At 45.7% G+C, this 72,089-nt stretch overlaps 2 protein-coding genes across 6 annotated transcripts in view; both read right to left on the bottom strand.

Annotated features, from left to right (window-relative positions):
- Positions 1-20,081: 20,081 nt before the first annotated feature.
- On the bottom strand, positions 20,082-45,133 carry LOC137434297 (activin receptor type-1). The gene is made up of 10 exons (XM_068127184.2): positions 44,777-45,133; positions 41,512-41,599; positions 39,442-39,726; positions 32,678-32,889; positions 30,726-30,825; positions 30,356-30,502; positions 27,752-28,027; positions 25,618-25,815; positions 25,019-25,149; positions 20,082-22,497 (listed from the first exon to the last, which is right to left on the bottom strand). Exons 2-10 carry the CDS (start codon positions 41,582-41,584, stop codon positions 22,363-22,365), a joined length of 1,557 nt encoding a protein of 518 aa, XP_067983285.2. The 5' UTR covers positions 41,585-41,599; positions 44,777-45,133; the 3' UTR covers positions 20,082-22,362.
- A 20,822-nt stretch (positions 45,134-65,955) lies between these two features.
- The window catches only part of TMEM208 (transmembrane protein 208), a 12,198-nt gene continuing 6,064 nt past the window's right edge, over positions 65,956-72,089 (bottom strand). For 4 of the 5 annotated variants that reach the window (XM_068127195.2, XM_068127196.2, XM_068127198.2 and 1 more), the window contains 2 exons: positions 68,357-68,441; positions 65,956-66,273 (listed from right to left, as the gene is read on the bottom strand). In XM_068127195.2, the coding sequence (XP_067983296.1) occupies positions 66,139-66,273; positions 68,357-68,441 (220 nt within the window). In that variant the 3' untranslated portion in view covers positions 65,956-66,138. The remainder of the gene's footprint in view (positions 66,274-68,356; positions 68,442-72,089) is intronic. The other variant, XM_068127197.2, reaches the window with a different exon arrangement.

Below are 72,089 nucleotides of genomic sequence, written 5' to 3'. Positions count from 1 at the left end.
CTGGATTACCTGATTACTTTGTGCTTATTTAAGTAATTTTGATGATTTCCTGGGTGCCTTAAACCTAGGTATACACACTGAAAAAATCTCTCTAGGTTGACTACTATTCGACAGAGCCATTTTAGTGGATCAGGATGTCACCTTGGGATGCCATCTTGGACTTGTCAATAAATAATTAACTGATGGTAATTTTATTGATTCAATTGCATTCCTTGGGCCCTAAAACCTAGGGTTAGACACCAAAACCACCTTTCTAGGTTGAATAATAATTGAGATATGGGCATTTTAAGCTCCAGGTGGCCATCTTGGACGCCATCTTGAAAATGACCCCTTTCCGGAAGTCAGATGTTACTAGATTTTTAGTATGTTATTTACCATACCCAACGGTACCAGAATCCATTGAAAAACCTTTTGTATCAATTTTTTGGGGGTTCAACCATATATTGACCCCTCGAAGGGGGGTGGAGGTGGGAGAGGTATAAAACACATGGAAACTGCTAGGGCTTCCAGGAAAAAAGTCGATATTTCAAAAAGTGGATCTGGGGTGAATTAACGGGGGTAGAAAAGATCAAGGTTTTGGATGGGGGAAGATAAGAGATGGTGGTGAACAGCTGTTTTAAAGACCTGGAGGGAGGAGTGGGATTGAATAGAGTGAGGGAGTTTGTTTCAGAGGCGGGAGAAAAGAGGAGTCTTGATTTTCGCAGTTTCACCATAACCGGGTTGCTAGCAGATCTTGCGCGACCAGCAGGAGTATTTGGGGGACAGAGCACAGACAGAGCTGGGGGAGCAAGGGTGGAGAGGAGTCGGTAGAAGACAGAAAGACCACCAACCTGCGTGCGGTGAGCGAGTGAAAGGCACTCACATTCAGCTTCATCGCAGTAGATTCCAAGGATTCTGAAAGCTTTGGTTTCAACAGCGTGAAGACGAGCTGGGTGTGAGGCAGGAGCAGCAGCCAAGAGGGGAGAGCAGTATTCCGTTGAGCTGCAGATGAAAGCCTTGTATGTGGTGAGGAGTTCAGGTGTGCCAAGGAAGGACTTCGCATGACTGAGGATGCCCTGTTAGGGACTGGCTTTGGAGGCCAGCTTGGAAATGTGGTTTTCCCAGGAAAGATAATGGCAGATAGTGAGACCCAAAAGCTTGAGCGACAGAACTTCTTGGAGAGGATTGTTCAGAAAGTAGATGGGAGGGTTTTCCAGACGGACTATTCAGAGAGACATAGTGGGAGTGTGAGATTTGTCAGGATTGAAAAACATGTTCCACTTGTTTGACCAGTCTGTGACTTTGTCCAGGTCTGCAGAGAGTGAGGAGGCTGGAGACTGCCAATCTGAGGGATGAGGAATGGAGCGACAGAGAGTAGAGTCGTCAGCAAAGAGATAGAGAGGATTTTCAAGAGAGTCAGAGAGATCATTGATGAAGACCAGAAAAAGCACAGGGCCCAGAACACTACCTTGGGGAACTCCAGCCTGAACAGGAAGAGGAGATGAGAGAAACCCATTCAGGGCCACACGTTGACTACGACCAGAGAGGAAGTCCGCCAGCCATGCGTGGAGATTTCCATGGATACCAAAGGAGGAGAGTTTGGTGAGCAGAGCAGGGTGCCAGACCGTATCGAAGGCACGTGAAATGTCAAGGGAGACAGCTCTAATTTCCTGTTTGGCGTTGAGGACCTCAATCCATTGTTGAGACAGCAGAAGCAGCATGTCCAGAGTAGAGTGACCTGGTCTGAAACCAAATTGATGATCAGAGATCAAGCCATTGGAGAAGAGGAAAGATTTCATATCCGAAGCAATGATGGATTCCATGACTTTGCTGATAATTGGGAGAAGGCTGATTGGTCTGTAGTTGCTAGGATCTGTTTTTGCACCTTTTTTGTGTAAAGAGGTAATTTTGGCTGATTTCCAAACTGATGGCAGATGACCTTGAGCAAAAGAGAGGGTGAAGAGAACAGAGAGAGGGAGTGAAAGAGTGGCAGAGGAAGATTTTAGGACCCTTGGGCTGATGCCGTCTGATCCAGTTGCAGAATCAGAGTCGAGGGTTGACAGAAACTTCTCCACCTTGTCAGAAGAGGACACAGAGTCCAGGAGCCGCTGGGTACGACTGGGTACGGTGGGTACAGAGAGAGATGGGTTTGGGACACAAGATTTGGAGGCAAACACAGAGTTGAGGCATTCAGCCTTTTCACGTGCGGAGTCAGCTGTGTCGCCGTTTGAGGTTAGGGAGGGGATGGAGGGGGAACAAACACCAGAAACGGATTTGATCAGATGCCACCAGGATTTGGAGGAGGGAGACAAAATGATCACACAGTCCATGCTATTATAAAGGCAACCTATCTATGGATGCCCCTTTCCACATAACAGTATTTTTACATAAATGTACAACTTTGAGATTAACACAAATCAACATATTCAATTTGGGCCTGGGTTCCCAACATCGTGTGGCGTGCTCAGATGGAAACACCAATCAGCCAATCCATGGCTTCATGTATTTTTACTTTGACATACAAAAATTGACACTGATGGGGCAAACAAGGAATTAGAGTGTAAAAAAAAAGGCAACGCAGTGACAGTGGGCAACAGTTGGAGCCAACAAGGAAAGGGAACAGAACTAATAACAAGAGAAAAAGATATGAAAATCAGTAACCTGGAAGTAAGAAGGTTGTTTGGGCAGGGTTTATGGTGGGGTGCAGAGGAGGGGGTAGAAAAAGTTTTCAGGTAGGGATTGGGGATGACGTGAGATGGTGGTGCACCACCAGCTTGAAACCATCTTTGGAAGAGTACAATTGAGGTGCTTCAGGCAATGTTCCGGCAACAATCACACACTCTTTATCAAAGGACACAGTGGGATCTTTATTGTCTACGAGCAAATGCTAGCGAGGTGGGGGGGGGGGGGGGGCATGCTGACTTAACCCCCATCTGCAGACTGCCCTCCTCATTCATGCCATCCATGCTTGGCCTGTGAAGCACCAAGGGGGCAGCTTGTAGTTGGCAAGATGGCAAGTGGGTTATTACCCTGCGCTCGCGATGCGAAAAGCGGGGTTAAGTATTCAGTTGTGTACGTGTGCCGTGTGTCTGCATTTTAAAAATTGATTTTCTCAGCAACTGTTGGTCCGATTGACATGAAATTTTCAGCATAGGAGGGCCTCTTCCTGTAGAATATTTTAATGATTATTATGACGTCATTGGTCACGTGGTACAGTCGCCATCTTGGAAAAACGTTACACATCAATATCTCTGAAACTGCTCAATGGAAAAAATGGAAACATGGCTCATTGACAAGTACTCACCATGGGGAATAAGATATGTTGATGATGATGATGTCATCGGTGCCTTCGTTATGACGTCATATTCGACAAATACAACACTTATCCGATCATTGTTTAAAAATTTTCAGCAACTGTTGGTTTGATCGACACGAAATTTTCACCATAGGAGCGCCTCCTCCTTTAGAATATTTTAATGATAATCATGACGTCAAAGATCATGTGTTACAGACGCCATCTTGGAAAAACCGAAAAACGTTGCACCTCGATATCTCCAAAATCGCTCTCTGGAAAAAATTGAAACGTGGCTTATTGTAAATAACTCCATATGGGGAATAGGTGTTGTTAACGATGACGTCATTGGTGCCATAATGATGATGTCATAATTCGACAGGGACAACGCTTAGTCTGATCAGTTTGAAATGTATTGAGCATGATCTATGCAACAATTATATGAGAGAATATAAATTGATAATGTCATTGCTCACGTGGTCTGGCAGCCATATTGGATCAAAAAAAAAGGAAACGTTCAAAAACAGAAGAGTTGGCTCACACCAAGTTGACCGTGCAGGGTAAGTATTCTATGAATACCATCTCGTTCTTCCAAGCAATCCTGTATAATCTAAAGTGTTAAATTTAAGTCGACCAATTTGAGATATGTCCTTTATAAGGCCAAACTATTCTGCCTATCAAAGTGAATATCTTCGATGCAGTTTTTTAAAGTCAGTATTTTAACTGATGAAGAGAAATTATACTTGTCCTTGATGTCGGCCGTGTCTTTGAACCAGGAAATACAGACGACTGACTGTTTGTTCGGCACCGAAAGGTCGGATTTCCTCTCGGAAATGTTCACCAAAGAGTGTGAACCTTTATTCACGTTTAATAGCCACGGGACAAGCTCACAGCGGTGACATTTGTGTTTTAAAGGTTAAACGTTTCATTCTTCGAGCCGTAAATCCTTAGATATTGTACCCAGGTGAGAGTGTACCTTTTCACGAACTCCATGTTTTTATTATTATGAGATATTTAATCTGCATGCGGAAATACAGACTTGGCATTTATTATGGAATATTTTTTTTTCTTGACTTAGGTTTACTTTCTGAACTCAGTATATCAATTTGGTGAGTTTCTTTTACACTTCGGTGATGTCTTTGTTGAAAGAACCATGTCACTGAATGTCTTTCACAGCAAGAAGTCAATAACAGGCTTATAACACAGGTGGCGTGACAAAATGTAAGGACAGGTACATTTGACGATTGGCTTCACAATCGGGTATATAAGGGTTGTTGCGTTCTGTATTAGTGGAAAACAACTGCTGCACGTCTACAAAAGTTATTGCCGCTTCCTCTGGAGATGGTCCGTCAACTCGACAATGTTGTTTGTCATGGAGTGGTGGCTTTACGAAATTTTGGCATGAAACAGCGTGCTATTCTTCGGCAGTATGGCATCACTCAAGGTCAGGTGTCAAAGATCCTGAAACGAAATGCTCAGAGGGGTGTCCCTACTCCAATACCGAGGCTAGGACGTCCACGCAGACCCACAAGGAGAGATGATCGCCAGCTGCACCGGTTAGTCGGCAATGGCCGTACCAAGTCAGCTAATCGGCTTTGGGCTGAGTGGCAGCAACTGACAAATGTGCCTGTATCCAGAAGGCTAGTCAACCAACGACTGGTTCAAGCAGGCTATCGTGCCAGGCGTCCCCTGAGAAAGCCACGTCTGACCAGACAACACCGCCAGCGCCGATTGCAGTGGGCCAGAGAGCACTGTCAATGGCAGCCAGGACACTGGAATCACGTGACCTTCAGCGACGAGTCTAGATTTCTTGTCTATCGTCAAGATGGCCGTGCATGGCTGGGTAAGTTTAAATATAAACTATTACTTTTAACTTCAGTTAGTATTTTCATTACATCACAGCGATTGAACATATAAGTAAGTAACTGTTGTGTGTATCGCGCATGTATAAACATGTACGCACGCATTGCTACGCGTGTTTGCTTTCATCGGCCGTTCGGTTGTCAGGTGTCAGAGGGTGAAAGTACCCGGATGTACTTTCATACCTGGTGTGCTCGTGAGGTACATGTACACATCCGCGAACTGAACATCCGGCCAGGCCGTCGGGTCGTTGATCCACGCACTTGCCGGTAACCGGTACGGACAAATTGCAAGGCCAATTGCCGATAATTTGCTCTCGTGTCTCTCTTTAGCTTTGCTTGGAAGATTGTCAAAATAGTTGTAAGACATGCTGATATAAGTGGCCAGTAGTATGTGACGAAAGTCGTAAGTTAAACCGTTGCAACAACACAAAATCTAGCACTTTCCTGCGCATGTCTGCAAACACAAAGCACACACACTGCAAGCGCGCGGCGTGATTGTTTTCATCGCTCTAGGGCACGTGACGCCGTTACTAAGCGGAAGTGATCTCACTCCGCCCCCACCTATACAAATAAATCAAACAATTCCGGAAGTGTACGAATTTGGTAGTACGGCTTCTTCTTCCTGATCGGCATCACACTTAATTCAGAAACGTGAGCCACTCAAATACCCTTAAAAATCCCCGAGGACTCCGAAGACCAAAACTAAGAGTAATTATGCCTCTTCTATTGGAATTGTACTTGTAGACGGTGGCTGTAAACCGAACTTCAAACACGGTGTACAGAAGTTTTTTTTTAATAACAATAAATACAAGGTGTCGGGAGGTGAAATTCGCTGCACATTCTGTGCAATGTGCGCAGAATAAACCGAGTGTTCATTTACATCCATAAGATGTCCAATAAATAAAGAAGATATAAGCACACCTGACACTAGGCCGAGGCTTCAGACTTTGACACGCTCACGAGGCTGTTCCGTCGAATAAACTGTTGCAACCGGTCATTTCTGATTTTTAAAATACTAATCACGGTATAATTATAGAATGACATAACAAACAGTATAATTACAGTATGATATAAAAAAGTAAACTGTGGGAAAAGATTGGCATTTGCCTTGGAATGCAGAAGATTATTGAGTGCGATGTGAGAACCCCCAACAATCGAATCACCTTGGCGATCATCGATCGGAAATCCCCAAAATGAACACAGCAAAACAGCACCATCGATATCCCCATCAATATCGATACAATAACACAAGACCGACGTCCGCCATCGATATTAATAAAAGGCAGTGTCCGTTCGTCTGTCTGTCTCCTCCATAACTCCAAAACCATGAAACCTAGCGGCCCTAAACTTTGCATGCACGCACCTGGACCTCCAGCAGATTGCAAGGATGAAAAATGGCCGTTTGGGTGTCATAACACTCTTTTTGAAGATGATTAACGAGGTGCCCAAAATAACCCCCCGCACCCCACTCTCCTGTCCTCCCTCCCGTCAGGAAGCGACTCATCGTTACCCGGCTAAGGTGGGTACTTTTGCTCGTATTCAAATGAACTGACCGTGGATGTATCCCACAATGCCATGCAGTAGACATGTGACGTCATCAGTCTGGGGGCATTTAAATGGCGCAAATTAAAACTTGCTGTCCTTAGCAAAGATCTAATACGTAATAGTAATGTCTTTGGTCCTTAGTACGGTGGCGGCAGTGAAGTTGCCTTTCCGCTATCCAGTCTAGGTTCTATTCCCGACATGACCATAAATTGGTGCTTCGCAGGCTGGGCTTTGCATCAACGAGGAGCCGCCATCCACCATTGGACTTGGCGGCACAGAACAAGGGAGGTCGGAGGTTCGAACACGATGACTTCATAGCAAATACTTTAAAAATGGCACGTGCTGCTTCCTTGCTCACAATTTTAAAAGGATATGGAACAGACAAACAACCATATTTTGAAATATCCAGTATTCCTGATGGACATGAAGCTGAGTGATGTGTCTGCTGGAAGACGTTAAAGGTCCCACGGTATGTTTCGGCAAGAGTCGGTGAGTTATTACCAGCACCGTGAACAAATTACAATTTCCCACCTGACCCACAGGCATGTGACGTCATCAGTCTGCACAGCAATTATGTAAGCGCTGTCCTCGTGCGCTCCATGGGTCCATGGAATAGCAGCACCATCACGTGGTTGGTGTGCAGAATAACAAACATGCTTTAATTTGACCTGCACTTGCGTTTTTTAAAGGTAGAGCAGCATGTACATGCATTCATCATGTGACTATCCTCGTAGTATCGGTAATCAATAATTGTAATTGATAATGAATGAATAATAATTTATATTAATAATTGTGATTGTTGCAATAGTTAATTAACTTGAGCGAAGTCGAAAATTATTTCCCGTTTTCACCCCTGTTCCTGTTGTGGTTGAAAGAGGGCAGAAGATGCAGGAGGTACTGGGGAAACAGGAGGAGGTATTTGAGAAACATGGACTGAAAATGAGCATGGGGAAGATGGAGGTGATGTGGGTTGGGCAGCATAGAAAATAAATATTAGATTAGAGGGGAAGGAGATCAGACAGGAAAATAGGTTTGAGTATCTGGGTGGAACAGTGACCGAGGATGGTAAGTCAGAGGTGCGGAGGAGGATCCAGGTGGGTGTGAATGTGTGGAGGGTGGAGGGAGTAATAGCAGACAGAAAGATTTCAAGGCGATTGAAAGAAAAGGATTTAAAGATGTCTTGTGTAACACTGTCCTACCTTTACGGTCTGGAGATGGTGGTACTGACAGACAATAACAGAGGCCGCAGGATTGAGAGAACACTAGGTGAGGATTGTGGGAGTGAAGAGGGTGGATAGAAGGAGAATGGATGACCTAACAGAGGAGATTGGTGTGCAGATGAGCTTGATTCGGGAGATTGGTGAAATATCGGCTGAGATGGGCTAGACATTTGGTGCGGATGGGGGAAGACAGAGTGGATAGGTTGAGGAAACAAGGGAAGAGGAATAGTGATAGACCGTGGTTGAGATGGGAGGATTGTGTGAAGAGGGATATCAGTAAGGTGGAGGTGGTTGTAGGGTGGAGAGAGTTAGCTGAGAACAGAGGGAAGTGGCCGAGCATCGTGATCAAGGCAGAGTAGGAGCTTGGTGCCATCGGACCTCACCTCTTACAAAGTTGGAAGAGGAGGAGAACAACCCATGTGACCCTAAGTCCCCACCCTGGGGTCATGAACCGGGAGGGAGTCAAATCCAAAAAAATCGTTACATATTCCATGCGTCCCCCAATATTAATTTCATATGTACAAAGTTATCAAAAAATATAATAAAAAAGTTATTAAAATGTTTCTGCAATTGCATTGTTCGGTATATGACCTTTTGACCCCATCCTAGGTGGCAGAGCAAAAACGACACTGCTCTCGAACCTCCTTGTCATGTGGTGATCTACCAAGTTTGGTGAATTTCTGAAAATCTGACCAGAGGTCTAGGAGTGTATATGTAACAGACAGACAGACATTTACAGTTATAGATAACTACATTTAATAACTAGCTCTTAAACAAGCCTCGATCTTGTATACAAAAATATATCTATCATGTCTGTAAATGTATCTATCATGTCGTGAGTAAATGTCTATCCTCTATAGCAACGTTTGTGTTTTGAAAAAATATACAGTATATTAAAAAAATAATTAAAGAATCTATTGTGATGCTGAAACGTCCACTTCATACAGTATCCAATATATCGTCTCGATTTATTCTTTAGATCAATGGAAAGATTTCTCACCATCTACCTGTGGCCACGATGATGCACGAACAAGCTTCTCCATTAGCCTTGGACACCGACGGGAGTAAAATCAATCATTAAATGCAAGATGGCTGCCACTGTCATCAGGGGCCAAATCTGCAAGGCCCCAATACCCAGATCTGATCCATATGCATTAGTTTATCTCTGTGCCAAATTTTGAGCCTTTATCACAAAATGCACAATGGGTTTGCTGTGGCGCCCTACTACAAGGCAGGTAGCATACCTCTCAACATTTGGATATCCTTAAAGTGTCTGAATCATTGTGAAATATGCCTCACACAAGCGAGGTGATTACTTTGATTATACTGAACATGCTTTGGCAGTTTTTTTGTCACTGGGAAGAAGTTAAATTTTCCCCTCTGGGAATTAAAAAAAATATTGGGGCAGAAGTTTGTGGAATGATGTAATTTATGTTAAAAAGTTAAAAACTGGCATTTTAAAGGCAAATTGGAAAGCAAGAAGCGTGCATTGACGACCGATTTTCACCTCCGCCACCAAATTTGTTTTCACCCCTGACTGTTTAGTTAGGACATTTTATAATCTTTTTGAAAAATCTGTGAAAAAATTGCTTACCAATAGCTTTCTTCACCAATGTGTTCATGTAGGTGTCTACAAACACCTCTCAATTTATTCCTTCCCAAATCCTTGGGGAAAAGTCAAAATTCAAAATGGCGTCCAAAATGGAAAAATTGTGGATAAAGTCATAGTTTGGCCAGAAATTTAATACTTAATATGGGGAAGAAACCACAAAAATATTGTTCTAGGACAATTGTGAACTCTTCCTAAGCATATTTGTATTATTATCTTGCTTTATATCCAAGATGGTGGCCAAAATGATGTCCAAAATGGCCGCTAAAATGTGAAAATTGTGGATAAAGTCATAGCTTGGCCAGAAATGTAATAATTATTATCTTGCTTCAATAATAGGTGTCTACTGAGACCTCTCAATTGATTCAGTATGGAAGGGGATGTAATAGCTGCACCTGGCCATGGCTTGAGGTGTTTCATCTGTGATGATCCTGGGACTGAGATGCAGAAGCTGTCAAAAGTCACCCAAAAAGGCCACTCACAGATGTTATCATATTCCGAGTGCGTGGACGATGCGGCGCTGATCAGGAGACTAAATGAGGACTGGAAAAACGGAGATGACCCCAAGTTGAGATATCATTTGGATTGCAGAACCGAGTTATACAATCGTGTGAAAAGTATATCCACTGCAACTGCAACTGCTAATCGTAAGTTTTTAGATTATCATTCAGAAGAAGTAGCCACTTGCAGAGATTTCGATCCCAATCTGTTATAAGTTGTGATGTTGCAAATGAAGAAAAACTAACCAAAACGACCTTTCTACAAAATCCATTCCCTAGGACAAGACGAGGAGGACCGAAGGTCAGGCAGGATGAAAAGACGACGGGTATTTTCTGGGTCAAGTACTTCAAGTGCCGGCAGCTCCAAGTCCAAAACCCCATCAGTACACCTTGTCTACCGTGATGTTTGTATACTCTGTAACGAAGGCATCAACGTACCTGTCCACACAGACATCACAAGAGCCCAGATGAAGAAAGACGATGATGCTGTCAACGCCATTGTTGGATGGTTGGAGGAGGTTAACCCCTTCGATGCAACACGGGACTCGAAGACCCTGGTATCCTTCTCCACGGGGTTCAGTAGCACTCCCGAGGACCCAGTCAATGCTGATCAGGCAGAGGAGGTTGGCAGAGCCATGCAGGCCAAGATGGATGGAAAAACTTTTTTGGATACAATGGAAACTAAGCACAAGGTCAAATCATTAGAGAGCTTCAGAAGTGGACCCAAAGTCAATGGGAAGAAGCTGGTTATTGACTCACTCAAGCTCTTCAACCGCCTCATCATCATCAGTGAGCGTGAAGTCAAGACCAAACAAGCCCTGCGATTTGAGTTGACGCCAACACCGATGTCTCTATTTGATAAAGACCAGAAGTTGCGAAAGCCAGACAAGGCTGCCCTAGCAAGGGTCCTGAAAGCATTTGTGGAACCCGTTGAACAACACCCCTGCACGAGCCTGGTGATTGATGGTGGGTGGCTCCTGCACAACGTCAGATGGGAGGCTAAGCTCACCTGGAAGGACATCGCTGAGAGCTACCTCCAGTTTGTGAAGTCCATGGGGAGCCATTGCCTCAGGATCACTGTGGTCTTTGACGGATACGGCAGCTCCACCAAGGACTATGATCACCTGAGACGAACAAAGAACGCATGCTGCGACATTCTGATTCGCCCAGACGTCAAAAGCCTCGTTCCAAGAGAAAAGTTCCTCGACAACAAGAGCAACAAGACCCAGCTCATTCGGCTACTTGCTGAGACATTCGGTAGAAATGGGATCAGTGTACAGGAATGCCCCGATGATGCAGACACCTCTATCGTCCGGGCAGCTCTAGATGAGGCAAGAGAGTCCCCTGTTGAGGTGAGGGCTGAGGACACCGACATCATGGTTTTGCTGATTCATCATGCTGCAGACCATCCGATCTTCCTCACAACAGCCAAAGACACATCTTACGATGTCGGAAAGATCCGGGAGGCCCTCCCAGAGAGATACCGGAAGTATCTGATCTTCTTGCACAGCTTCTCCGGCTGCGATACAGTGTCCGCGATTTCTGGGTTTAGCAAATCAACTTTGCTAACCAAGCTCTGCAAGACTGACAAAGCAGAGAGGGCCATGGACGTGTTCCTGGACATCCGAGCCAAGAAAGATGACATCATCAAAGCCGGCTGTGAACTATTCAAGCTCAAGTTCCGCGGGAACCCATCCAAAGACTTGGGGGACTTGAGATTTGACATCTTCAGCAAGCGGGCCGCTGCTGGGAGCATCAAACCTGAGAAACTGCCCCCGACAACAGAAGCTGCAGCACAGCACTCTCTCCGGGCTTATCTCCAGACTAGAGATTGGCTGCTGCTGCAAACTCCATCATTGGATGTCCTTGACTACGGATGGAAACTCGGTGACCAAGGTTATGCGCCGGTCCCTACAACAGACCCTATCGCACCGGACTATCTTCTGAAGTTTGTCTGCTGCAACTGTGAGGGGGAATGTAGCACACTCAGGTGCTGCTCTAAAAAGCAAGGAGTCAAGTGTATTTCTGCTTGCGGCAACTGTCATGGTAACTCTTGCCAGAACATCAACCAGCCAGATGACGAGAGGAGTGTGGGATATGCTGGGGATTAGGATGAGTAGGGTGAACTAGAGAACTGACTAACCGAGGTTTCAATTGAGATACATTTCTATTTCTATATAAAGCTATGACTTTATCCACAATTTTCACATTTTAGTGGCCATTTTGGACATCATTTTGGCCACCATCTTGGATATAAAGCAAGATAATAATACAAATATGCTTAGCAAGAGTTCACAATTGTCCTAGAACAATATTTTTGTGGTTTCTTCCCCATATTAAGTATTAAATTTCTGGCCAAACGATGACTTTATCCACAATTTTTCCATTTTGGACGCCATTTTGAATTTTGACTTTTCCCCAAGGATTCGGGAAAGAATAAATTGAGAGGTGTTTGTAGACACCTACATGAACACATTGGTGAAGAAAGCTATTGGTAAGCAATTTTTTCACAGATTTTTCAAAAAAATTATAAAATGCCCTAACTGGTTTGTGAGCAGGATATCTCAAAAGGTTGTGGACGGATTTGGACAAAATTTGGTGGACAGGTTAGGTGAGTACAACAACGGCATTTTAAGGCAATTTTCCCTGCTAGAGCGGGGGTTAGCCTTGCGGGCCCCATGACGATCTTCTCCATTTTGCCCTATTTTCTGCATCTCCCCTTGTTAACCCCCTTGCCCGCATTTCTTCTTCCACCATCTTTAGCCAAGTCTTTCTCGGTCTTCCCCGTCCTCTACTTCCTTCTACATTCATTTCCATCACTCTTCTCAACCAGTCACTTTCATCCTTCCTCAACACATGACCAAACCATCTCAACCTGTTTCTCTTCACAGCATCCATCACAGGCTCTATTCCCATCATCTTTCGCAATTCATCATTTGTCTTCCTCTCTCTCAAAGATACTCCGCACATCCACCGAACCATACGCATTTCCACCCTTTCCAGCCTTCGTTGCTGCTCTACGTTCATTACCCATGTCTCGCTCCCATAAATCATAACACTTCTCACACATGCAGCATACACCTTTCCCTTCAGCTTCAATGACACTCCCCTCCTCGTCAGCACACCACTCAGTTCAGGTTAGGTGAGTGACAAGGACAAAATGAGTACCGGGTAACCGGATCCGAAAACTGGAATTTTAAAGCGATTCTTCGCCATTGAGAAGAACAGATAGGCAGGACCAAAAACGATATGTAGCACGATATTTCAAAAAGTTGTGGACAAATTATGACAAAACTTGGTGGACGAGTTGGTTAGGTGACAAGAACAAGAGGATTCGATTTTAGTTCAGGTCCGAATCCAAATCCGACCTATCTGTGGGATAGAAACCGTAAACTGTACAGCCTGGCGGAGGTTTGCGCTCTACCGAGTGCCCTTCTCGTGCGATATCGAATGCTTAGAGGATGATAAAATGGTTGCTTTAAATAATATAATGATGTGTCAAATGAAAAATAATAGATATGTTGCTAAAGAGCAAAAATTATTTGAACAAGCGTTACGCCTAGGTCCCCCGTCGGGAGCAAAGTGATGCGAGTTGACAAAGTGGAAGACGCAAGGCGGCCATCTTGGATTTTGACGTGGCGACCCAATTTTCAATCGCGTTCTTCCTTATACCTAGATACACCCACACCAGATTAGAAGTTGGTACTTCGTTTATTTTTCAAGATATTTCGCTCACAAGGTTCAGACATATATATTGTGGCGGCCATCTTGGATTTTGATGTAGCGACCCAATTTTCAATAGCGTTCTTCCTTATGCCGAGATACACCAACACACCACATTAGAAGTTGGTACTTCGCTTATTTTTCAAGATATTCAACTCAAGGTTCAGACATACATGGCGGCGGCCATATTGGATTTTGACGTGGGTTGTACCCACACACCAAATTAGAATTCGGTCCTTCACTTACGCACGCACGCCCGCACGCATGGACGGACGGAGGGGAAAACCATAGTCCCCCTTTCGCTCCGCGGTGCGACGATGGACAGAAAAGTAAATACCGAGCTGTCAAAACCAGAAACCCTCATAGAATGGTTCAAGTGAATCTTGGTGGTTGAGAAAATAATTGGAGAGTAGTGTTTGGAGAAACGGAAGTGTTTTCCTGCATTTACCTTATTTATATCTCCATGGGTAGGAACTAACCTTAAAACATCGAACTTTTGACCTCAACACAGATTTTTTTTTTATATACAAGTATGAGGCTCATTGGGGATCAAGGTGGCAGCAGGGTATGAACCGATAGTAATAAGCAAGGGAATGAACGATGAGGAAAAGAAGAATAATCTCTTTTAGGCTAGTGGCCAAATTGAAAAAGGGGCCTAAAATGTGAGAAACCCCTACCCACGGTAGAACAAGTCACAACCTATTTTTTCTTGAAGAGGGATGTTTGGGGAGTTAGAAAATCATGGTTGTGAACCTGAGATCATTGCACAACATTTTGAAAATCACGTTTACATATGTACCACTGCAGACTGCAAAAATGGATTTAATCGCCACAGATTTTGGCTCATATATTTGTTAATACTGGTGCTACAAACACAAATTTGGTACCAAAATGTGCGGAATGATGACATATATATGTGTAAAAACCATTTGTGATGTAACAAAGGCTTTTGTGTGACCTACAGGCAAAAATAGTGGAATTTTGCGCAATAAATCAGCTTCGGGTTTACCAATAAATATCAACTAAACAATTAATTTCTTCATAAGTATTTGAGTTGTATTACTACATATTACATCAAAATAACCCTCTATCATTCTCCTTTTTAGAAATATAACTCATAAAGATAAATCAGTTGAATTAATAGAGTTATTACCGAAACCATATGTCACCCCCCCTAAAAGTAACCGACATTGATTAATTTATAATACATGTATATGCATTAATCAAACAAGAATGATTTTAAATCCAGTTGCAGAAAATCAATTTTGAGCTTGATTGCCTTTTTCTAAAACTACTGATATATACTTATCTTTAATTATTTCATTTCAGATGCTTGTGCTGACAATTGATCTGCAATTATGGATCTGGAACCACCTGTTGTGAAGCGTCGTAAAATTGACACTGACCACTGCATCATATGCTTTAAACCCCTCAACCCTAAAAAGCAAGAAGTTGTAACGAACCCAACATTTAATGGTTTGAGTGCAATCTTCAAAGCAAGTCAAATCAGAAAAGATGACGTTTATGAAAGTATCTGGCCTTTGCAACAAGACATATTGAGTCTTGATTTGAAAGTATCATTCCACAAATTGTGTCGGGCCAAGTATACCAGCAAGTCAAATATCTCCACATCCAACCCCAGTGAGAGTGACCAGCAACCATGCACGTCTGCGGCAACAGAACACACAAGAATCAGCAGAAATGAAACAGCTGGGTTTGACATCAGGACTAACTGCTTCATTTGTGGAAAATCCAACACTTCCAGAAACAAGCTTACACCGGTATCTACAGGAACTGGACAGTCCACCAGAGAAAAAGTTCTGGCAGCAGCTGACAAAAGACAAGACAATAAAATACACATGCGCATGCTTGCCTTTCCAGATTTGTTCACCTATGATGCCAAGTACCACAGGTTATGCTATTCACACTATATTTCAGAACGGAACATCACTGCTGCAATTCGTAAATCAGGAGAGGAAACAATGGGCACATTACATGATGAAGCTTTTGATGAACTGAAATGTTATCTGGAACAAACTGTGTTCTCCAAAACTAGGACAGTGACACCCCTCGTTCATCTGAAAGATGAATACGTTGGATATTTGGTTTCACTGGGTACCACGAATGCAGAACAGTATAAAACTTGGAAGTTGAAGGAGCGATTAACTAAATATTATGGTGACCAAATAGTCTGTGTAACATTTGATGGCCACACTGACATCATATGCTCTTCTTCTGTGACCTTAGGTGATGCCCTGAGAAAAGCCACGATTCTGCAGAGCCTGATGAACCAGAATATGAAGACATCCCGTCTGATGTACCATCAGCCATAGATAGTGAAATGCATACTTTGCATGCTGCAGCTGGTATCCTGAGGAAGCACATGGCTGATATCGAGCATGTTGGAAATATGTATGCACCTGTCAAGGAAACAGATATTCAGCACTGTGCAGAATTCGTTCCTAATACACTCTACGACTTTATTCAGTGGTGCACCAGTGACAAATCACACACGAATGTAACCAGCTGTAGTGATGAAAGTGTTATGAAGAACAACCTGAGGACGATCGCCATTTGTCACAATATAATATCACAGAGCCGTCGAGTGTACTCCACAATAACGCTTGGTTTAGCCTTGCAGGTGCATCATGAATTGGGAAGCAAGCATCTCATTGACATGCTTCATGAATTAGGACACTGTGTGTCCTATGATGAGGTGAGACGTTTCCTCACATCTGTGGCTGTTGATCAAACTGCCTCGGAGGATATTTACATCCCCAAAGTTCTTCAAAACCTACGCTACGATATTTACAATATACAGAGGCTTTTAAAGAACTCTGTGATGGGGACACTGAAGTAGCTTCCACAAACCACGCTGAGCATGGAAAGACAAGGATGGTAAGGGATGAACAAGATGTTACCAAGATCACGGAATTTGTATCAAACGTACAAAATCCGTTTGACCTACGTACTGTACCTGACGAATTGGTCAACATCGCCACAGGCCAGGTTGCTTCACAAGAAGTATCAAACGGACTTGGACATTTCTTAACAGACGCCCAGAAATGCAACAAAAGTTTTATCGAAAAGCGACTTCTTGCTGACCAAACCAAGAGTTTCTGGGAAACAGACTCACGAACAAAGACACCAACGTTTGCGGACATGTCAAAACCCATGAAAACCAACAAATGAGATAAATTGATGGTGGATTCAGAAGTACTTTTCCGGCGGCTGCTTGCTGTCTCAAAGAAACGCGATGTCAGTCTGGAACAAGTCCTGACACATGAACTGGCTCCTGTCCTGTGCCACCGTCCCTCTTCAACAATGATGGGACAATGCGAAAAACCAACAAGGCGGATCTGGCAAAGAAGTTAGAAGCTAATTGTGAGGAAGTCCAGGTGCTCGAACCCTCTGACCAACATGATACTGCTTATGTCATTGATGGGATGGCACTACTTCAGGCACTTGATGAAGCCCAGTTTGACACATTTGACGATCTCGGACGTACCATAATGCAGAAGATTCAGTCACTGCTTGCTAGTAACCAAGGTGTGACATCAGTTACATTGGTTTTTGACAGGTATGATGTACCACTCTCTATCAAGCAGCTGGAAAGAGAACGTCGCACTGGTGGAGAGTCAACACCCAGCTATGTCATCGATGGACAACGCACAGTTCCAAACTACAGGAAGTTCCTGAAGAACACCACAAACAAATCAGCGCTTGCCGATTTCCTCTGCAGTTACTTGACAGTAGCCGCCCAATTGCAGCTTGAGGAAAACCAATCTGTCACACTGGCAGGAGGCTTTAACGATGGCCTGCTAGTTAAAGTTGTGGATCATAGAGGCATCCGGGAACTACCTGAATTGTTCAGCACACATGAGGAGGCTGACACACGGCTCCTGCTACATGCTATCCATCTCGCCAGAGCACACTCAAGGGTCATTGTACGATGTGATGACACTGACGTGTTGGTCCTACTCATCTATTACTGTGGGAAAGGCATGTTTGGGGACACCAAAGTGTACATGAATGCAGGTCACTGTACAAAAACAACGAATCGTCAGAGATTCATTCCTGTCAACAGAATAACGGACGACATCGGTCAGGATACGTCAAGTTGCTTGCCAGCATCACATGCTATAAGTGGCTGTGACACAACCTCCGCGCTGTTCAAAGTCGGGAAACGCACTGCATATTCGAAACTCAAGCAAAACATTGCACACTTGGCACCACTGTCATGGTTAGGCCAAACCAGAGATACAACCAATGTCGTCAGCACTGCCACAAAATATGCTCTGTCGTTGTATGGTTCAAAGTCAAGTCACACACTCGACCAACTTCGTTATGTTTATGCCTGCACAAGTGACAAACCAGCATCTCTCTTCCCACCAACAGACGATGCTTTCGAACAACATCTGAAGCGAGCAAATTACCAGGTGGCGATATGGACCCACAGCCATGTAGCGAAGCCTGTACTTTGGAACCCCGATGGTAATGGATGGCAGGTCAGAGACAACAAACTTGAGCCTGTCATGTTCCAAAAGGATGCAGCCCCAAGGTTCGAGCCCCAATGCAGCCCCAAGGGAGGTTCGAGATCTCACGCATCTCTACTGCACCGACGATGACTGTAGGCAGAGCAGAACATGTCATTGTATCTCTGCAGGACTGACCTGCACTGAATTCTGCTCGTGTAGTGCAGACGATTGTCCAACTGTTGATGATTCTGTTGTCTTTGACGACAGCACTGATGAAGAGCATGACTGAACTTTAAAATGTATTGCATGTATTACTTCATGTAATAGATGTACATAGGTTACAGTGCATGTTATGAATTCATTATCGTCATATGTGAAATAGCTTATATCAACATGATGTCTATAAAAGTCACTTTCACAATTGTGTCAGAATCTTAAGTCAATTCTTCATGTTGCATATCTGCTTCGGGATTTCTATCGGTCAGCATTAGTGTGGCGACATATGATTTCAGTTATAACTATATCATTTCAGTGACAATTATATCATTAGATATATTTTTCAAAGGGTAAATAAACTTGGATTATGTTGATGTAACAAGTATGACTGCAAGTCCAATATTTTTGAAGTAATTAATGTTTTTGTTGATATTTATTGGTAAACCCGAAGCTGATTTATTGCGCAAAATTCCACTATTTTTGCCTGTAGGTCACACAAAAGCCTTTGTTACATCACAAATGGTTTTTACACATATATATATGTCATCATTCCGCACATTTTGGTACCAAATTTGTGTTTGTAGCACCAGTATTAACAAATATATGAGCCAAAATCTGTGGCGATTAAATCCATTTTTGCAGTCTGCAGTGGTACATATGTAAACGTGATTTTCAAAATGTTGTGCAATGATCTCAGGTTCACAACCATGATTTTCTAACTCCCCAAACATCCCTCTTCAAGAAAAAATAGGGTGTGACTTGTTCTACCTTGGGTAGGGGTATGCCACCCAAAACCTCATTTGGCCACTAGCCTATTTGTTCGACATGGACGGTAGACATGGACCGAGGAGTCAAAGAAGAACCACCTTTAGAGGCCATTTTCCCCCGCAGAGCAGGGGTTGGCCATTTTCGGGCACCATGGTCCGCTTTTTTTGAAGCAATGTTTTACAACCGGATGCCCTTCCGAGGAGTCAAAGGACTCCGAATAAACCACAGAGGTGCAATGAATGTGTCTGGTGTGTGCACGTGGTCAGGTCAAAGCATCCCTGGAAGCTAGGTCATGTGGATGGACAAAGTGGTTTTGGATGTGGGGGTCTCTCTCTTCCATAACATCCTTGCTTTTGGCTCTCTTTCTGTCGACTGAACCTGCCAGCGAAGAGGCTCGTCGCGCCCACAGGTACGACCGTCTTTAAATCCACCGGAAATGACTTGCAGATCATGCGTAAATTAAATATTACGGAGATGCATACATAAAGTCTGCCAAACCAATGCCTGGTGTTGGCTTAGTGGTTAGGGTGCCGGCTTGGGATCCTAGGATCCTGGGTTCGAATCCCGGTCGATCGCTGAATTAATGCCAGGAGGGTTGACTCAGCCTGTCATCCTTCCGAGGTCGGCAAATTGAGTACCAGCTTGCTGGGATGAATGATCCCGGGGTGTACCCCGGTTTAGAATAGGTACACCGTATCCCTGCGCATCATAAGAGGCGACTAAGGGTTGGCGTCAGGAAGAGCATCCGGCCATAAAAACAATGCCTCAAACAGGGAACCATGATTGTCATGGGGCCCGCAAGGCTAACCCCCACTCTAGCGGGGAAAATGGCCTTAAAAACGATCATTCATTCATTCATTCATACTTAAAGTGTACAGAAAATTGACGGTTGTGGCTTGCTTGGCCCATTTGATTAAGAAACAGGCATATTTAATGTCCAGTCCTTTTGAAGGACAAGCCAATGAAGAGCAACACATCCAATGCACAAAAATATACTCGCGCATCACTTTACCGTCACAATCACAGGAAAGCAAGGAGGCACCAAAATAAAAATGGATCGTTGAAAGCAACATCTCTCATATCTCTGTCACTAGATTGGGAATAAAACAGAACGCATGCTCTACAAGATATGAATGGAGCTCTAGAAGTAAATAGATAAGCAGGCAACTTCAACAAAAAGAGTCCTGAAGCTTTTGGCGAGTGAGATACGAGGTCATCAATCACAATGATCAAATACGGTTTTCAAAAGCTCTGCATCGTCATGATACGCCCCTTAATGCTCCCTCTAAATTTTAGCATCCTGTGTCCCATGCTTCCAGACTGTCGTAGAGCCGTTTCTGCAAGTCACTCTTCTTCATGGATATCAGCATTAACAGCAAAGTCCGGCGTCACTTTCTCATCAACTCTTCCTTCTACGCAAGTGGTTCGTCCACTCGTGGGCACCACTTTATGAGAACTGTTTAAATGCGTTTACTTGTGCTGGTTTTTTTTGTGTGTGTGTGTGTTTTCACCCCCTGTTTAAAAAAAAAAAAGTTTCACCTGTCTGTCCATTTGTGATGAACAAGATATCTCAAAAAGTTGTGGACGGATTCCGACGAAATTTAGCAGAGATGTAGCGTATGTGACGAGGACGAAATTATTTGATGTTGGTGAAGATCCGGATTCGAATCCGGCTACTGGAATTTTTTTAAGTGATTGATTAATTCACCATTGGGAGACAGGGCCAAAATGATACATAGCAGGATATCTCAAAAAGTTGTGGACGGATTTGGACGAAACTTGGCGGAGAGGTTGTATGTCTGACAAGGACAAATATATTCGATTTTGGTGAAGATCTGAATATGGATTCGGATATGAGAATTATTAAATTTTTAAGTGATTCTTCACCATTGGGAGATAGGGCCAAAAATTACACATAGCAGGATATCTCAAAAAGTTATGGATGTAGTTGGACGAAATTGTTTGGACAGGTTGTGTGTGTGACGAGGACGAATTGTTTCAATTTTGGTGAAGAATGTCTCTACATTATATAAATTCTGTATTGTGATTTTCTGGTCCTTTTATTTCGCCTCCCCCTTAATGCCTTTACCTGCATTGCGACGTCCTCTTCTATTTTGTATTATTGCTGACACTACCTCTACGTGCCAAAGGTTTTTGTTTTACACTACTCTTGCTGCCGTGGTGTTGCTCAGCTCTGCAGCTGCACCCACGTTGGTTTGCTTTAGTCTCGTACCAACCAGTCTGTCTTACTGCTGAGGACATAAAGTCCAAAATGGCCATACAAGACGTGTCGACGTAAACATTTTGCAAACCATTGCACACTGCCCCCTTATGGGTGGTGGTTCTGGCCTATTAAGATCAAAGGTACACGCACGCACTCGCACAGTGCGAGTGACGACAAACAAGCGCGAGCGGTAAATGTAAACACCTTTCTCAGCCTTGGCTTTCAAATGAACAGTCCTTGTGAGCTCAACAAAACGCATCACGAGTGCCGATTCTCAGCGACGTCAAACACCCCGAAGCACCAAGTTTGAGGTGCGCACGCAAAGTGCCCGGAACGAGTGCCAAGATCATTGGGTCGTTAAGTTTTCAAGGCAAAACCTTTGGTGAAAATGCTCACAGCGGGTCTGAAAACAGCATCAGTGGAATTAAAAAGCTGTTTACCGAATGCGCCACCTGCATGCAGGTGCTCCGCATTTGCATATTCGGGCATTTGCATATCATCCAGGCATGCCACGCCTCTCACCAACATGCAAGATTCAGTGAACACTGCTCGACTTTTCATTTCCACCTCGATTACAAAATCATAAAAGTCCAAAATGTTTCAGAATGCCTCAATCTAACTCACCCTGATCTTTCTTTACAGCAGTTGAATGATGATACTTCTTCTCAACCTTATCTTGCCTCATTCTCTCATCCAAGCATGATGTGGACAAATTAATCAATAGGAACTACCGAATTCTACATGATCAATATTATTTTGTTGTTTCCCCACATCAATCCTATTTTGCTACTACTCTCCTGCATCATTTATGTCCACCTGTTAATCAGCCATCGCATTGCTTATATCCTTCATTTCCATCTTCCGAACCTCACCCACACCGAGCCTTTCTTCCCTCCCACGAAACGCTCGGTTCCAAATCTGAACCGGCAATTCTGTCCGTCAACACTCAACAGTCAATTTTGCTCTTTTCCAGAGCCGCAGCAGTCTTCGCCAATGTTTTCCGCACTCGCATCGCTGTCAGACGAGCAGATGGATTATGGTACCAGCACTCCTTCATGAGCTTAGCCAGTGCGCTCAGTGTCTGCAGCACACAATACAGAACAATGCTAAATAGCAAGACAAGAGCAAGCAATCTTGGCTAAATATTTTGCTTTTAAACACAATTAAGGCAGAGGGTCAATAGACTGACAGACAGGAAGGGGATCGGGTGGACAAGGACAATCAGATGTACTGGATTAAGTCCGCGTAAGGGAGGACTGGGGCAGTGTGGGTAGGAATGGTGGAAGGGGTTACGGTAGCGAGAGCCGAAATGATAATCAGTTTTAGGAAGAGCACGAAGTGGTAATGTGCTGTGGAATTGAAGAATGAGAAAAAAGAGCAAGAGACTGGAGGAGATCCTTGAGAGAAAATGTAAAACTTGAGACTGTAGTTGACAATTTAGAACTTGATCCATCCACTTATTTACCTTTCATGCCGCGACTCCATGGCATTACAACCGTTACCTTCATCAATCTCAAGGTTCACCCTCTCTTTAACATCTCCAAACCATTTAATTGGTAATATTATAGCCAGTGACCCTAATATATAAGAGCCTGCTCTTCCTCGCCATTCTATTGGAAGATTATCTCTCTTCCTTCCTGAAATTGACTACATGATGGAGCAGAGCCTTTAGAATGGTGGCAGCCGATGCGATGCCAGCCAAACGGTCTCAGATTAATGACGATGCTGTTGATGTGCTTCTGGCAGAAACAGTAAACATAATCATTTTAGCCCTGTAAGATTTTCAATAGCATGCATCATCAATAGGAGACAGCTGATTATTAAAAACAAACAAAAAAAATAACAGTCAATAGGGTGCCCGCAGCATGCCACCTTCAATTGCAGTACAGTGAATGACGACCACTCTGCATCCACTGGGACAGAATTCCAAGATCTTCGATCGAAAGTATCCTCATCTGGAGACTGCATGCCAGAAGTACGGCAATGTGCGCTGCTTTAGCCCAGTCTACTCTGGCCTCTATCATCCATCTGGAAAGCTCCATTGACTCAAAGGCTCAAGCTGCATTTGTATGGAGCACCGATCACACCTGCCTGTATTCTGTTATAGATCCTAGACTTGGATACAAATAGCGAGGATTAATGCCCTTGTTAGTGGTTTTCATGAGAGCGGATCCTGAAAATCCCATGGCAGGATCACGTAACAAATGAAGGTCGCCATATAATCCAACTGAACGACTTTGCTGCCATTATCGACTGTGCCCAACTACGATGGTTTGGCCATCTATGACGTCACCGATGAAGATGCATCGTTCACACTCTTTGCAGACCCCTATACTGAATGCAAGTATCCGAGAGGTATACCGCACACCAGACGGAAAGACACCTTGACTCCATTTCTGCAGCACATCGGTTTGACTTGGGACGAGGCACAAAGGGTGGCACAACACAGGCTAACCTGGATATCCCTCATTACTGTGGATACGTTATGGCAGCGACATGCCAAATTAATATTTTTTTACTTTGAGACACCGTGGAATCTTTATCTTCCAACCTAAATGCAGGCGAGACAGGCTGTCTGTCCCGCATGTCCCGACATGCAGCACCCCCGGCTTGGTACTGCATCAGGGCGGTAGTTTTAAGCCGTTTCACCCAGGATATCTTTTTTGTTGGTTGTTTTTTTCATTGGCGAGTTTATTGGTTGTTTTGTTTTTGCGATTGTGGATTCTCAGCAGACTAAATCCCTCTGAGGCCGAGTTCCCTCATCCGAAGAAAAAATGAATGAATGAATGAATGATCGTTTTAAGGCCATTTTCCCCGCTAGAGCGGGGGTTAGCCTTGTGGGCCCCATGACAATCATGGTTCCCTGGTTGAGGCAATGTTTTTATGGCCGGATGCCCTTCCTGACGCCAACCCTTGGTCACACTCTTACGATGCGCAGGGATGAAATGAAAAGAAGAGACTGGAATGAAAATTCCTTGTCCTGCTTCCCACGGTGATTGGCATACTTCAATTGACGTGCTGTTGGTTGCATTGATTGTTCCACCTGTCTGCCGACGCAGATTGACACTAGCTTTCACGAGAAAGACTCGTTCTTCGGTCTGTCCGAGACTTCGTCCCCATCACCACCATAGCGATATAAAGAGGTTGGATCGTGTATGGCTGGATGTCTCATGATGACGTGAGAGAGGGGAACAAAAACAAATCTGGCTTGTATAATCAGCACAGGATTACAAAACCTAAAAACAAAGTGTTTTTTTTGTTTTTATATTTGTTATCCTTTGCAAAACCTAAACATACAACCTTTGTTTAAATTGTGAGCGACTCCAACTAAGACTCATCTCAATTGGACTGAACCACATCACCGACAGCAACTCATGTCGGAGAAGGCAATTGTCATTTCCTGTGGCGAAACTTTCACCCACACCTTTATCAAACGTTCCTACCCACGACCTCCTCGAGCTCTCAGAAAGCAAGCAGCAGACGAAGTATCTTACGCGAGGAAAGGATGAAGAAGAAACAGTCAATTGCCCGTTACAAGTTGTCCTCCCAAGCACGTGTCGTTACCCCCCACTTTGCTTTCCCTCCACGCTTCCGAAACGTACCGGGTCAGAGAACCATCGATTGGGGATGTTAGGTCTCTGCTGTTCCACACAGACAACTTTCTTCATGTCATCAAAGTTCGGGTCATTCGGGACACCGTCGTGGAAAGGTACACGATACTCCTCAGCAATACCTGTGCACACAATCACATCATTCCAAGATTCCAGAGTGAACTCTCCTTAGGATGTGCAATCCTCTGTCGCACCATATTTCCTCGTTAGAGGGTAACATGTTTTTCCAGAACTAAAAGACAACGTTTTGTGCTTGCAATAAATTGTCAACACCAGATTATAAATGGGAAAAAAACAAAAAAAAACAAATCAAGACTTCGAAGATGCAGCCATCCAATGCAAAGCAGCACAGTAATGTACTCGTATGTTGAAGGCCCTACAGTGTTTTAGTTACCCTCTCAGGCCTCTCCACTAGAAATTAGGCTGCCATGCTTGACGTACTTAGATGAGCAGTTAGCTCGACATGCTGCGTACCAGATTCAAACCTATCAACTCGTCACCTTAAAATAAATGTTCAAGATCCTGAAAGGATTATATATAGGAAGCAAAGATTTAGAATATGTTCCTTTTTATGATGTGAAGGCACGCACCATTGCTGAGGGTGCAGCGTGACACCTCCCATAGCACCAGGCCAAGGGCCCAGATATCGGCACGACGGTACGCGTCAAAGCAGTCCTGTTGCAAGCTTTCTTCTAGAACTTCAGGGGCCATGTAGCGCACGGTTCCAACACGTGGGTTCATTGCAACATCTAATCGGTCACCCTCTTGGGTGTGCATCACAGCAAGACCTGCAAATGGAAGTGGCAGAGAAGGGAAGAGCATTATTGGTTAAAACAAAAAATGCAGAATGGTCATCACATGGGGACAATCATGTTGGCACATACTCTTCAAAGAGCCATGAAGTGTTCATGACAGGTCGAGAAACATTTAAACACAGCATACTCGATTGAAATGGAAGGAATTTGTAATTTGTTCAGGGTGTCGGCGGTACTTCGCCTGCTCTTCACACAAGGCACCAGTGGATCTTTAACGTCCACCAACGATCAGTGTTAGCAGATGGGTCCTTCAGCTCAACGTCCTTCTGAGGGACGGCATGCTCATTGATGCCTCGGCCTGCAAACACCAGGTTGACAGTTTATGGCTGGGAGGGGGTTGAAACCCAAGCTCATCAACTCAAAGGTGAGTGCATGTACCTCTGAGCCATCATCCCAACCCATGACAGGAACAACTCAAATGGCACTCGGTAGAGCGCATACCTCCACCAGGTTAAACGGTTTACGTGATGTAGCCCATTGATAGGCCGGATCTGGATCCGGACTTCAACCAAAATCGAATCGGCTTACTGTTGTCACCTACCAAACTCATCCACCAGGTTTTATCATACCTGATCCATAACTTGTTGATACATCGTGCCATACATCATTTTTGGCCCTATCTCTCAATGGTGAAGAATCACGTAACATATTCCATTATCTGGATCTTCACCAAAATAAAATAAATTTGCCCTCGTCACACACCTAACCTGTTCACCAAGTTTCGGCTGAAGTAGTCCATAACTTTTTGAGATTGCTGCTCATAGATAGACAGACAGGAGTGAAAACATAACTTTCAGTGGTGGAGGTAACAAAAAAAACATCCAGAGGAACACTGCGGTATTTTTGTCCTTTCAGCATGACCAAAAGGTTTCTCTTGGTCTTAGATCAAACAAATCCCAAAAGAGTTGGTCATTAAACTAGCCTGGTGTTGGCTTAGCGGTTAGGGTGCCAGCTTAGGATCCTAGGATCCTGGGTTCGAATCCCGGTCGATCGCTAAATTAACACCAGGGGGGTTGACTCAGCCTGTCATCCTTTCGAGGTCGGCAAATTGAGTACCAGCTTGCTGGGATGAATGATCCCGGTGTGTACCCTGGTTTAGAATAGGTACACCGTATCCCTGCGCATCGTAAGAGGCGACCAAGGGTTGGCGTCAGGAAGGCCATCCGGCCATAAAAACATTGCCTCAAACAGGGAACCATGATTGTCATGGGGCCCGCAAGGCTAACCCCCGCTCTAGCGGGGAAAATGGCCTTAAAACGATCATTCATTCATTCATTCATTAAACTATATGATCGCAATATTTACCACAGTATCATTGCCAAATGCATGAAAATGAAAGAAAAATAGACAATTAAAATCAAATGAGCTCACAAATGAATGCACAAACTGGGAATAATACCCATTTTAGGCCAAAATGTGAAACGTCATCGTAATGGAGAACCGGTGAAGGAAAGTTTGCCCGCGAATACCGAGTGGAAGAATCCTGAGATGCACGGAGATCTTAAATGAACTAAAAAAACAACACAATAAAGTGGTGACTACACATTCTGCCATAATCTAGCCATACATACTGCCCCTTAGTGGTATGTGGTGGATGCAGCAGATGGATATCACTTCCCGTTTGGTTTTGATCAAATTTTATTGGTGCCACCTTGTGATTGGTGACAAGGATAACATGCTCTACTTAGAGCAATTCACAGGAGATTACAGCGAAGCAGGTTGTATTGCATCCTCAAGACAATAACGAGTATTGCTGCATACCAGGAAGCACATAGCTAGAATTTGGCCACAGTATACCAGCACACGATGGCCTACTTTTTCCAATCGGCACAGAGGTATATTTGGCTTCAACAAGCAAGTACTTGCACACAAAATATATAAAGGTAAACCAAGAAAACCATGTAATCACCAAGGTCAGCGATGCAGCAGGTGCCATTTGATCGTACGAGGATGTTTTTGGACTTGAGGTCACGGTGGGCGATGGCGGGCTTTCCACGTGTACCCAGCACCTCACTGTGCAAATGAACAAGGCCCGTAGCAGTGGAAAGCACAAAGCGCAAACAAGTTGAGATTTCAAGCGAACGATGTTGTAGCCAGTCGTAGAGCGAACCCGATTCATGGTACTGCGTGATAAGCCACAGTTGTGTACTGGAGTTCCGCGATGTCATATCTGAAGCTATGAAAGCTGCACGAGAATAACGGTCATGGTCAATATTTAGTTCAGAGCCGATAATGGAATCCAACAGTAAATATAACTCTAAAACGGGGGGAGGCTATTTGGAACATCATGCCGATGCCACATCATCACATTAACCTAAACAATTAGTTTATCAAATCCAAGGGTGTGAGGGGATGAACAAACATTAACAGCACGTTAATTCAATATATTAGTATATTGACTCCTAAGGAGAGGTGAAAGGAGGAGCAAGGGGAGGAGGGGGAATGGCAAACAGTGCGGTAAGCACAGGGCCATCACCAGGCTGATACACGCACGCATGGGTCAGTGCAAAAAGTAATGCCTCTTATTTTATTTCTCACCAAAGATAATTCCAATTACAACAAGAACAGAACTCGGTGGTGTGCATACATCCGCCAGGCTGTACAGTTTACGTTTCGTATTCCACTGATAGGGCGGATCTGCATCCGGACCTTAAACAAAATCGAATCGGCTTGTTCGGACAAACAGGATACATAATAACGCCACCGCAGGTGAACAGAGGTAATTGCAGGTAATATGAAAATATTAATTACAGGGAATATGCAAAAAAAAAATATATATATATCTTCAGTGTTAGTGTGAGAAATCTCTGAGGATATCCCGGAGACTCAATAGCTCAGTGGGCTGTCACCGCGTAAGTGATGAGATTCCTGGGTTTGAGTCCCGGGTTGAGTCAGAATTTTTTCACACTAGCCCCACGCAGGAATTTACTTCCTGTTTCTTAAATATATATGTGGTAAATATTAAGTTCTTTTTCCACAAAGCACTTTAATGAGCGCATCAGTCCGACTCTCGCTTTCCGGTGGCACTGCGGTTGCAAACCGGCCACTTTGAAGTTTGTCATCGATATTGGTTTGCCCGCTCTTGAAAAGTTTTAGCCAATGTCTGACGGTGCATGCATCAATGGTAGTCACCATACACATTCTTTAAATGCCCATTGGAGGAACCTCTTCTGCAGTAAAAAAAAAATTCAATAACTGTGCTCTGCTTCGTACGCACATATAGCAGTGCAGCCATTTTTAAAAGCATGGTGTGATGTTGTCACGTGACTGATCACAGTGCTGCTCAACTTAAAATGCATGGGAGATACAAACCTTTCATTGTGATCTCGCATTGCTTCCTGCAACGCTTTTCGACAACCCAAGAGGCATTACTTTTGTACCGACCTGTGTGTGTATATACACAGCTAACACACACACACACACACACACACACACACACACACACACACACACACACACACACACACACACACACACACACACACACACACACACACACACACACACACACACACACGCACGCACGCACGCACTTTATTTTTGGAATTTCTTTCCAGGGAGGGGTGAGGGTATGAAGAGGGTTTTTGGGGTGTGGAATGAACAAAAAATGACAACACATTCACCTTTTACCCTCTCAGACTTTACAACCTCGAAACACATAATACCATACCAAAGCTACCTACCAGTCCTGCCAATGTCCAAAGACCCTTCTATCACCAATACCTAATTCGAATTTCAAGCTAGCGAATGTTTCTGTTGCCACTACCTTTACAGGAAGGTCATTCCATGCATTAAATACCCCTACCTTACTACCATCCCAACTCTCCTCTTTAACTTTAGGTCGTGGCCCCTGTTCCTGTCACTGTCCATTCTGGTGAAGTCTATCCTTCATTATTTGCGAAAATCGAAGATTTTCAAGTATATTGGTTGGTCTTGTGCATTATTCTGTCTTTTTGTCTGTCTGTCTGTCTGTATATTTGTCTGTATGTCAGTCGCCTACAGGTCACAATTTTTTATGGCGTAGCCCATCGGGCAGAGCCGTCTAGAACAGTGTTTGTCGTCTGTATGCGTGTATGTATATATGTATGTACGACTGTACGTGCCCTCAAACGTGTATGTATATATGTCTGATTTCCTGTTTGGCATTTTCAACTGATTTTCATGAAACTTCACCAAATGGTAGAGTCGGTTATAAGCAAGAAGCCTATTGTGTTTGAGGTGAAAAGGTCAATAGGTCAACATAGGCCAAAAGGTCAACATCGGCCAGATTTCAAAAATCCTCAATTTTCCTCAGATTGACTTGAAATTTTAAGAGGATTTGCATATCTGGACATTTAATTCAACCACCAATTAATTTTTGAGGTCATCATATGTCAACAACAACGTTTAGGGATTTCGCAAGTATCGTGCTATGCACGACGACGTATTTCTTGTGATTGTTCAGTTTTAAGTAAATTTTAAAATAGCTGTGTAAAACTAGAATGGCACTCGTCTCACCAATTGTACAGCTCACCAAGGATGTTGTCATGCTGCAGAAGCACAGTGTTGTAAATCTCTGTTTCACGGCACCACGACTTCTCATCACGTGAAGAAAATATTTTTACAGCCACATTGGTACACTGCCAAACACCTCGCCGCACCTCGCCGTACCGCCCCTTACCTGTATCATTTAGGACACATGAGGAATATTTTCATTTTGAAAAAAAAAAAAAAAAAAAAAAATCAACATTACGAATCTAACAACAATCTTCTGCTTTGCAATGGCACTTTACAAGCAGTTTGTTTAAAACCTTTAGGTTTGCAGAGATTAAACCAACAGGGGCACAACTCTGGCATCACATTGCAGTGACTCATAGGAACAGTGCATAAACGAAAAATATTACCAATACATTCCATTAGCGTTATCTGGCGGGCAACGGTTCTCTGTACAAGGAACGGTAGACCTGATCCACTCCCCGACGTGCAAGAGTGATCCATTAGGTCCTTGGGGTGGTGGGGAGGAGGTTAAAAAAGACAATACCACATAATAATCATCAGATAAACATAGAGCATATGTATGTAAAACTAGAATGGCACTCGGGAGGGCACATACCAATTTACGTTTGGTATCCACTGATAGGCTGGATCTGCATCCGTATCTTAACCAAAATCGAATCCCTTGTTCTTGTCATCTACCCAACTCGCCCACATAGTTTTGTCATAACCGTCCAAAACTTTTTGAGCCATCATGCTATATATCGTTTTTGGCCTATTTCTCAACAGTGAAGAATCACTTTTTAAAGTTCTAGTTTCCAGATCCTGATCTTCACCAAAATCGAATCGATTAGTCCTTGTCACACACCCAACCTGTCCACCAAGTTTCATCCAAATCCGTCCATAACAATTTGAGATATCCTGCTTGCAGACAGACAGATAAACAGAGGTGAAAACATAACCTCCGTCCACCTTTGGTGGTGGAGGTAAAGATGGATGGATGACTCAAATAAAAGGTATGTGACTCAAGCAGTGTGCTCCCAATGGCGAGTGGTTCCAAAGTGGCAGAACCAGAGATATTATATTATGACTGCGATGAATGAACACAAAGTTTATCCATGTTTGCACTTACAAGGTGTGACAATGGAGTTCCAGATCAACATCTACTTCAACACATTTAGTGTAATCGAGGAAAATCCGATTCTTTTAGCCAAAGAGTTTACAAAAACTGACAAGGAAATGGAAACTGAGTGTTGATACATCTGTTACACTGGATTTGGACCTCTGATTGGCAGGAAAGAAATTAATTTTGCAATTATTACCTCCGCCACCAAAGGTGGATGGAGGTTATGTTTTCACCCCTGTCTGTCTGTCTGTCTGTTTCTTTGTCTGTCCGTTTGTGAACAAGATATCTCAAAAAGTTGTGGACGGATTCAGACGAAATTTGGCAGAGATGTAGCGTATGTCACAAGGACGAAATGATTAGATTTTGGTGAAGATCCGGATTCAGATCCGGCTACTATAAAATTTTTAAGTGATTCTTCACCATTGGGAGATAGGACCAAAAACGATACATAGCAGGATATCTCAAAAAGTTGTGGCAGGATTTGGACAAAACTTGTTGGACAGGTTGTGTGTGTGTCAAGGAAGAATCGATTCAATTTTGGTGAATAATGTTTCTACATTATATAAATTCTGTATTGTGATTTTCTGGTCTACTCTGAGATACAAAACGTAAATTGTTCACCAGGCGGAGGTATGCTCTCTACTCAGTGCTGTTCTAGTTGTTGTTGTTTCATCTTTCGTAACCAAAAATGGCCCTTCACATTTGACTCGTGAACACCTGTATACGCGAATTTGTTTAAACTGTACGAACTACTGCCAACACAGCATGCATTGCAACCTGATGTCGAGGTATACGAGAAAACATCAGAACAATCGCCACCAGCGGTTTGGGCAGGAATTTGTAGTTTGTCCAGAGTTAACGCGCCGACTTTCGCGAAAGACATCGTGAGATATTTAAGGTCCCACCAACTAGCAGATGGGACACCCAGCTTAATGTCCATCAGAGTCGACACTTTGTAATGCAACACCCTGCTTGTGAAGAACAGTTTATAGTCAGATCAGGAATCGAACCCACACCTGGCAGCTCAAAGGTAACTGTGCAACCACTGCACCCTCTTGGTGGGAGTCAATTGTACCGTACTCTTAAATCAACAACATAGTAATTCGGCCCAACAGCATCAGACCGCAAACTACTGCAGGAAATGATCACTGTTGTTTCCCCCAATCAGCATCTCTCTCCCACAACCCCCTTTTAAAATCAAGCCACCTCTCCTATTCAATGACCCACACAACTCACCTCCAATGTGCCATCCCCCATGTTGGAAGCAACCAGGCCCTCAGTGACAGCAGCTCTTTCCACATCTTGCCCCAATGCAACACCACCCCAGGCTCTGTTCTTGCCAACCGCTTTGTGAAGAACAAGCACAGCAATCGCCACACCACACAGCAACAAGCATGGCCCAGCAACAAGCACCACCAACATCCAGGGCCTGAAGCTCGTTTCGCCATCTGCCAGATAACGCAATTCCATGGGTGGTTTAGCGGCGTGAGCGTGATCAGAGCAATGAATTTTCTCCTGAAAAGTAGTATTGGGGATGTATTTCTAAAATTACAATCATCATCACAAACCATGCTCTATACGGAACATCGGTTCTGCCGAAACAGTTTCTTGACTAGGGTTACAATCCTGAGCGGGTAGCTCCTCCAACGAAGGAAACTCAGCTGAGAGAACAGGACTTTGGAATTTGCTCAGGGTATCGGTGATGGCTCAACTACTCTTCACGTAGGACTCCGTGGGATGTATAACATCCAAAAGCTAATGCCGGCAGACGGGACACCAGTGTTTAAAGACCATCCGAGGGACGGCACACACATTGATGAATCACCTTGCCTATGAAACACCAGGATGACAGTTTATAGCCGAGTTGGGATTTAAACATAGGCCAAACAGCTCAGAGTTGAATGTCCATGCCGCTAGACCATCCTGCCAGCCCCTCTAAAATTATCTGTACTTTAAATCAAACCATGCAACTATGCATGTACAGACTTGGCATTTAATATGGAATATTTTTTTTGTGGGGGTGAACTTACTTTTCAAGATGACTTAGAACCAAAAGTTCATTGGAATCATGTTGAAATTATTCTAGGTCTGGTTAATGTGACCTTTAAAAGAAACAAAAACCACATTTGACATTTCAAAGCAAATAAATTGATCCTTGAAAGTGATGTAAACTGATATCGAACTCAATTCACGGACAGTACTGTGTTAAACTTCTGTACGTTTTCCAGAAGTATCTCTTTATTTTGCACATTAGCCAAAAATTTTTTTTAACAAAAACAAAAGTTAAATTACGACTGGGATTACGGACAGTAAAATGAGAGTTCAGTACTTCGTGTAACCCCCACGAGCATTCAGGAGAGCACGTACACGTTGAGGCATGCTGTTCACGAGATTTGCCAAGGTTTGGACAGGAATCGCTTGCCATGCAGTGACAACAGCCTGCTGTAATTCACGCACAGAGGTGGGCTGCTGGTCCAAGTTGTTGATTTGACGCGTTGATTCTGCCCACAAGTTCTCTATCGGATTCATATCCGGGGACATGGCAGGCCACTCCATATGCTCTACACCACGGTCAGCAATAAAGTGTTGGATCATGCGAGCACGACGAGGCCGTGCATTGTCATCTTGGAAGACAAAGTTTCCTCGAAAGGCTGCACGAGCAAATGGAAGCAATGTTTCTTCCAGAATGGCCCTGTACGTGAACTGGTTCAGGTTTCCATTCAGAACAACCAGGTCAGTTTTGCCACCTGCATGAAAAGCAGCCCAAACGGTCACCCCACCACCTCCAGCTTGGACTCTTGGCACGATACAATCTTCATTGTAGGCTTCATGCACTTGTCTGCGCACTCAGACGCGGCCATCTTGACGATAGACCAGAAATCTAGACTCGTCACTGAAGGTCACGTGATTCCAGTGTCCTGGCTGCCATTGATGGTGCTCTCTGGCCCCCTGCAATCGGCGGTGTTGTCTGGTCAGGCGTGGGTTTCTCAGGGGACGCTTGGCCTGATAACATGCTTGAACCAGTCATTGGTTGACTAGCCTTCTGGATACAGGCACATTTGTCAGTTGCTGCCACTCAGCCCTAAGCCGATTGGCTGACTTGGTACAGCCATTGCGGACTAACCGGTGCAGCTGGCGATCATCCCTCCTTGTGGTTCTGCGGGGACGTCCTGGCCTCATTGTTTCATATATTGGATATATCATATATTGGAGCAGGGACACCCCTCTGAGCATTTAGTTTCAGGATCTTTGACACCTGACCTTGAGTGATGCCATAGTTGCCATACTGCCGAACAATAGCACACCGTTTCATGCCGGAATTTCGTAAAGCCACCACTCCATGACAAACAGCATTGTCGAGTTGACGGACCATCTCCAGAGGAAGCGGCAATAACTTTTGTAGACGTGCAGCTGCAGCAGTTGTTTTCCACTAATACAGAACGCAACAACCATTATATACCCGATTGTGAAGCCAATCGTCAAATGTACCTGTCCGTACATTTTGTCACACCACCTGTGATATAATCCTGTTATTGACTTCTTGCTGTGAAAGACATTCAGTGACATGGTTCTTTTAACAAAGAAATCACCAAAGCGTAAAAGAAACTCACCAGATTGATATACTGAGTTCAGAAAGTAAACCCAAGTCAAGAAAAAAAAATATTCCATATTAAATGCCAAGTCTGTATAAACAATACAACAACAACAACATGCATTTTAAGGCCATTTTCCCTGCAAGAGCAGGGGATAGCCTTGTGGTCCCCATGACAATCTTCTCCATTTTGCCCTATTTTCTGCATCTCTCCTTGTTAACCCCCTTGCCCACATTTCTTCTTCCACCATCTTTAGCCAAGTCTTTCTCGGTCTTCCCCGTCCTCTACTTCCTTCTACATTAATTTCCATCACTCTTCTCAACCAGTCACTTTCATCCTTCCTCAACACATGACCAAACCATCTCAACCTGTTCCTCTTCACAGCATCAATCACAGGCAATATTCCCATCATCTTTCGCAATTCATCATTTGTCTTCCTCTCTCTCAACGATACTCTGCACATCCATCGAACCATTCGCATTTCCACCCTTTCCAGCCTTCGTTGCTGCTCTACGTTCATTACCCATGTCTCGCTCCCATAAATCATAACACTTCTCACACATGCAGCATACACCTTTCCCTTCAGCTTCAGCAGCACTCTCCTCCTCATCAGCACGCTACTCAGTTCCCGAAACTTCTTCCATGCACATCTCACTCGAGCAACCGTTGCCGAGTCTGATCCACCTTCTCCTTCTCCATTCAGCATTCAGCATGGTAGCAAAATGTTTTCACACCTTCCAGCTTCACGCCGTCTCCAAGATCCAACTCAACATTTCCTCCATCTGCAGCTCCCTCTGTGCACACCTTACATTTGAATGTAGCTGCCACACTGGTAAATGACCCTCTCAGACCACTACATTTTTGATGAACCCACTCAGTGCACATAGTACATTGAATGGAGTTCACTCCGACACCCTTCATACACACAGCACACGGCCACTTCCCAGTTCTTTCCACCTCACCACATGCTTTACCACTTGCCATCACCTTCGTCTTTCCGATATTCACCTTCAGACCTTTTGTCTCCATACATTCCTTCCACTTGTTCATCTTTTCCTTCAGTCCATCCATACTTTCCGCAATCAACACCAGATCATCTGCATTCAACAACTCCCACGGTAAACCCTCCTTTACGTTCTGAGCCAGCACCTCCATCACAGCTACAAATAGTAGTGGACTTAGTACCGACCCCTGATGCACTCCCACCTTCACCTCAAACTCACCACTGTTCCCATCCTTCGTCCTTACAGCTGTGCGTGCTCTTTTGTACATTGCCATCACCACTCTGATCAACCATTCCTCCACTCCTAACTTCCTCAATGCCCATGTCAATACTTTGCGTGGAACCCTATCGAATGCTTTCTCCAGATCAACAAACCCAAAAAACAACTTCTTCCTCTTCTCCATGTACTTCTCCTGCAACTGCCTCACAATGAAAAGCGCATCTGTCGTTCCTCTTCCTGGCATCAATCCAAACTGCATTTCGTCGATCTTCACTTTCTTCCTTATCCTCCTCTCCAACACCCTTTCCAATACCTTCATTCCATGCTCCAATAACTTTATCGCTCTGTACGAGCCACACTCCAGAGGGTCACTTTTCCCCTTGTATAGAGGGACGAGGGTACTCAGTTCCCAATCCACTGGAATGCGGCCTTCTTTCACCACCAGATTACAGATCTCTGTCATTCTCTTCACACCCCAACTTCCTGCTGCCTTCAACATATCTCCCACAACTCCCGTCGGCCCTCCCGCTTTTCCACTCTTCATTGCTTTTATCGCTTCCTCAACTTCCTTCTCAGTTATCTTCTCTGCCGGTCCTAAAACTGGGTTACTCTCTATGTTGCCATCCCATTCATTCTCTGTATTCAACAGCATTTCCATATATCTTTTCCATCTTCCTTTAATTCCATCTGGGTCGACAACGATTTGTCCCACTTCATCCTTCAAGCAACTCACCCCCATCACATCACACCTCTCTTTCGCTATGTGCTTTGCAATCCTGAATACTGCTTTCTGACCCTCTTCCGAATCCAAGCGTTCTCCGAACATTTTCCTCCATGCCTCCTGTGCCTTTGCTACCTCTTTCTTTGCAGCCTTCCTGGCTGCCTTATAACTTTCATGCTCTGCTGTTTCTGCTCCCGTACCCTTCGCCTTCTGCCACTTCTTGAACTTCTTCCTCTTCTCGTCAATCCTCTTTCCAACTTCATCATCCCACCACCATGTTTCCGAGTGCCTCGGTGGTCCTTTTGTCCATCCACATACCTCACCAACGGCTCCCAACAGACTAGCTTTCATTGACATCCAACCACTTTCAAGCTCAACCACATCATCCTCTACCCTACTCAGCCTCTCTTTTAATGCCTCCCTTACTGTCACCTCTTTCAACCTCCACACCTTCATTCTTGGTTGGTACTTCACCCGCCGAGCTCTCCTCGCACCTTTCACCCTTATGTCGCAGACAACCAAGTGGTGCTGTGAAACAGCCTCCTCCCCCGGGATCACCTTTGTGTCCCGGAGGTGCCCCCTATCTCGCCTACGCACCATCAAGTCGTCAACGGTTGTCGTCGACCCACCTGACGTGTATGTAACAAGCTTATTATCCTCTTTCTGGAACTGAGTATTACAAATCAACAAATCGGCTCCATCAGCAAACTCCAAAATCCTTTCACCTTCTCCATTTTTCACACCATATCCGTAACCCCCATGAACTCCGTCAAAACCATCCATACTCCTTCCCACATGTCCATTTAGGTCTCCGCCTACCACAACAACTTCGGCTTCATCGCTTCGACCAACCTGCGGAGCATATCCCGAGATGACGTTCACCAAGAGCTTTCAAATCATCATTTTCACCATCATCAACCTATCACTCACTCTAGTCACACTCACCACACTGTCTACAAACTCCTCAGAAAACAGGACACCAACACCATTCATGCCCTCCGGGCACCCTTGCCACACAAACTTGTATTTCTGTCCCTGCCTACCCTTCACCATTCTCACACCACTTCCCTTCCATCTCGTCTCTTGCACACAACATATGTCCACTCTTCTTCTGACCAATACTTCCACCACTTCTCCTGATCTCCCTGTCATTGTCCCTACATTCCATGTCCCAAACCTCAGAAACCGATCTCCACTTCGGGCTGCACCCTGCCCATATGTACTTGTAATTGTCATGGTTCTCTTTTTGAGGCAATGTTTTTATGGCCGGATGCCCTTCCTGACGCCAACCCTTAGTCGTCTCTTATGACACGCAGGGATACGGTGTACCTATCCTGACCAGGGTACACACTGGGAAATGTTTAAAACATCTGGGGGGGGGGGGGGGGAGGGGAGGGGGGGAGGGGAGGGGCGGCGTCAGCATCACGGCTGCGGTTTAAACATATTCCAACAATATCCAAACAGAACCATGAAAACCATGAAAAACAATCTGGGAAAAGTCTCCAAGCGAGAACGTGGATTTGAGAAAGAAGGAGCAGAGGCGGAAGAAAACGAGCTACAGGGGGTGGGGCACAAGTCGAGACGAGGAGGAGAGCGTACAAGCACGTGTCCGGGAGGAGAGAAAGAATCAATATAGAATTATTTGTCTAGGGAGGTGAGGTGAGGGGGAGAAAATAAAATAAAAGAAACAAGCAATACAGTGAAGGAAAGAACCCAAATCGACAAAACACCGACGGGGGGGAGGGAAGCCCCAAGTTACCAGGCCGCGCACGAGGTACGACCCAGAAAACGATTAATTACACACAAGTTTGTACGAATTACAAACCAATACCAACCAGAAACACACAATAACACGTACACAGCAAAATAACCAGTGGAAATTTGACAAAGACAAGAATGGGAAAACACTTAAACTTCGATGCCGTGGAGAGCTCGAAGTACGCTTCACTCGCCCGAGGAACCGGAAGTCGGAAACCTAAGTCTGTATAAACAATAATGCAATATTTTTGAAAGGGAAGTTAGGCATCCCATCAAAATTGAACTTTATAAGTATAACGTCGATAAAGCACAAAGCAAGCCTGAATTATAGAACGATAGCTGCAACTACATCCCACTCACCAATGCCGTCACGCAAATATCAATCAAGCAATCGATGAAAACTAAAACAAAGGATTCCAGACTCAGGACAGATCAAACATCCCAGGTACACCAATCAATAACCTTATCGAGAGGATATCTCCTCACTTGATTAAAACAGGTGTCAAAGGTCCCTGAAAATTTCACATCTCCTCCGATACGATACGTTGTACATCCCTTAATCTTTTGCTGGGGTCACGCTACATGGCCTACGTCATTCTAGTTTAACGTGAAACTCTTCCTTGATTTTGAGAATACTATTTGTCAAAGTTTCCCCAAATCACAACCCATTTCACAGCATCTCCATGTCCGTCACCCGATCCGTACCATCCTCCAGCACGACTGTCAGATTCTGGTTGCATAGGTGTCCCACACAACAGCGCACCACCAGAAGGTGAGAGGGTGAAGTGCGACATATCATGCCACTTTGTTCCGCATCACGCAGGCAGCCAAACTTCTGGATAACTCGATCCTGTTCCAGGACGGCGGTTGCGAAACAGCTCAAGCCACGGCAGTGATTCTTGTTTCCACAAGTCCCAGCGCAGACACATTCGTACACCTGGGGAGGCTGCTCCGCTTTTGTCTCTGGCTCTGGTGAAATCAGTTCCGGCTCTAGACAAACAAATAGCACACCCGAAGCATGAGAAGAGCACTCTTGCATGAAAATAATAATTAATATACATGTTATTGACTTCCATCACAAAATTGTATGTGAATTGTCAAGGTCAGGCAAGCCAGCTCCTATCCAAATCCAAGTTAATCTGGCTTAGCGGGTGAATGGGGAACACATTATAGTAGTTTATTATTCATTGTGCATGGTCGCACAGGCGTATGTAGTTACTGTAACGAGACAGTGTCAAATGAAGTGTTTTGAAAGCTCTTGTCCTCCCCTGCCTAAGTGTTTGTGTCTATATCCAGTCTTTCCCCTCCATACATTCTGAAATAATCCCAGTGTAATCTGTTTACTTGTATTTTTCCATTTCGCCACAGCAGGGGCAAAGTGTGCTAAAAGTCACAGCGAGTGGGGACCAGAAGAGCCTGGTAACTTTCTGTCCCACTCAAGGACCCAACAACAACTCGTGATCATAAAATTACCGGCTCTCTCAACCCTCTCCCTCCCCAGTTTTCCCACCAGAGCAAGCCAGCAAAGTCACCTGGTGGCCTAACTCACCATAGGACATAATCTATGGAAGCTCCACCATGCCCAATGTGACCTAATAAAAAGGCATACATGGCTCAGATAGCACACGTCCTGGTGGAGAGAGCTTGGTACTTGCGAAAGAGACAGAGGGTCCCATGAGTTCCTCGAGCCCCGTGACAATGCTGTGGCTCGTCAGTGCCTCCGTGCTGCCTCATGATTCCTGCCCACCGCTATGGTTCCTGGTGTTGCTGTGGCATCTCTCCCTCCGTGGTACCAAACAGCTTTGTGGGCTCATGCAGCCTCGTGGACAAGTTTCTCTTAAACGTCTTTAATCTCTGTCCCGTCATCCTCCTGCTGAGTCATGTGTTTTTTTTCCCCGGATGAGTGAGATCATCAAGATTAAATAAGTAAGCCGATTGATTACCATGATTACAGTGGGTGCGTTGCACATTTATTTTAATTCAGTTTCAGTTCTGTATTGTTGCTTGCGGGCAAATGCTCTTCTTCTTCCCCACCACATTTTCCTGTATAATAAATTCCCCTTGTTAATGAGAACCTGTGCTGTGGCCATTGAAAGGAAGTGGAGTACACCTACAGTGCCTTCAGAAAGTATTCACACCCCTGGACTTTTTCACAATTTTTGAGTTACAGCCTGAATTTAAAATGGATTAAATTGAGATTTTTTTGTCAATGATCTCCACATAATACCCCATAAAGTCAAAGTGGATATTTTATTTCTTATTTTTTTTAGAAACGTCCAAAACAAAATAATTAATCCGGTCCATGCATGTCTGAGAAATTGTTGGGGACATGCTTAAGTAACAAAACGAGTGCCAGTCGGCCATCTTGGATCTTATCTGGAAAATAAACTTCCGCACATATGTAGGCCATCATTCATTATCTGTGTGCCAAGTTTGAACAACAATGGTAAATGCATGTCCGAGAAATGGTTGACGATGTGTTCAACAAAGGGTTTTTAACAACTAAAATGGCCGCTAATCGGCCATCTTTAATCACAGAGCGAAACAAAATGATTTGCATATGTATACCATCATGTATTGTCTTTGTGCTAAGTATGAACAAAATCTGTCTATACATCTCTGAGATATGGTTGCAGACACATGCACGGATGGACAAAACCCAATCCATAAGTTCCCGTTTCAGACAAAGTCCAACGGGGGCTAAATATCTAAGGTTAGGCATTGAATTTGTTTGCAAAAATGTTCATTTTCTCAAATCACAAGACGATGTCCTACCTTGGACGGTTGAAGCCGGCCATATGGAGAGGAGCAGCATCATAAGCAAAGTCAAAACTGCATTACTCTCCATGCCCAGAAGGCCCACCTGCGAACAAACAGCTTATCAGCAAACAAATACAAATAAAAGCCACATTCACCTGAAACTTTTGTTTAAAATACAGGGGTCATTACATTACATTTGAATTTAAAATACAGGGCTCATGCAGTAGCTATATAACAGAGGATATCAGGAGAAGGAGAAATTAACTGACATCACAAACAAGTAGTTGAGAGGATGGCGGAACGGAATGTGGAAAATGAGAAAATTGGGGTCAGGGAGTCAGTGAGAGTAGAAGAGGTAGGGGTGGGTGTGGGAGAAAGCAGTTGATGATGGATACTGTCGCGTCCCTGGCGATTAAGATATGCCGGATTAAGATATGTACTGGTACTCAATTTGGCGACCTCGGAAGGATGACAGGCTGAATCAACCCCCCTGGCGTTAATTCAGCGATTGACCGGGATTCAAACCCAGGATCCTAGGATCCCAAGCCGGCACCTGAACCGCTAAGCCAACACCAGGCTTTAACCAGAAGTGACAAGAAGGGCATCAAATGGATTAGACAGAAAAAAAAAAATCCTTGAGATTCTAGTCAGGAATAAAATAACTGGAATAAAATTTGGGCTGAACATATGGCGCAAGAATAGTGGACAACTGAAGGATAATAAGAAATACAACTAAGCAAACAATAGAACACCGTGGAAGAAGCAGAGGTAGGTAGAACAAAGATCAGATGGAGATATGAAATGGACACATTCAAATGAGTACAAGGGCCTCAAATTGCATCAAATGGACCATGTCTTCATCGTGCAGTGCAGTTCAATGTACAATCACGATATCTGGTAAAGTAGAAAGACAAAATGTGACTTTCAAAATGACGTAATTCTTCCCAGAACGCTCACCGCGCATGCGCAGAAACCCTTAACAACAGTCATCGGGGCAGGAAACTTATATCGTGTGTCCGAGATTAGGATTGTTACTTAAGATGGCTCACATAGCTTCTGAAATAAGCCTTAGATACTACGAAAAGTACCTGATAGAAAGGGATGTGCATCTGCACAATGAAAGATTTGGTGAACTTTCAGGTCAAATCGGCAAAAACGTTTATACCTTGCAGGTCGTACTGCAACAACTCCGACGATGTGGGCCCGTGCCAGGCCTGTGCACGGTACGTTCTACACGTGCTCCCAGATCATCCCTGTTAGCGAGTGGACTTTGAACCTTGTGGGGTTACATGTGGACATGGCGGGCATTGCGATTTATTTAATGGACATCTACAATTAGAAATACGATGCAGTCATTCCAAAGATTGAGGTAGACTTCCCAGAGGGAGACACTACATTCCACTCTTTCGTCTAAATGCTGAAATAATGTTAACAAGAATGACCGCACTGTGGTCACAATCTGCGACAAAATCCGGTATCTTAACAAAATCCGGATAAATCAAAATCTGCGATGAAACCCGGACCTATTTGGAAACACGCATTGAAAGCACTGTTGAAAGATGAACAGCGTGATTGGGAAACACATTTAATGCGCTATTAACAGATTAACTCGACATCTCTCATTTATGTCAGCCTTCCCACGGTTATATCAGAACAAGCTGATTTGTCACACGGTTACAGATTGCTTAACCCCAATATAGGGTCATTCTAAAATTACGTAATGCTATTTTTTAGGGAGGCGAATACCGTGCATGATGACAGGCTTGACTACCTACACCTTACTAATTCTCATTTGACATCGATTGGATTTTCGGGGTACGTCATCATGAGCAAGACTTGATCCAAACAGGAAATGGAAATCTGACGCAACAAACCCGTTGTGTATAATCAGCAGGGGCCTACAGCCACAGGCCTGGTGTCTTACACCCAAGAGAAAACCAAGACGGTGGCGATATTATTTTGTCTGGGTGCTATGCTATAGTGGATTGAGTCAAGTGACAAATGTGGGTGGAGTCAAGCGACAAATGTGGGTGGAGTCAAGCGACAAATGTGGGTGGAGTCAGGTGACAAATGTGGGTGGAGTCCGGCAGCTCTCCGACCAATGGGTGCACATTTCAAAAATCGAACGCAAAAACAACCACAATAATAGCAACAACCACGCAGAGCTCTTGTAGACCTGCAACATGATGCAGGTAAAAAGACTATTTGAATTACAGATTTCACACCAGCAATGGCAGGTTATGGACAGTATTTTAATATTCCGAATGAAAGCCATTTTCGACTGCAAATATGGGGAACAACAACAACAACAACAACAACATGCATTTTAAAGGCCATTTTCCCTACTAGAGCGGGGGTTAGCCTTGCGGTAGAGATAAATTTGCGGGGAACAAATAGAGATAAAAGTAGTTTGTACTCAGATATCCTCCCAGAATACTCCTCGATCTTTCAAAGTGTAAATGTGAGTTTCATAAAGAATATTTTCAAATTTATCCCATAATGCCGTGCGCGCCGCCATGTTGGTTATATTCGCTTCCCTGGCAACGACATCATCAGTAGCTCTAGCTCTACAATCGATCACATTCACCACGTTATTTCTGACTTGCTGCAATGGATGGTTACGCTAAGTATTTGGCCTAGTTTACCTTGCCAACCAATATAGCGCCAGCGCATTGCATCATGGGTACTGAAGCTCCTCTATTGGAATCTGCTTGATGCGGTCACGTGACTGACACCATTTTAGGTTTTTTTTTTTGTTTTTTTTTAACTTTCCTTTGAAGTATCTCGAGTGACGTAGTTATTGATTTATTAAACCGATTTCAGGCAAATACAACAATTCGGGCCGAAGGTCCAAACGGCAAAGTTGCCTTAATGAATAATGTGTGAATAGCAAATAGCATTGGGATAAACTTTTTTTTATTATCGTCCACCTCGAGAATTGTTACTCGTATAAACATCGAGTACACGAACACAATCTCGAATTATTTTTAAAAAAAAAAATTCCCTGTATTCGAGGTAAACAAAGGTGGAGCGGTGCGTGGGCAACGAGTGCGCCGATGTCCAGCCAACACTAGTCGAGGATCGGTGATTCCGAGCGCCTCCATGGGCGAGTTAGGCCACAGGCCAGCAAGTCACGTACAGTCACAAAACCGACCGTGCGAGGTCACAAAGAGCGATTGAAACCATCGAACCGAGCACACGGTCCGAGACCGTCGCGGTCGCAGGCGATTTGTCCATTGGACAACCCAAACCCGCGGCGATGGAATGGACGACGGCTTACCGGGCGCGGTGCCTCGGAGGGAATCTGCCTTCTGAGGAGATTCCCTTTGGTGCAGAGTCGATCGCCTCGTTCAGCTCTCCCTGTGCGAGCTCATCGGAATTCCTTGAACCGTTCGTGCTCCTCGGTCCACTGTATCTCAGGCAGTAGGCGAGTCAGATAGGGCGGCAAACGAACGGCACCAGAGCGGATCGCGCCGAGGCTTCTCACCGACACCAACTACCTTTACTAAAACTTCGACAACAGATGGAAAGGACACAATAAAGGAAGAAAACCTGGCCGTTTGGGAATAGGAGAAGAGGCCATTCGGCCCACCAAGGCTGCTTCATATCCACATCTCACGTCACTCGCTTTGTTAATGCAATTTACGTCAAGAGCACTGAACATCGACTTTTAATGACACTGTTACGAACCATGTGTATTGCTTCATTTAGTGTTCTTCAAAGTTACTGTCTTGCTTTACCCAATGCAGAGAATTTGCACTTGGGTCTGTTTACGTCAGGTAGGCGGAATAATACGCAACAGCAAGCGTCACTCGGAAGGTTCCAATTCCTTAAATTTGACAAAATGACAATAAGTCGATGTGTCCAATGCCTTCGGAATCCGTGTCAGGCCTTTATTTTCTACACCGTGAATTATTTCTCTCTCGTCTCTCCCGGTTGCAACGGGTCCCGGAAGCCCGATGGCCGATATCCAACATATGCACATATAATAGCACAAGGTCAAAATGATGCCGCTACAGTACTCCCCGTCCTAATGCATTAATCGAACTAAAGGATCACACAAACCTCGATGGGCTACTTTATAACTGCGAGTAGTTATGAACGGGATCCAATCTGCCCTCTTTTGATCCGACACGTGACCCATGACGTCATCTTCCTCTTAAATTGTTTTAAAACATTCTGGCTTCCAGAACGTGTGACCGATGACGTTCAAAATTTTAACGTGTATTTACCTTGACTACTAGATCACGCTTGTAAAGTTTGACTTGAATAACTGGCAGATTCAGAGAAATCATTATTTCTTAATTCATTTTACTTTTATCCAACATGGCTGCCAAACCATGTGACCTATGATTTATCGACCATGTGACTACCGTCTTGTTCTTTTCCTCGAAGGTAGTTTTGACATAGCCTGGAGGTGTGTTTAGGGTCATTATCTTGCTGTAGGATGAACCCCTGACCAACTAGGCGTATACCAGAGGGTATTGCATGGCGCTGCAAAATGCTGTGGTAGCCATTTTGGTTCAGGGTGCCAGTCACTCTGTGCAAGTCGCCGACTTTGGATCCAGCAAAAGAGCCCCAGGCCATCACGCTTCCTCCTCCATGTTTGACAGATGGTGTCACACACTGAGGAGCCATCCTTTCGCCTACTTGACGGCGTACAAAAACCCTGCGTGATGAACCAAAGATTTCAAATTTGATTCATCCAAAAGACCTTCTTCCAGTCTTCAATAGTCCACTGGCGGTGCTTCATGGCCCAGGCAAGCCTCTTTTTCTTATTTTGCCATCTTAGCAATGGCTTTCTTACTGCCACTCGACCCGTCAAACCTGCAGCTCGAAGTCTTCTCTTCACAGTTGAAACTGAGACTTGCTTACTTCGACCAGTGTGAAGCTGTTGTCCTGTGAGCCACCTATCACGCAAGCTGTTGACTCTCAGAAACTTGTCTTCTGATTCTGTTGTGGCTTTGGGTCTGCTAGACCTCTTCCTATCAGAGTTTCCTCCAGTTTCCAAGTGTATATTGATGGTGTAGGAAACTGTACTCACTGACACCTTGGCTTTCTTTGCAATGAGTCTATGATTTCTTTTTTATCTGCAATTGTTTAATTGTTCTATGCTTAACTTCAGAGTACATTGAGACATTAAACTGCATAAATTTCAATAAAAACTGGAAAAATTGAGGTGTTCTAAAACTTTTGACCGGTAGTGTCTATGTATATGATATTGTTGCGGATATGGGATTTGGCCTCCATCCATATCCGCTTGTAAATATTCCCCTATTTCCCCAATACTCCCCAACTATCCCCAATCCCCTAGTCCCATTGTCTGTAAACAACACTCTGTAGAACCGACCTTCCCCTTTTTCCCCCATTAAATGTCGTGCCCAGGTTCACCGCATCTCACGTAGACAACTATAGGACATCTTGCTAGTTATTCTTAGTCTATGTCAGTTAAGGACTCGTTTCCATTAATTCTGACTCTTCGTTGCACCAGAATGTGATTGTATGGCACCAGTAGTGAGTTTAGGACCTCCCCATACCTCCTCCCATCTTCCTCATGAAAACTACAACAACAACAACAACTACAACAACAGCGCGCGGGGAGTGTGCGTCCTCACTCCGGCTTGGTTAGCCGCCATTGCCCATGTGCTCCGACGGGGTTACCACGAAGGGGCTGACTGTCAGCTCCTCGTCAAGGGCGGAGCCCGGTAACCCCCCCGCACCCAATAAGAAGCGGCGGGCCGATTCCATCTGGGGCGGAGCTAACGAGCCGAGGGCGTGTCACTCCCCGCTGGATATACGCAGCCACTTACCGGATGTGACGGGAGATGCGCCCCCAGCTTGAAGAGAAACAGACGCCACCTCCAGCGCGACGATACCTCCCCGCATATCTGGACCGGACCGTGTGGATCCTGTCCCTGAGCCAAGGTGCACCTTGTGCTATCCATCGACTACCTGCCCTTCCTTGCCATCAATCCCTGTGTGAGTCAGTCTTGTCCTGTTTATCTGTGGTCTGTCGGGGCTACTATAAGACCGTGATTAAGTGCCCACCTTCCTATGCTGTACCTCTTGTCAGTGTAATCTAAACGTTCTGCATACAAATATTATAACCTCCTCCGGAGGACTTGAGAACTGTACCCCTGGTGTCGTGTCATCTAACCCAGCCGTTGTGTCCTTTCCTTAATTGATTTAGCATAGCGCGATTTGGCCAACGTTCGAGTGGAATCGGGTAAATTGTGCAGACGCGGTCATACCAAACCGCTCGGTAAACTAACATCCAAAACCGCGTCTGTAACATTTGGTGTCAGGAGTGGGATTCGGACCTGGGACTAAATTTGTTAGGCCCAAATTTTGGAACACCAATTGTACTATTAGAGTAACATTTGGTGTCGGGAAGTGGGATTCGATCCGGAGCGCGTTTCACGCGCTCGAAATTATAACGGCGAAATTTGATTGTGTTTTACAAAAAAAAATAAAAACCCGAATTTTGAAAGTCGCGCTATGGCAGACCAAGACGGCTGGGTTCCGGTAGAAGAGAGTGAGGCAGGGTCGATCCAGGACCAAAGTGAGGGACATAAGGAGAGCGAAGCAGTGAGGGTAGCAGAGTCGCAAAATGGCGTCCTTGCGCACGAGGTTGCGGGCGCGCAAAATGGCGCCTCGCACATAGCTACGGCGGCCGTACCCGCTGCACAAGTGGGAGGGATGGCCCAAATGCAGGCCCTCATGGAGCAATTTATGGCGCAAATGCAGGCGTCCCTCAACCTGCAGAAGGACGATATGAGGGCTAATAGTCAGCAATTGGGGAATCGGATGGATGCTCAGAGTGAGCAAATGAGGGCTGATAGTGAGCAAATGAGGGCTGATAGTGAGCGATTGGGTGAGCGATTGGAGGGCCAAATGGGGGTAATGAGGGATGAAGCGAGGGGTACCGGTGAGGGGTTAGACAAGAAATTTGGGAAGTTAGACAATAATTTTGAGGAGTTAGACAAGAAATTTGGGAAGTTAGACAATAATTTTGAGGGGTTAGACAACGGGATAAAAGAGGTGAGAAATGGGTTAATGGGGGTAGAAAACAGAATGGCCGCTCAAGAGAATCAAATGGAAGGGATGCAAAAGGGGTTAGAGGGGTTAGAAAACAGTATGGAAGGCAAATTGAGGGACATGAGGGACCAAGCGGAAAGGGAAGTTAAACAAATGGGGCAGCAGATAGAGGGGGTCAGAATGGGGGTAGAAACCAAACTGGATGCTTACAGGGAGGAAATGGAGCAGATGAGGGTGGCATCTGGGCAGGAGATGCAAGTGATGGGAGAGGAGATCAGAAGAGGTGTGAGTGAGAAGGTCGGAGGAGTGCGCGAGGAGGTGAGGCACTGTAAGGAGCGCATGGAGAAGGAGGTGAGAAAGGGGACTGTAAAATTGCAAGGGGGTATAGAGGAGTTGACGCTGGGAGTAGAACAACTGACAGTGGGACAAAAGGAGTTGGGGGACCAGGTAAAGAAGAACACAGCGGTAATAGAGGGTTTAAAATCGACACAGAAGGAGATGAAAAAGGACGTAGGGGTAATTAAAAAAGAGTGTCAGACGGTACATGAGGACTTGACGAGGAAAATGAACAAGGTGGTAGAGGTGATGGAGGTTAAAGAGCGGGAGGTGCGGGAGCACATAGAAAAAAATAAAGTGGAGTTAGAGGAAGAACTTAAAGGGGCGCACGAGGAGATGAAGGAGGTGAAGCAGAAATTAGAAGAAGTGGAAGAAGGGGTGAGCGAAATTAAGAAGCGACGGAGAGAGGATAAGAAAGAGATAAAGGAGGAGGTAAAAGAATTGGTCCAAAGTCTGTGTTCGGATCGTGATGATGTGCTCATTAACCGGATGAGGGATTCGCAGGTGATGGAGGAGCAGCAAAGAGAAAGAGGACCCGGTGTAAGTGGTGACCAATATGGTCGTGCGTATGATGCGCCAGGGGATTTAAGAAGCTTGGGGGTCGAGATGGACCCGGGTGTTCGTGAGAGGCCGTGGATGAAGTGTGCAACAGGTCTGGTGTGCGAAAAAGGAGGTGTGCGAGAAAGTCCGACTATGGGGTGTGTGAGGAAAAAGTGTGTGCCAAGGAGTGAGGGTGCTGGCGAGAGTGAGTCGGTCATAGCGCGTGTGCGAGGGAGCACATGGAAGCGCGTAGTGAGGAGTGTTACGGAGGGTGTAAAGGGAGAATGCACGCCTGTGGTAAGTGTTACAGAGGGTGTGACGGGAGAGTGTGCGCAAGAGTGTGCGCGAGAAAGGTGTGTGACGGACAGGTGCATGGGGAAAGAGTGCGCTGTCAAAAGTAAGGAAGAGTGTCCACCTGTGGTGAGTGTTACAGAGGGTGTAACGGGAGAGTGTGCGCGGGAAAGGTGTGTAACGGACAGGTGCATGAGGAAAGAGTGCGCTGTCGGGAGTAAGGGTGAGTGCGTTGTCAAGAGTGGTGGTGAGAGTAGTGAGAGTGACAAGGAGCGTGAGTTGGTTGTGACAGGTGAGCGAGGATGTACACCTGGAATGGAAGGATGCACACCTGGAATGGTAGAGCGTGAGTGGGAATGCACGCTGGAATTGGTAGTGAGGCACGTGGTTGGGTGTGCGAATGAGAGCACACCTGTGATTGTCACAGAGGAGGTGACAGAGGAGGGGGCGCGAAGAGGTGTGTTGGTGAGGTGTGCGACCAACGAATGTGTGCCAAAGTGTTCGGTGGTCAGGTGTGTGACCAAGTCTGTGAGTGGAATAAGTGTACCTGGGTGTGTAAGGAAAGGTACGAGGAGCATGGGAACGGCTGGATGTGTGAGCAAGGAACGGGCTGCGAGGTGTAAGCATGCAGGTGAAGCATCGACGTTAAACGGAGCAGCGGTTAGAACGACTTATAGCCGAATCGGGCCCTCGGTGCGTGCTGGGCCTCGCTTTGAACGGCCGCGTCCGTGCTCCACTAGGCGGAGCGGGCGGCTGGATAGGAAGGGTCGTCATGGCGACCACTTTTTGTTGAGGCATTCCGGCAGGTCGAGATCGGGCCATGGGATGGCTCCGTGCCGAGATGGTGCGAGGGATCTCGGCCCGGGTAAACCTCCTTCCCTGCACCGAATGCCGGACGCATCCAGCCGCTGGCACAGAACAACCCGCATTCATGGCTTGGCTGTACGAAGCCGAGCTTTAGAAGTGAATTGGCGCACCGAGAGGCATTAGTGAGTAGACTGTGTGATGAGGTTAGTGTTTTGGCCCCGAAATTAGAAAAAAAAAAAAAAAAATTTGATGATTGGCAAAGGATTGGCAGTAATGATTGGCAGATGATGGGTAGTGATTGGCAAATTTTTGATTTGTTGAAATTTGATGTGCAAAATTGGTAGTGAGTGATGGGCCCGGTGGGTAAGGGTGGCATCCCTGCCACCCTTCCCATGTGGGGCAAATGCGCACTAGATTATGGGGTGTATGGCAGTGAAAACTAGCCCGGGTGGGTTAGGATATTGATAGGGATCTAGCGAAGATGACATTAGGTAACGTTAAGGTTAGTTAGTGACTGATACCTGTAGTGGGGACGCAGGTAGTTTAGTGTGGATGATAATGACGAGGGAGCGCAATAGTTTAAAGGGACGACTGGGAAGCGCAAGTTTCAGAGGGGAGTAGTTAGATGAGATGATGCTGTGTGAGAACTGGAAAGGAGTGTGTGAGTAGTGAGTGTTGTGGATCAGCGCGAATGCGCTTGGGGAGAGAAGGGTGCAGGCGGCACCAAGAGTGAGAGCACAGGTGTGCAAGTGCAGGTGTGTGGAACACATGGAGTATTGGAATGAGTGGTGTGGAGAGAGTTGGAGTAAGTGGTATGGAGTGGTGTGCATGGTGCGAAGGTGTGGATGGGGGAAGAGTGGACCCCTTTCACGAGTACCCGGGGCGGGTAGTGTAAGTGTTAGGTAGAGGGTATAGGTAAATTGTGGTTGGATATTGGCATTTGTGGTGCGGTCGCAGAATGGTATTGCGGATGGGTGCATTAGTGTTGTGGAAATGGCTGGGCGTGTAGCCTGTTAGTGTGTGTAGTTGGTTGGGCACTCCACCACTGTGAGGATGTCGGCCAGGTGAGGCCGCAGGTGGGCTCTGGGAGCCGTTAGTGTCAGTGGGGCCCGAGGATCCGGAGGACGGACCCGGGTAGCCCAGTGCCAGAGAGGGCACCGAGTGGGGAGAGCGCCAGAGGGCCTTCCCCAGGTAGTTAGGTTAGGGTAAGGAGCAGGTAAGCTCGGAGGCAACTGCAGTGGTGGAGGTGTGCACGTGGGTAGACCCGCTGGGAGAGGTACACGCCACAGCCCAGAAATTGTGCGAGGGCACCGGGAGATGAATCGGGGGAGTGAGACCCCAAATTGAAAAGCACCACAGTTTGGTCAATGGGAATTGGTTTTTAGAACCCATAGTGTAAGTTGGCCAATGGATTGGCAGGGAAAGACCCCGGGTAATGTAAAGTTGTTAAAGTCATTTAGGAAATAGTTAGGATTGATGAACCTGTCGCACCATACGCAGCCACTTACCTGTGGTGATGATGACTCCACACCTGTGTTTACTTTGTTCTGTGTGCAGGAAATGAGAATTGCTGTGTGGATTGGTGAGACGCATCACGACGTGGATGAGACATTGGGGTGATTCCATCTCTCCCTCCTTAGGAGGGACTGATGATGAGTTGGAGATGGCAAATTTTGATGAGAGTTGAAAATGGCAAATTTGATTGGTTAGGAGGGAGAGAAGACGAATTTGGTTTATGGGAGGAACGGGGAAGACAGTAGGGACGTTTGTTGATTTGTAAAGTAGATGTTTATGGGTAGTGTTGTGTTGTGTGGATACAGTAAGGGGTAAGGGAGGGGCAATGTAGGTTACCTGGTTGGGGGGGGGGGGCGTACGGTAGGAACGTACCTGTCTCACCTGGTTCCCATGTGCCCCTAGTGTGCATTACCTAATGTTGCGTGCACTTTTGCGCCCTTACCACCTTACTCACTTGTCTGCTTCTTTTGTCTCCCACCTCCGAGGATCTGGCTTTGGGGCAGAGAGAGAGGAGAGAGAGGTGCTGGCTCCGCAGTTGTGGGCCTGCACTTTTGCTGCTTGCTGCCGGGATCGATACACCATATGGACCGCAATTTTTGTGGCCGCCCACCATGGATCGCAGTTCTCTTGCGGGCAAGCACCACCCGTGGATGGACCTATGGGTCAACGTGGCACCTATGCCATACAGGTGAACCACTTTTAGTTGGCCCCCTGACGGCCACAATTTAGAAATGGACGCGGTTGGCGCCTTTCTTTATTTTTAAAGAAGCCAGAAGGCCAAGTGCACCACATGAAGGCAAGACCAGCGGCAGAACATCGGCCGGCTGCGACACCACCGGTGATTTATGAACGCTTTATTGGTGCACCGGATGGTGCTGACTGTGTTATGGGGTGGTGCTTTTGGTGCTTGGATGGGGTGCTCTGCACATTATTAAAGGCCGTAAGGCCACAGAGCACTCTTGGGTTGGTGTATCGATGCTGGCATGCGTGCTCTCTCTATGCATAACATCTGCATGTGTTCCTCCAAAAACAGGTCCTGGATCGTAGTGTAAATATCAGCGTAGTCTTATGTAAATAATGCTCCCTACCGGCTGTATGTTTAGTTTGAGAATTCTTTCCGCGATTCGGTTATCCTGTGGGTGTGTTTCTGTGAGGAGAAGGGTGCAACGTCGCAGGGGGACATATTTACTCATTTGTGAACATCTGTAAAACTGTCGCACTCAGGGTAGAGTTAATAGTAGAGGGAACTACATCTGAGTGCCACACTAAAGTAGGTAAAAATTTATCGGGTCGGGACGCCCCGAGGGTAGAGAAGGGTGCAATGTTGCGGATATGGGATTTGGCCTCCATATCCGCTTGTAAATATTCCCCTATTTCCCCAATACTCCCCAACTATCCCCAATCCCCCATTCCCTAGAACCGACCTTCCCCTTTTTCCCCCATTAAATGTCGTGCCCAGGTTCACCGCATCTCACGTAGACAACTATAGGACAGCTTGCTAGTTATTCTTAGTCTATGTCAGTTAAGGACTCGTTTCCATTAATTCTGACTCTTCGTTGCACCAGAATGTGATTGTATGGCACCAGTAGTGAGTTTAGGACCTCCCCATACCTCCTCCCATCTTCCTCATGAAAACTACAACAACAACAACAACTACAACAACAGCGCGCGGGGAGTGTGCGTCCTCACTCCGGCTTGGTTAGCCGCCATTGCCCATGTGCTCCGACGGGGTTACCACGAAGGGGCTGACTGTCAGCTCCTCGTCAAGGGCGGAGCCCGGTAACCCCCCCGCACCCAATAAGAAGCGGCGGGCCGATTCCATCTGGGGCGGAGCTAATGAGCCGAGGGCATGTCACTCCCCGCTGGATATACGCAGCCACTTACCGGATGTGACGGGAGATGCGCCCCCAGCTTGAAGAGAAACAGACGCCACCTCCAGCGCGACGATACCTCCCCGCATATCTGGACCGGACCATGTGGATCCTGTCCCTGAGCCAAGGTGCACCTTGTGCTATCCATCGACTACCTGCCCTTCCTTGCCATCAATCCCTGTGTGAGTCAGTCTTGTCCTGTTTATCTATGGTCTGTCGGGGCTACTATAAGACCGTGATTAAGTGCCCACCTTCCTATGCTGTACCTCTTGTCAGTGTAATCTAAACGTTCTGCATACAAATATTATAACCTCCTCCGGAGGTCTTGAGAACTGTACCCCTGGTGTCGTGTCATCTAACCCAGCCGTTGTGTCCTTTCCTTAATTGATTTAGCATAGCGCGATTTGGCCAACGTTCGAGTGGAATCGGGTAAACTGTGCAGACGCGGTCATACCAAACCGCTCGGTAAACTAACATCCAAAACCGCGTCTGTAACAATATATATATATATATATAGTTACGGATCTCACCGTCGGCCCCTTTTCAAGGGGGGATCAATCCCCTTGTGTGCGACTGACCGACGTGAGTCCTGAAGTTGCCCAGCTCCCTCCGGAGCGGCAGGTGAGCAACCTCGTTCACGACCGCGGACAAGATGTTAATTGCCGAGCGGATTAGCAGCCGCGGCACGAACCATTAGCAAGTACTAGACCCGATTCTTAAACGTTGGGCAAATCGTGCCACAGGTATTCAATTGGGAAAAGACAAGGACGAACGGATGTGAGGAAACCAGAAGGTAAGGAAGAACAAATATAATTTATTACTAATATTTACACAATCAAAGGAACCAAGGAGAAGGAAAGATACGAAAATAAAGACAGAAGGATGGAAGGATCAGAAGACACAGTGCAATACTAACTTATCTAAGCAGGCTTAACTTATACCCCAGGACAACACAGAAGACGGACGACAATCAGAATTACACAAATGGGGAATGAAGGTAGGAACGAATGGCTGGAAGGGGAGGAAGGTTCAGTTGGAGCTTGCTCCCAAACGGGACATCGGGCTCGACCTCGACGGCCACCGATGCCACCGATCCCACAGCAATCTGGTTCACGCTTAGCAGCGGGTCGAAGCTGCGTGTCACAGGAGGGCCGGACTACGGTGGTCTCAAAGCTGCGGTTGGTTCACTCAACTCTCTCAGTGCTCACTCCTCCACTGAACTCAACTTCCAACCCGGTGGACTGCCGTGGGAGGCTCAAAGCGACGGGTTTTATAGCGCCACACCCTGGAACGTTCGCGAAACTGCCCGATCGTTCTCTCTCCGCCCTCTCAAGCCAAACCCCTCGTGCTTGGTTGGTTGATCGGGGCTGGTTCACTCCTCCTTCTTATGACAAGGTAGAGACACGCCTTTCTTCTCTGAGGCTTGACTACATGGCAATGGCGGCGAATGCAGTTGGTAATGCAGGCAATGCAATTGAAAGGGGATTTTACCTTATTTCATTTCGATGCAATGCAGAGTCAACTAATGGGAAACACAGCCTTAAACTAATACACATAATAAGGAAATAACTATTTAGAAGGGTATATGGTGGCCTACGTGCATGTATATGGACTAACTAAGAGGACGACCTTTGACCTTTACACTACGGAGGTATTTACAAGGAATCATTACACTACTTAGAGGGTGATATTTACACAAAAAAAAACACAGGATTCTCAAATCCGCAACACTGCACCCTCATCCGCTAGGCACGTCCCAGGCCTATAAAACTTTAATTTAGTGTGACACGTAGGTGTAATTCCCTCTACAATTAACCTGACCCTGCAGTATGGCAACTATGGCATCACTCAAGTTCAGGTGTCAAACTTGACAGTTTTAAAACACAAATAAGTATGTCCCTCTGCTGCATTGCACCCTACCTAACAGATTCACGCCCACAGGATAACCGAATTGCGGAATGGTTCTCAAACTAAACATGAATGGTGGAGAGCATTATTTACAAGTGATGCTGATTGTATTTACAAAACGCAACCCAGGACCTGTGATTGTTCTTTTTGGGGGGGAGGGGGGGGGGGGGGGGAGAAAGCCTGTGCTGCATCGACGCACCAGCACCAATAAAGAGCACCATAAAGCACCAAAAACGCACCTGAGTGCACAGTCACCACAATTCAAATAAAAACCAAACCCCTGGTGCTGGTCTTCCTCTTCGGCTCCCTCTGCTGGCCATTGTTCTTCCAGATGTTGTCTTTCTTCTTCTTCTTGGTTGCAGCCTATTTGGTGGAAATAAGAAAATGCACAAAACGTGTCCACTTTTTATTTATGGCCCACAGGGGCCGTAGCGGTGGTTCACCTGTGGGCTTGGTGCCACCTCACCGGGTCCGCAAGCAAGATCTTGGGCCATCGTGGCTGGTTCCAGCAGAGGGGCCATGCCCCAACCCGTGGGGTCCATGAGTGGGGCTCAGCCACAGACGTGTGGCCCAAAAGTGGTGCATCGATGCAGGCAGCTGGTTGCGGGGGTTCGGGCACACAATGGCGGCCTCCCGCACGCTCCCGTCAGTGCCCAAAGAGCACGATCCATGGGTCGGGGAAGGAAGACAGAGAAGGCAGGTTAGCGAGGGGTAAGGTCACAAGGGTACACATCAATAAAGGCAATGCAAGGTGAGGTGTGCCTGGAGACCGAGCGGAGAAAAGCTCGTCCCTATCGTACGTCACCCCACCCGTCACCTGTTCTACCCTTGCCCTTACCCATATTTACAAAAACCTACACACTTACAAATCCGTCACGACGTCTCGTCCTCCCTATATTTCCCCTATACCAAATTCGTCACAACAATCCCTCTAACCAAATTTGCCATCACCAATTCATCATCAATCCTCATAAGGAGGGAGAGATGGAACAACAACACAATGTCACACCCACGTCATGATGCATCTCACAATCCAAACATTTGCACAAACATAATAAAAACATGGCATGGTGTGGAGTTCTGTCACCTCAGGTGAGTGGATGTAGATGGTGCGAGGAGATTCCAATCCTATCTACCTTCTAAATGACATTAACACACTTTACACTACCCGTGGTCTTTCCCTGCCAAACCATTGGCCGTCTTACTCTATGCGGTTTTAAGAACCAAATTCCCATTGACCAAACTGTGGTGCTTCCTCAATTTGGGGTCTCACTCCCCCGATTCAACTCCCTGTGCCTTTGCACAATTTCAGGACTGGGTCGTGTGGCTCTCCCAGCAGGTCTACCCACCTGCACACCTCCACCACTGCAGTTGCCTCCGAGCTTACCTGCTCCTTACCCTAACCTATCTACCTGGGGAAGGCCCTCTGGCGCTCTCCCCACTCGGTGCCCTCTCTGGCACTGGGCTACCCGGGTCCGTCCTCTGGATCCTCGGGCCCCATCCACAACTCTACCGGCTCCCAGAGCCCACCTGCGGCCTCACCTGGCCGACATCCTAACAGTGGCGGAGTGCCCATTTAACTACACACACTAACAGGCCACACACCCAGCCATTTCCACGTCGCTAATGCACCCATCCAAACACCATTCTTCCACCACGCACCACAGATGCCAATATCCAACCACAATTTACCTATACCCTCTACCTAACGCTTACACTACCCGCCCCGGGTATTCGTGATGGGGGTCCACTTTTCCCCCATTCACACCATCGCACCATCCACTCCACTCCACAGTTTCCACCATACTCACTCCACACCATCCATTTCATACTCCATATATTCCATACTCCATGTATTCCACACAACCATTCTCCATACACCTGTATTTGCACACCTGGTGCCTCCTGCACCTTCCTTCCTCCAGGACCATTCGGTCAACACAACACACAATCACCATTACTCACTCATACACTGCTCCATACACCTGTTCACTTGCACACCTGTGCAATCACACCTGGTGCCACCTGCACCCTCCTTCCTCCCAGGCTTCTTCAATCATTCAATACAATGCACAACCACAATTGTTCCTCATGCACTGCTCCATACACTTCCACGCTCAATACAACTCACACGGCACCATTCACGAGCATTGCCTCATTTGCTCAGCATGCTCACCGGCAAAGATTCTCACACACACGGCATCATCTAAGCTGACTACTCCCTTCTGAAACTTGCGCTTCCCAGTCGCCCCTTTAAACTAAGCACATCCCACGTCGTTATCATCCATTCTAACCTCTCTATGTCCCCGACTACCTGTCCAATGTCGCTACTTACCTCTACCGTTACCTATGGTCATCTCTAGGTCCCTATACATTATCCTAACCCTCCCTCGGCTAGCTTTCACTGCCAAACCCCATAGCTAGTGCTCATGTGCCCCGTGGTGAGGGATGGTGGATTTGCCATCCCTCCACATCGGCCATCTCTCACTACCAATTTTGCCATCAAATTCCAACCAATCAAAATTTGCCAATCACTGCCAATCATTCTACGAATCATCAATTTTGCTTTTCAAATTCACTACTACTATCACCCTCACACATCTACTCACTTGAGCCTCTCGGTGCGTCTTTACATTATTACACAGCTCGGCTCTGCACAGCCGAGCAATGAATTCGGGTGGTTTGGTCGCCTGCAGGTTGAGTCCATCCGGCATTCACGATTCTGGGGAGGAGGCTTGGTTGGGCCGAGATTCCACGCACCACCTCGGCGCGGATCCTTGCGGCCTCCAGCCCGATGGCTCAATCTCGCCCGGTCGGAACCCCGCCCCCGCTAGGGGGCGAAGATCTGACCTGGCCCCCCTCCCCCGGAATCGCGCCGATAGCCGCTCTGACGCGGCACCGACCATTCAGTGCGGGACCCGGCCCGAATCGCACACGACGCTCCGAAGAGCGACGCGCTTCCGGTCCCGGCCGGTCCTCGCTGAAAACAAAGCGCACCGCGCACGGAGTGCTCGCCCTGGCTATCCGTCGACCTAAACCTTGCCCTGGTCAACGTCGATGCCTTACTCGCATGCTCACACGCATACGCGACCCTTTTCACACTCACCAAACCCGGCGCTCCAACACCGCTCGTATATCCCACACACTGTCAGAGCACTCGCTTGTGCATTCTCCCCTCGCACAAACTCAGGTCTACTCATAACGCTCGCATACTCTTTTGTGCACTCATCCTCACTTTCACACTCTGTTGTGCACTCATCCTCACTATCAGTAACACACTCGCGCTCCGACGCCATTCGTACACGCGCACCGTTCACCTTCACACACCTTTTCTTCACACGCGCGCCATTCACTTTAACACAGCACACAAAGGACCTTCCACGAATGCCCGGGTGCTTTCGCGATCCCAAGCGCACGAAAAATCCTTTCGTGCCATATACAGTCTGACTCACCTGGGCGCTTCCTCTTCCTCGTTCCTTCACCACCTGCAAACTTTCATTTTGGTTACTAAGCACAGCATCGTGATGTGAGCAGGGACTTTGCACATTTTCCATCTTTCCCTGCCGCGAGTGCTTTTCTAAGTCCCCGGTCTTTTCAATTTCAATGCCCACTACATTTTCTTTGATGACCGCTGGCTTTATTAAAATTCTCTCTACCTCAGCGGTCGCTGGCTGCCCCATACCCCGGGTCGCGATCTCTATACCCGTCATTTTACCCGCGCTTTGCTCCGCTTCGCTCAACCAGCGCTTCTCGATCTGCGTTACCTCGTCATGCACCCTTGGGACCCTCTCGCCCATCCTGCGGTCAACCTCCCTCTCAGCTTCCCCGACCTCGTATGCGGCTCTGTCCCTCGCCAGTCCCTCAGTTATTTCTTTAATTTGGTTTCCCAATTGCTCCCCTTGGATATCTATTTTACCATTCATTTTATTCATGCCAATATTCACTTCCCGAATTTCTTTGGTGGACTTGTCATTCATTTGCCTGATTTCCGACATGAATTGTGCCATTAACGCTTGCATGTCCCCAGCCCTTACTTGCGCAGCGGGCGCGGCCCTCGTCGCCATTTTGTCCCTCTGCAACCCCCTCTACTGTGCCCTCATCGGCTCCCTCCATTACCAATTGTCCTTCTCCTTCCCTGGGGTCCTGGGTTAATTTTAACGCTTTTATTTCCCGGGCAGATTTGTCCCCCACTTCTCTCATTTCTGCCCTTAATTTGGCCCTCTGCATTTCTACAGATGCTCGTAATTGCTCTATGAGTAAATGCAGGTCCCAACCCGCTGGTACCGCGGGCTTGGCTCTTGTTGCCACCTGCGAGCCGCCGCCATTTTGTGCGCCTCTAACCTCGTGCGCGGCGTCGCCATTTTGTGCACCTGATACCCCCGCAACCCAATGTGTATTGCGCTCCTCCATTACTCCCAAATCCACCCCGGGGTCCTGGGTCGCTTCTAACCCCTCTTCTAACTCACCCACCGGCACCCGATCACCTTGACCATCCATGGCACGATTTTTTAAATTTGGACGTTATAAAATAGAATTTTGGGCCACTCGTAATTTTGAGTGGGCTAAGCGCACTTCAGGTCCGAATCTCGCTCCTGGCACCAATTGTTACGGATCTCACCGTCGGCCCCTTTTCCCCTTATCAAGGGGGGATCAATCCCCTTGTGTGCGACTGACCGACGTGAGTCCTGAAGTTGCCCAGCTCCCTCCGGAGAGGCAGGTGAGCAACCTCGTTCGCGACCGCGGACAAGATGTTAATTGCCGAGCAGATTTGCAGCCGCGGCACGAACCATTAGCAGTGTACTAGACCCGATTCTTAAACGTTGGCCAAATTGTGCCACAGGTATTCAATTGGGAAAAGACAAGGACAAACGGATGTGAGGAAACCAGAAGGTAAGGAAGAACAAATATATTTTATTACTAATATTTACACAATCAAAGGAACCAAGGAGAAGGAAAGATACGAAAATAAAGACAGAAGGATGGAAGGATGGAAGGATCAGAAGACACAGTGCAATACTAACTTATCTAAACAGGCTTAACTTATACCCCAGGACAACACAGAAGACGGATGACAATCAGACTTACACAAATGGGGAATGAAGGCAGGAACGAATGGCTGGAAGGGGAGGAAAGTTCAGTTGGAGCTTGCTCCCGCACGGGACGTCGGGCTCGACCTCGACGGCCACCGATCCCACAGCAATCTGGTTCCCGCTTAGCAGCGGGTCGAAGCTGCGTGTCACAGGGGGCCCGGACTACGGTGGTCTCAAAGCTGCGGTTGGTTCACTCAACTCTCTCAGTGCTCACTCCTCCACTGAACTGAACTCTGCTGCTCCTCCTCCACTGAACTCAACTTCCAACCTGGTGGACTGCCGTGGGAGGCTCCGGACGACGGGTTTTATAGCGCCACACCCTGGAACGTTCGCGAAACTGCCCGATCGTTCTCTCTCCGCCCTCTCAAGCCAAACCCCTCGTGCTTGGTTGGTTGATCGGGGCTGGTTCACTCCTCCTTCTTATGACAAGGTGGAGACACGCCTTTCTTCTCCGAGGCTTGACCACATGGCAATGGCGGCGAATGCAGTTGGTAATGCAGGCAATGCAATTGAAAGGGGATTCTACCTTATTTCAATTCGATGCAATGCAGAGTCAACTAATGGGAAACACAGCCTTAAACTAATACACATAATAAGGAAATAACTATTTAGAAGGGTATATGGTGGCCTACGTGCATGTATATGGACTAACGAAGAGGACGACCTTTGACCTTTACACTAAGGAGGTATTTACAAGGAATCATTACACTACTTAGAGGGTGATATTTACACAAAAAAAACATAGGATTCTCAAATCCGCAACAATATATATATATATATATATATATATATATACATGGAGTCCTCAAATCGAATCAGCTTGTTCTTGGTGCCTAACCAACTCATCCACATAGTTTTGTCACAAGTAGTCCACAACCTTTTGAAATATCTGTTATATATATCGTTTTTGTCCCTATCACTATATCGTTTGGTGAAAAATCACTAAAAATTCTCGTATCTGGATTCGGATCTTCACCAAAATTGAATCAATTCGGCCTTGTGAAAGGCCCAACATATCCAACAAGTTTCGGCCGAATCTGTCCATAACTTGAGATACCCTGTTCACAGACAGATATAAAGGGGTGAAAACATAACCTCCACCACCGAAGTAACTAGCAATCGAAGATTGTATTTGCTCAGCCAGACTTGTGTGTGGTTTTATAGTACATACTTTAAAGACATACTCACATTCTAATTGTACATACTTTATCGAGGTACAGTGAAACCCCGATTTTACGCGAATTCGGATATAACGCGATGTCATTGGACCTTTTTTTTTTTTGCTCTTTCCGGAAATGGAATAAACTGCTAGAAAAAGGAAATATTTTTCTGTGAAAGAAAAGCTTCACGCACTTGACGCGATTAAGACTTAAAAGTCAAACTCAAGTTGCACGAGACCTCGGGATATCGGAATCAACACTTCATGACTGGAAATCTCAAGAAGACAAGCGTTTCGCCTAGGTCCCCCGTCGGGGAAGTGATGTGAGTTGACAAAGTGGAAGACGCAGAAAACATGCTATGATAAGATATTTCGCTCACAAGGTTCAGACATACATGGTGGCGGCCATCTTGGATTTTGACGTGGCGACCCAATTTTCAATAGCGTTCATCCTTATGCCAAGATACACCCACACACCAGATTAGAAGTTGGAACTTCGCTTATTTTTCAAGATATTTCGCTCACAAGGTTCAGACATATATATGGTGGCGGCCATCTTGGATTTTGACGTGGCGACCCAATTTTCAATAGTTTTTTTTTTTTTGTATACTGAATCGAGGCTCGTCAAAGAGCTAACATTTATTTCACAAACAAATCAACCAGACAAACAAAATATATAAAAAGAGGGAGCGGAAGACAAGATGGGGAGAGAAGGGGAAGCACACAAACAAAACATTTGAGAGCAGGGAGAAGTGTGGGAGGGAGAGGGCTTGGGGGCAGGAGGCGTGGGAAGGGGGGGGGGGGGAGAGGTATAAAACACAAGGGGACCAAGGACTTCCAGGACAGAAGTTGGTATTTCAAGAAAAAGAAAAAAAAGTGTTGGATTTTGGTTGAAATTAGCAGGGGGTAGAAAAGATCAAGGTTTTGGATGGGGGCAGATAAGAGATGGTGGTGAACAGCTGTTTTAAAGACCTGGAAGGTGGAGTGGGATTGAAGAGAGTGAGGGAGTTTGTTCCAGAGGCAGGAGAAAAGAGGAATGAAGGAGTGAAGGTGAGCAGAAAGTCTAGATTTTGGCAGTTTAACCATAAGAGGGTTGCAGGCAGATCTTGTGCGACCTGTAGGAATATTTGGGGGACAGAGCCCAGAGAGAGCTGGGGGGGGGGGGGCAAGGCCAGAGAGGAGTCGGTAGAAGACGGAAAGACCACCAACCTGCCTGCGGTGAGTGAGTGAAAGGCCCTTGGAGTGAGCTTCATCGTGGGAGATTCCAATGATTCTGAACGCTTTGGTTTCAACAGCGTGAAGACAAGCTAGGTGTGAGGCAGGAGCACCAGACCAGAGGGGAGAGCAGTATTCCATAGAGCTGCGGATGAAAGCCTTGTAAATGGTGAGGAGCTCAGGTGTACCAAGGAAGGACTTCGCACGACGGATGCCCAGTCGGCGACTGGCTTTGGAGGCCAGATTTGAACTGTGGTCTTATGCCTAGATACACCCACACACAAGATTAGAAGTTGGAACTTCGCTTATTTTTCAAGATATTCCGCTCACAAGGTTGACATACATGGCGGCGGCCATCTTGGATTTTGACGTGGCGACCCAATTTTCAATAGGGTTCTTCCTTATGCCTAGATACACCCACACACCAGATTAGAAGTTGGTACTTCGCTTATTTTTCAAGATATTTCACTCACAAGTTCAGACATATATATGGTGGCAGCCATCTTAGATTTTGACGTGTCGACCCAATTTTCAATGGGGTTCTTCCTTATGCCTAGATATACCCACACACCAGACTAGAAGTTGGTACTTGGCTTATTTTTCAAGATATTCCACTCACAAGGTTCAGACATACATGGATTCAGACGTACATGGTGGCGGCCGTCTTGGATTTTGACGTGAGTTGCACCCACACACCAAATTCGAATGCGGTCCTTCACTTACACATGCACGCACGGACGGACGGACGGGAAAACCATAGTCCCCCTTTCGCTCCGCGGTGCGACGGGGGACAAAAAGTTCCTTGCGTCGCTTTGCAAAGTTGAAGAAGAAGCAGGACTAAAGCCAAACGCCTGAAGACAGCCAAAGGTGTCAGCCTCGATGACTCCCTGTAGTACCTGTACGAGTGGTTCGTTCAAGCTCGCTCAGAAGGCCTTGTAATTTCCGGTCCTATTCTCAAAGCTCAAGCCGAGAAGTTTGACAAGCAGATCAATGGAGAAACCTCACAGTTCAAAGCTAGCAAGGGATGGCTAGACCGGTTTAAACGCCGTCACGGGATTTCTCAAGCATTAGTCAATTATTACTGTTAGTGTCAGGAGAAATTCGCTCAGCCAAGTTGTTGTTTAGCAAGGAACACTCGATCACTTTTTTAAGAAATAAACTGTAAATGATAAATTGCTGATATTCTTAATTGTTATTATTTGTTGTTTTAGGATGTTTTGTCAACATTGGGTCAGAGTTTGAACGCTGATTTTCTTGAACCCCGATTTAGCGCGATTTAGAACCGGCTTGCTTTTTTCGCGATGACATTTTATGGACCTCAACCATCGCGTTATAACGGGGCCACACTGTACTCACATTGTAATTGTACGTACTTTATAGAGGTACTCGCATTGTAATTGTACGGACTTTTATAGACGTACTCACATTCTAATTGTACATCTTTTGTGGATGTACTGGGTTAAAAAGGAAAACGTGTACAACTGGCTACCACTAGGTGGTGTTTGTGGCCTATGTTAGCACATTCTGTGCGGACAAGGACAATCACACCCAAATGCAATACCCCATCCTTTGGTGAGGATAATAATAATAATAATAATAATAATAATAATAATAATAACTAGCCGAAACCCGTGGAACATCCACGGAAGGGAGGATGTGGTGTATGGATAGAGTACCATTATGGATGGCATAGGGGAGCGCTCATGGGATCTTCTTCTTCCGTTAAGCTCCAATTTTTTCTCTTTAAGTTAAGTCCAATCAGTCCTCTCTGTTCGAAGTGCTCAGGCCATGCCTTGCCGCTCACATACTTTTATTTCCGTTCGGTGTAGAAAGAGATTGACATATCGTTCGTCTGTTTTCAGCTCGTTATCTTTAAGCTTCCTTACGTCTCACCACCTGCTACACCTCTCTGAGTTACGAGGATTTATGCAACGCACCCCGATTATCGCAACGTCACTCCATTTAACTTTATTAAAATGACGATAAAGACGTTTCCTTATATATCCTAATTTAAAATGTTCAAGGGAATAAAAAGACCATTTAGTCACAACACCCATGTTCACACCACTCGACTGTCCAATCAGCGGACGGCTCGCTTCGCCTTCGCCCAGCAGACGCCAATACGATGGCGTCGTAAGATGGCGTCGTATCGGCAGTTAATCGGATGCTTTTGGGCCCCAACGTCGGCTAATTCAGATTTTTCGAATAGGGCTGTACGTGATAAACAAAGAGCGCGGTTCGTAGATCGTAAATCCATGAGTGCCGTGGGCATCGGGTCACTGGGTGCGGCGTAAAAGGGATAACAAAGTCGAGTCCTTACGGTATTATTATATAGATAATAAGAGTTCCTTTACCAGGAACCTCAACACAGGAGGAGGCCATTATTCCCCACGCGGAGACAATCCAATCCTGTGCGAGTATTGCCAACCTATGGTTGTTTGTCCGTGCTCTATCCTCTAAAGCCGAAATGCTGAATGTCAAGCACAGAAGTAGCTAGCACGTACCATTTCTGAAGTCTTTGGTATGACTCGGATGGGGTTCTAACTGCCGACATCCCAGAGTCAGAGCGGACGCTCTAACCATTACACACCATCAAGTCTTCTGTAAAACCGGAACTGCGTATTAAACTGTCATCAACGGTGGGAAGGTGCACAGAAGTATGAAGAAATGAGAAACATTCATACAGCAGGCCAGTTCTGAAATCTTTATGTACACAGAGGTGCGGTTAAAGGGAAAACGTCCAACTTGCAAATATCAGGAGGCAATAATTAGTGTGGTGCACGTGGGCAGAGGCAAATAAACGATTGCTCTCGTATTCACGACCAATGATGCCAGATTGGGGCAGACAATATGCACGTGGATGGCGAAAAGCTCAAGAACGCTTCTGTCGTCGCTCAATCTTCCGCTGCTTTTTGTCAGGAGCTTCTTGCTGCTGAGGATCACTTCCTGCAGTTAACCAAGGCCTCAGCACATGCTGCCATAGCATGTAAACTGCTCGTGCTGGAGCCTGCATCGAAAGGAGATGCAGATTCGTGACATTCTTCCTTAAGCATAAACAAAAACATTTAAATGTACGACACAAAATAATAGTGGCCTCTTCTTCTTCTTGTTCAAATCCACCATACTGTCCATTTGAGATTACCTATTCATTATAAGAAAGTGAAAGGCTAGAAAGTTTATAATTTGGAACATTATTTTTAGGATCTCTTGGCTTTACTCGGAGGGATTGGAATTTTGAGTGATTCTTCCCTCATGGATTTCAAGCAGGAGGTGCAATGACATGTGATTCCATCCCCCCATACCAACCCAGAATTACTTTTACTCCCATTAACTAGACATAGCCCAACCCTCTTACTTGCAGGTCACTGTGTTTCCTCCTCTTCTCTCTCTTTCCTCTTTTCCTGTTTGTTCATTCCCTTGTTTTTTTGGAATCTGTGACCATAATGCCCCACTGTCAATTGGTTACCTTTTTCCCTTATGTCACCCCGCTCTTCCATGAGGCAAAAATCTTATATTACAGGAATAAAACTTATGCATGTAGTGAAGATCTCATAGTTAGGCAGTTAAGAGGAAGCATCGTTCATTTTTTCAGGAAAGCACCAAATTTGGCACAGATGTAGTATGGACCTATACAATTGTTTTCCTGAGGGGCGCCCAAAAATTCAGAAAATTCAAAAAATCCAAAAAAATGTCCTGGATGCCGTGAAAAAGGGGAGAAAACGGGTATTGATTCGAACTGTAGATTCTGATATTGTGGTCTTGGCAATAGCACACTACTTTACCTACCAGTCACATGGTGTGGAGGAACTCTGGATTGCCATTGGCACTGGTGAAAGCTACCGCTACCTTGCCATCCATAAAATTGCCACCGGCCTTGGCCGCAGGAAGTCCGAGTCTAGAAAGATATGTTGCCATCCTCTATGACCGGACTACCGAGATAAAGACAGTGAATGACATGCGCCGACACTTGTTCACGAAGAAGGCAAGAACAATTGATCACATTCCCCCAACAGCAGACGCCTTCGAACAACACCTAAAACGTGCATGTTTTCAGGCTGGACACGTATGGAGTCAGGCACTTGTGCCCTACCCAGAACTTCCATCACCAGCTGATTGGGGCTGGATGAAAACAGGGACTTCTTGGACATCCAATTTGGACCACAATACCACTGATACAGGAGGCATGTTCAGAGCTTACAAGCTGCCATTGTAAGTCGGCCTGTAAAGGCAACTGTAAATGCTCCAGGGCAAATCTGCCCTGCACATCACTGTGTGACTGCGATGGACAGTGCTTGTAGTACTACGCGTCTGTGCGAGAGCCTCCACCTTTCAAGTGCCCTCAATATTTTAAGTTAAAACTGCAACTGTGTGTAACTTTGATTAATTAATACCATTCCATTGTTATCAGAGACAAATAAAATATGTGTATCACTTGGAATTGAAATTTTACCTAAAATACTATGAGAGATTCAAGGAAAATGGAAACACCATGGTGGCCATCTTGAAATTAAAGATGATTGATGCCAATCTTTATGCAATTGATCCCATTGGATTCAGAGACCATGAAAACATGGGGTAAGACACTGGAACCATGAAAGGTCTGCGTGATGCTGGGGTATGCCTCCCAAGCCTTCCAGGCTGCCTTTTTCCCAATTTGGGCAAAAATGACACTGTATCGCAGCCAGTGAAGGCATGAAATAATGGCAAAGACTCTGACTTCCTGCGGCCAAGGCCGGTGGCAATTTTATGGATGGCAAGGTAGCGGTAGCTTTTACCAGTGCCAATGGCAATCCAGAGTTCCTCCACACCGTGTGACTGGTAGGTAAAGTAGTGTGCTATTGCCAAGACCACAATACAAGACCAAGACCACTCATAGTATAGAAGTTATTGAGGGGAATAGATCACAGAGGGCGGTCATGTTGAAATTGAATATGGCGGCCACCAGGGGTTCTGAATTTTTGGGCGCCCCTCAGGAAAACAATTGTATAGGTCCAGACTACATCTGTGCCAAATTTGGTGCTTTCCTGAAAAAATGAACGATACGCCCTATTTTTCGGTCTTAACTGCCTAAGTATCAGGAGTTAACTCACAAGTAACCAGAGGAACCAAAAGTACGTCGAGATGCAGCTGAGAATGAGCACGATGCAAGTGAGCAGAATTACATCCTTGAGATGCCTAGAGGCAGGCACACGCACACAATAAATGGCTGAAAAATCAACAACCAGTGCAATCACACGCATTAAATGCAGGGCAGGAGAATGGATGTTATCTTGAGTGTGTGGCCAGAGGCTTTTGGTAACCACAACACCATTGTTAAACACGCTTGTAATATCAATTCAAAGAATTTCAACAAATCTTTAAAAACTCTGTCACAAATTCTTCACAACCGATTTTGTTAAGCAGTGTATTGATGTTCTGTTTCTTTCAATTTCCATTCGGTTCATTCCAACAATTCCCACTCCGTCCGTTCTAGCAATCTTTATTCAATCTACATTTGGTCGATGCTTCAATCTATGGACACATTTGGACAAAACCTGGTGGATGAGTTGGGTTGGTGACTGGTATACCTGCAACTTGCAATGGAATTTTTTATTTCGGATTTTACAATGTATGAGGCTAGATAAGCTTTTATACAAAGCTCCATTGAATATGGATCGTCACTCAGGGCTGCTTCCCACCATCCCTCCCTAAGCTCCACCAACACCAATTAAACTTCCTCTCCCCTCCACCCCCCCCCTCCCCCAACCATCGACATGTCCTCTCTCCCCCCCCCCCCCCCCCCCATCATCTATACTTCCTCTCTCTCAATCATCTTCCTCTCCCTCTCCCCCATCATCTATACATCCTCCCTCTCTCCCCCATCATCTGTACTTCCTCCCTCTCCCCCATCATCTACACTTCCTCCCTCTCTCCCCCATCATCTATACTTCCTCCCTCTCTCCCCTATCATCTATACTTTTTTTTTTTGTATACAGAATCGAGGCTCGTGTAAGAGCCAACACATTGAACATGAAAACGTGCGCAGACACATAAAACATGCAATGAAGGGAGCGGGAGACAAGAGGGGGAGAGAAATGGAAGCACACAAGCACAACAACAGTAGAGAACAGGGACGTGGGTAGATCTGTGGAAGGGGGAGGGCTGGGGGAGGAGGGAGGGGTACACGGTATAAAGCAAATGAACACTTCCAGGAATTTCAGGAAAGAAGTTGGGGATTGAAAGAGGCGGATTTGGGGTGTCTTAATGGGGGTAGAAAAGATCAAGGTGTTGGATGGGGGAAGATAGGAGATGGTGATGAACAGCTGTTTTAAAGACCTGGAGGGAGGAGTGGGATTGAAGGGAGTGGGGGAGTTTGTTCCAGAGGCGGGAGAAAAGGGGAATGAAGGAGTGAAGGTGAGCAGAGAGTCTTGATTTTGCTAGTTTCACCAGAAGAGGGTTGCTGACAGATCTTGTGCGACCTGCAGGAATAATTGGGGTACAGAGCACAGACAGAGCAGGGGGAGCTAGGCCGGAGAGGAGTCGGTAGAAGACAGAAAAACCACCAACCTGCCTGCGGTGAGAGAAAGGCTTTTAGAATCAGCTTCATCGTGGGAGATACTCTCTCTCTCCCACATCTATACTTTTTCTTTCTTTCTCTCTTTTTCTTTTTGTTTGTCTCTCTGTCTCTCTGTCTCTCTGTCTCTCTGTCTCTCTCTCTCGTCGTCAATTCAAAAATGTTTACTCGACTTATTTTGGGATGGCAAACACTGGCTAAAGCCAGAGACTATTTGCCTTCCACTGGCAGAAGGTCGTCATGGGCTTGTGGACATTCTTTGTCAGGTGATGGCCTTCCGAGTCTCTACAGCAAGTCGTTTTATATTTCTGGAGGCCTTGCCCTGGAAATCGACTGCAAACTGTATACTAAAACAAGCCGGCATGCTTGGGTACAATTGTGAACTCTTCTTCATGGAGCTGCAACATGTCGATGCTTCGCTGCTCCCTGACTTTTACCAAGATGTCTTGAATGTCTGGCGGTCCATTTCAGCAACTCGGCAAATGGGGACATACAACAGTGAAAGGTTCCTCCGGGAACCCCTTTTCTACAATGCCCTCTTTCCTGCTATTCCTCGCTCACATGCTTTTGTGCAACGTTTTGTGAGTGCTGGCGTGAAAACGACTCGGGACCTTCGTGACTGCAACAAGAACAGTTGGTTCTCCGCAGGACATCTTCAAGTAAGAACTGGCATCAGATCTTTGAGGAGCGTCGCCAAGGTCCTACAGGAAATCCTGTGTTTTTAGGCACTTGGGCCTGAGCTCAACCACCAACATTGGTGACCACCATACGCCACCACAGATCTGTGCTAGCTCTCGCCTGCCGGCTGATAGCGCCACAACATCTATCTTGCTATCCTCATCGCCACTTTCCAGCAAGGATAAAAAGAGACTGTATCGTTTGTGTATCTCAGTTCGGTTTCCCTCGTTACAGCCAGTTTCTTTTGGGGCTTGATGGAAAGAGAAACTGCCTTCTGGGTCTCCCTCCCATCCGCAATGGTCTGCAATGTATGTTTCACCGATTGCTAAAAGGACTGGTGATATTGCTTGGAGACTCACCCATATGGTGTTGCCCTCCAATGTTTTATTACATCGTTTTAATGAGGATAACCCAGTGGAATGCCCTTTTTGTATGATTTCTGAAGACCTTTCCCATGCCTACGTAGATTGTGCAAGACTCTCTCCCTTCTTTGTTTTTTTATCAACTTTTTTTAATCGTATGAACTTTTCTTTTTCTACAAGTGTTTTTAGCCGCGTCGCAGACGCTGCTCATAGAGTGCCCTCTGCTGTTGTTCTTGTTCTTCTTGTTCTTGTTGTTCTTGCAGAGAAGACAAAACCTCAAAGCTCCACCCATTCTGGGAACCATAGCTCCACCCATTGTGGGAGAGGCTTCATATAAACAAATATCCACCATTTTATTAACTCGCATAGCTTTGAGGCCTGTTTTGTAGGCCCATGGTGTCTTGCTCTCTCACACAGTTTTCTTTCAAATCAAATTCGATATATCATTTCATTTTTCACAGTCGCTAACATAGTTTTAGACTGGGTTGAAAAAAAACGTGAAGAAAATCCGATGAAAGTTGCCCTTTATAGAACGAAATGAATTCTCAAAGGCCTGTAACTTCAAGTCCATTGAGATATATTTTTTTTAAATCGCGGCATGGTCAGTCATACACCGCCCGAAATAACAGACGGGAAAATGCCGAGATATATTGTTTGTTTTTTTTTTAATCGCGGCATGGTCAGTCATACACCGCCTGAAATAACAGACGGGAAAATGCCGAGATATATATATTTTGTTTAAATCGCGGCATGGTCAGTCATACACCGCCTGAAATAAGACGGGAAAATGCCGAGATATATTAAAAATTCATCCATTTGATGATAATCGTCACGATGAAATATTTAATTTATACGTCGTCACAATAATGTGGAGAGAGGAGATAGCTTCGTTCACGTGTCGCCACATATGGGAAATTGCCGAGATATATTTTTTTTAAATCGCGGCATGGTCAGTCATACACCGCCTGAAATAAGACGGGAAAATGCCGAGATATATTAAAAATTCGTCGCCACACACGGGAAATTGCCGAGATATATTTTCACTTTGCACAAAAATAACATCAAGTAATCGAATCAATAGGAATGTCCTGTGCCTATAACATCGACGTTATAGGCACAGCTGCATCTAGGCATTGTGTAACATCGACGCGGCTTTTGTTTTAATTAAAACTTTTTGTACTTGTTATCTTTGGAACACCACTTGGTTATAAAAAACGCTCTGAGACTGCT

This window comes from Myxine glutinosa, chromosome 10, assembly GCF_964187855.1.
Source record: "Myxine glutinosa chromosome 10, kmMyxGlut1.1, whole genome shotgun sequence".
Classification (NCBI taxonomy): Eukaryota; Metazoa; Chordata; class Myxini; order Myxiniformes; family Myxinidae; genus Myxine; species Myxine glutinosa.
Note: the sequence above shows the minus strand (reverse complement) of the source record. Positions and strands in the feature narration are given on the sequence as shown.

Excerpts from the sequence above, each read along its gene's own strand:
- LOC137434297 (XM_068127184.2), bottom strand. The coding sequence starts at position 41,584 with ATGGAGAGTAATGCAGTTTTGACTTTGCTTATGATGCTGCTCCTCTCC. Across the intron at positions 28,028-30,355 it reads GCAGCATGACAACATCCTTG|CTTTCATAGCTTCAGATATG; the intron begins GTGAGCTGTACA and ends ATTCTCGTGCAG. Across the intron at positions 22,498-25,018 it reads ATCGATGGTTCTCTGACCCG|ACACTGAGCGCACTGGCTAA; the intron begins GTACGTTTCGGA and ends TGTGTGCTGCAG.